The sequence below is a fragment of the Cavia porcellus genome, unplaced genomic scaffold, assembly GCF_034190915.1.
Source record: "Cavia porcellus strain 051 isolate PalLab524CR breed Dunkin Hartley unplaced genomic scaffold, mCavPor4.1 scaffold_26, whole genome shotgun sequence".
In the NCBI taxonomy this organism is placed as follows: domain Eukaryota; kingdom Metazoa; phylum Chordata; class Mammalia; order Rodentia; family Caviidae; genus Cavia; species Cavia porcellus.
In genome coordinates, this window is record NW_026947509.1 from 55,337,700 (window position 1) to 55,406,029 (window position 68,330).

The window sequence follows — 68,330 nt, forward strand, 5'->3', positions numbered from 1 at the left end:
CTGGTGTCTACCTATGGATGGCGAGGCCCAGCTCTAGGGGAGGCACTGAGCTCCTCCCAGCAGGCAGAGCTCCTTTCACAAGCTAGGATTGTTCTGGGCAACAGGAACTCAACACTGGTAGGCCCATGGTCCCTGTCCTTATGAAGCTTGGGTAGCATGGGGAAATGAGCAATCCGTAGATGTGGTCATTTCCTGGGTGACTTTCAGATCCCTGAAAGTCGTGGCCAGCAGGTTGATGGGCTCTGAGTCTCAGCTGAGCTGGGGCCCCAGCGCTTAGGAATCAGATCTGAGCAAAGCAGAGGGAACACTTTCCAGGCGGAGGAAGCCAGCAGAGAGACAGGAGATGAAGATATTTAGTCATCCTGAGTGCTTCGGGCCCACCCGAGCCAGGGGCCACTGTTGGGAGCCACAGCCCCGAGCCCGGTCGCCTCACTTGGCGGACGTGAGGCCTGTAGTAAAGAGTGAAGCCTGAGGTAGATTGCCCCTCCCATCGAGCACGTTAGTTTCCTGCTTACCGGGTAAGCAACCCGCTCAACAATATAGTCTGCCTGGCAACTGATGATGTTAGCCAATCAGCTTGCCTTGCTTACTTTAACATGATTGGACACTGTACCCGTATATATACCGGTGCCACCCCTGGGCGGAAGAAGAAGCCAGGTAGAAGCCCGGAAGTAGAAGCCCAGAAGGAGCCGCGGAGAGCGGACCGGTAGAGGCTTCGGAGCGAAGCCCGGAAGGAGCCGCGGGGAGCGGACCAGAGGAGGCTTCGGCTGGGAGCGATCCCAGGGCAGGCTGTACGGAGAAGGAAAATAAAAAGAAAAGGTTGTCCACTACCAGACTTTGTCGTGTGTCCTTCCTGCCGGCCGGGAGCGGACATCGACAGGCCACCTACAACCAAAAGCAAGGCTGACTCAGCCAAGCACCAGCATCCAGCTAGGTCCTGAGCCCTGCAGCAGCAGGGGAAGGGGAAGGAGCCACGTCCACCCCACCCAGGCTCTTCCTCTGCACAGCTCTCTTGCCCAGAACAAGTGGGCCACTTCCCTGTTCCCCTGCCATTCATTTCAAAAGCGCTTCGCACTTCGTTTGGGTTGGGTTGTTTCTGTTTTTTGAGACAGGGTTAAGGTTAGGGTTAGGGTTAGGGTTAGGGTTAGCTATGTAATTGAGGCTGATCTTGAACTCTGGTGATCTTTCCTGCCTCACCCTCCAGAGCGCTTGGATTACAGGCATTCACCACCATGCCATGTGATGTTCTTGAAATAAGAAAAAAAACCCACCTGTTGAGCTCACCTGGAGCGCCTGGCACCTGGGATGCCACAGTGGGCCCCTGCGTGGCTCAGTGACTGGGTGACCCCACGCCACTGTGTAAGGGCAGACTCTGGGAAGTGCTGAGCAGGGAACCTATCCATGCAGGGGGAGGAGGGTCAGAGCACAAACTTGGCTGAGTGCAAGGCCAGAAAGGCAGAGGTACAATGGTAACCTCGGGGTCAGGTGGAGTCCCATGCTAGAGGGCTTGCCTAGCTTGCACAAGGTTCTGGGTTTGGGCCCCAGCACTGCAAAAATTAACAAGCATTAATGATAATAGGAGGAAATCCTTAATTTCCATGATTCCCGCAGAACCCCTAAATGTGTTTTCATCCATTTTCTTTCTTTCTTTCTTTCTTTCTTTCTTTTTTTTTTTTTTTTAATGTCTTTTTGAGACAAGGTATCCCTGCAGTTCAGGCTGGCCTTGAACTCACTTTGTAGCCCAGGCTGGTCTTGAACTCTCAATGATCCTCCTGCCTCAGCCTCCCGAGTGCTGGGATTACAGGCATGAGCCACCATGCCTGGCAATTATCCATTTTCTATTACTGTAACAAAATACCCAAGACTGAGTATTTTTTTATTAGGTTGGTATTATAACATTTATTAAAATAATGCTGTAGGGGGAGGCCCTACTAGCTGCCAGGGAGAAACAGCAAGGAAGCAGTGCAACCCACACCCTGCCCTGTGGGCCGACAGGGGCCCTACTGGCGGGGAGAAACAGTGAGGGAGCGGTGCAGCCTCCCTGTGAGCCAGCAGAGGCCTGGCCTGCCCAGGAGAACCAGCAAGGAAACCGCTTCCGCCTTACCCAGCCATGAGCACCCAGACAGGACACAGGCTGACATGGTAATAAACAAATAGGGAAGCAACTCGCTGCTTGCTTACTTTGATTGACTCTGAGGCCTGGGGCCAGGAGTCTGGGAACTATTTAGTGGGTAACAATATGCAATATAGTGATGATTGAGGGTTTCCTACTATCCTATCACTTTTTGTTTTGTTTCTTTTTACTGTTTTACTCTCTTTAAAACAAAAAATTGAAAAAAATTTGAAAAATCAAAAACAAAGTGAATAAATGAACCAATGTGCATAATAATAATAATAATGCTATGCTTTAATAGAAACAGCAAAGAATTAAAAAATTAAAATGCAAGGTATAGAAAATTCCAAGGAAAACCCAAAAATGTCTAATATATTCATTCCCTATCAAAAGCCCAAAAAAGACAAGACATCCAGGATTGAGTCATTTATAAAGAATAGACTTATTTTTTAGACAGGGTCTCACTGTGTAGTCCAGGCTGGCCTTGAACTTTTTTGATCCTCCTGTCTCAACCTCCGAAGTGCTGATTACAGGCATGCGCCACCACATCTAGCCAAGAGTGGACATTTAAACCTGGCACAGTGGTACAAACTAATCCTCCCAGTTGCTGTGGCACACACCTGCAATCCCAGAACTCAGGAGATTTGGGCAAGAGGATCACCTGAATTCAAAGTCATCCTGAGCTACACAGTGAGATCAAGGTCAATCTGAACTACCTAGGGAGATCCTATCTCAAAAAACAAAACAAAAAACTTGAATCCCAGCACCTTTGGAGGCTGAAGCAGAAAGATCGCATTAGAGTCCTGCCTGAGCAATTTATCAAGACAGAACAAAAACACACAGACAGAAAAGGCTGGGATGTAGCTGGGTGGCAGAGTACTCCAGGTGCCATTCTCAATACTGGAAATAAATGCGTACATAAACTCAAATTCGTTTTATGGTTCTAAATGGTTCTAAAGGCTGAGAAGCCCAAGGGCATCTGCTTGGCATCAGCTCGGACCTCATGCTGCGTTGTAACTGGCACCACGTGGAGAGGCAGCAAGGTGCCAGCACAAACCCCAGTGCTGTCCAACCCCGCCCTCACGGCCTCATCCAACCCCCACCACCTCCCTTAAACACCACCTCCCTTAAACCCTGCCTCCAGGAAACACTAACCTTTACCTTGTGAGATCTTTTCTGCCACATGAAATGTGGAAGACACACTCACACCTAGCAGATGGGCTTTATTTTTTTTATTTTCTGAGACAGGGTCTCACTGTCATGCAGGCTGGCCTTGAACTGACTAATGTTCAGGCTGGCTTCAGAATCACAGCACTCCTCCTGCCTCTCAATTGCTGGGCTGGGGGGTGCGGGGAGAGACACGGACGACCACCACGCCCAGCTGGGCTTTTTTATTACACTCATTTTACAGGTGGGAAAAAGGCGAGGGCCCAGGGCTTGTGCCTGCCTAGGAGCAGAGCCAGGATTTCAACCCAGGTAGTTCCCATGCTAATCCACTCAGGTAAATCCCAGAATAGAGCAGAGGCACCTTCCTGCTTTAATGCACCCAAAGCAGCTACACCAGGCCCTTCCTTTCCCTTCCCTTCCTGGAGATGTCAGCATCCCTCAAGCATGGCAGCCAGCAAGAGCCTCACTGCTGTGAGCTGCTTGGGCTGAGGGGAGGGCACTGTGCCAAGGGAGTGCCCAGCTTGCCTGGGAGACATCAAGGAGAGCTTCCTGGTGGAGGCACAGCAGACAAAGGGTATGGAGGGTGTTTCAAGAGGAAGCAGGATATGCCAAGGCCAGGGAAGGGGAAGGGGAATCACTGAGCTACTGGAGGGCTCAGGACAAGAGGGTGAAGAGTGTGGGCCCATCAAAGCCCCGCCTGCTGGCCCAGAGCCTGAGGCTGTGGAAGTGGATGAGACAGATCCTTTGTCTTCTCCTGTTTCACAAGAAGTCTGAAAAAGTGCAGATGAACTAAGAACAGTGCTTCCCAGGGAGTCAGTCTGAGTCCCCTCAGTGCCACTGTCACAATAGCAGCTGGGCATGGTGACACACACCTGTGAACCTAGTATTCGAGGCCGAGGCAGGAGGATTGCTCCAAATTCAAGGTCTGCCTGCCTGGGCTACATAGTTAAAGGCGAGACTGGCTACACAGTGAGACCCTGTCTCAAAAAGACAAAACAAGCAAAGCAGAAACACCCAAAACACCTTAGACTGGGTAATTTAAAAACAGCAGCCATGGGCTGGGGATTTAGCTCAGTAGCTCAGGCACCTGTCTGGTAAGTGCAAGGTTATGTGTTCAATCCCCAGTACCAACAAAACAAAAAACCAGGCATATGTGGCTCATAGTTCTGACTCTGGGTCTGTAGAATATAATCTGTAGGGCAGAAGAAACAACCAAGTTCCTTTAGCCTCTTCAGAAGGGCACTGATCCTGGGAAGGGGTACCCTTCTGACCTAATAATCCCCCAAGGCTCCTTCTAATACCCCCACTGGGGAGCAGGCTTCTAAGAGACCAATGCTGTGGAGATGGGACCGTCACACCATTCACCAGACTCCAGGTTGTGTACACGCCCATGCCCACAAATTGCAATTCAGTTTATAAAACAACCAGCTCATGTGCACAGTGTTAGGTGCAATTCTTGTGCTTCACAAGAACTCTTCAAGGACACACTTTTTTAGATTTGGATTTTTAAGACAGGACCTTGTTATACACTGTGCATAATTCATGCTGGCATTGAACTCACTCTGTAGCCCAGGCAGACCTCAAAATTGCACTGATCCTCCTGCCTCAGTTTCCCGAGTGCTGGGGTTACAGGTAAGCCCCACAACAGCTGGCTTTTCATCCTTGCTTCTGATAGGAGTAGGAAGCTGACAAAGCCCAGCCGTCTCCTGTTTTTCTTCTGCTCATCTGTGTGGCACATGTGATGCATGTGGGTGTGTTAAGCTCCGTACAACTTCAGCAGCCATGATTTCTGCAGCCACCTTGACAGTCGAGATACTGAACAGTTCCAATACCACAAAGATCCCTCGAGCCACCCTCTGTAACTACATCCATTCTCCACCTCACCCCTGGCAACCACTACTATGATCATCACTTCTTAAACTTTGTCATTGCAAAAAAATTAAAAAAAGTTTTAAAATGGAATAATAGCACAGTACGAAACCTTTCGAGGTTGACTTTTTGCTCAGCATAATTTCCTGGAGATTTACCCAAGTAGTCATTGATACCAACACCTCGCTCCTTTGACCCCTGTAGTAATCCCGCTGTGTAGGTACTGCAATTCATTTCCCCGTTCACCTGCTGACGGACATCTGGGATGATTCCAGTTCCAGACTACTACAAATACAGCTGCTCCAAACATTCGTGAGCAGGTTTTCTCATGGACATGGTTTTAATTTCCCTGGGATAAATGCCCCGGAATGTGTTCTATAGTGTGGGGGTACCATAGCACTAACCATGGAAGGATAACTGAGTTGTTTCCAGTTCGGGCCATCGTAAATAAAGCTGCTGTAAAAATTTGTGCACAGATTTTTATGGGAACATAAATTATCATTTCTCTAGGTAACATAGGCAGGCATGCAGTTGCTATCATGTGACAGCTGTATGCTTAGTTTTTTTTTTTTTTTCTTTTCTTTCTTTTTTTCCTTAGTGTTGGGGCTGGAGATAGAACTGAAGGGTTCAATGTGCTAAGCAAATGCTCTGCCATTCAGTACACCCCCAGTCCTGCATGTTTCATGTTTCACTGCCAGGTATGGTGGTACGCAACTGTGATCTCAGCTCTACGGGAGGCTGAGGAAGGAACATCGAAAGTTCAAGCCCAGCAATTTAGCAAGAGTCTGTCTCAAAAGAAAAATAGCTGGGGATTTAGCTCAGTAACACAGCTCCTGCTTGGCAAGTGCAAGGTCATGAGTTCAATTCCCAGTACAATAAATAAATAAATAAATAAATAATAAAAATAAAAATGACTGAGGATATAGCTCATGCAAAGCAACTGCACCCAGTACAGAGAGAGAGAGAGAGAGAGAGAGAGAGAGAGAGAGAGAGAGAGAGTTTGCAGACTTTGAGAATGCCACTGTTATTTTATATCTCCACCAATCTCGTCTCCACATCTTTGTCAACATTTGATCCTATCCGTTTTAAAATATCATTCATTCATTCATTCATTCATTCTGTGATGTTGAGAAATGAACTCAGGTCTCAGGCAAGAACCCTGCAACCCAGCTCCACCATTTTTATTTTAGCCATTTGGATAGGTATATAGCAACTCTAATTCTGATTTTAATTTCTTTAATGGCTAATGACAGTAACATGTGTTTGCTATCTGAATATGTTCTTTGCATGACTTTTGCTCATTTTCAATGAAATATTTTTTCAGAGTTTCACTATATAGTTTGGGCTGATCTTGAACTCACTGTGTAGCTCAGCCTGGCCTCGAAAATGTGGCAGTCCTCCTGCCTCAGCCTTCCAAGTGCTAAGATTATAGGTGTGCAACACCATGCCTGGTTTTCATTGGATTCTTTTGTATTGTTGAGTTATAAGAGAATTTTATGTTTTTAAAATTCTAGTCCTTTGTCATACTTGCAATTTACAAATATCTTCTCCAAGACTCCTTCTGGTCTTTTTATCAACTTAAGAAAGACTTCTCTTTCTTTGAGATGAGGTGTTGCTCAGATGTCTTGAATTCTCAGTCCTTTTGCCTCAGTTTCTGCATTTTTGTTGTTGCTGTTGGTGGTGGTGTTGGTACCAGGGATCGAACTCAGGACTTCACACTTGCCAGGCAGGCACTGTGCCACTGAGCTGTATCCCCAGCCCCTACCTGAGTTTCTTGAGTACCTGGGATTACAGGTATGTGTACCTGTATATTTGGCAGCAAATTTGTTTGTTGATTTTGTTTCTTTTCTTTTCTTCTGTTTTCTTTTTCTTTTTCCTTTTTTTTTTCTACCAGAGATTGAACTCATGACCTCACACTTGCCAAGCAGGTACTGTGCTGCAGGGCCATATCCCTGGCTGGATTTTGTTTCTTTTGTGATTGATTGATTGATTGATTGATTCAGAGTCTCACTACATAGTTCAGGCTGGTTTTGAACTTACTATGTAACCCAGACTGGTTTTAAACTTTTGATGCTTTTTCCTGTCTCAGCCTCCCGAATACTGGGATTATATGTGTGCGTTTCCATGCCCAGTAGTTTTGTTTTGTGTTTTGAGATAAAGTCCTGCTATGTAGCGAAGAGTGACCTTAAACTGGCTAAACAATTCAGGTTGTTCTTGAACTTGCAGTCTTAGCTCAGCCTTCTGAGTGAGAAAATTTTTAATTTGAAAAAAAAAAAAACTTGTAATTTAAAAGCATTCTAGGGGATTTAGCTCAGCGGCATAAGCGCCTGCCTTGCAAGCAGGCAGTTGTGAGTTCGATCCCCAGTACCGATAAAAAGGAAAAAGACAAAAAAAAAGCATTCTAAATTTTAATTAATTAATTAATTTTGTCTTTTTCAGACAGGGTCTCACTATGCAGTTCAGGTTGGCCTTAGGCTCACTTTGTGGCCCAGGCTGGTCTTGAATTTTCAACAATCCTCCTGCCTTAGCCTCCCAAATTCTGGGATTACAGGAGTGTGCCACCATGCCCAGCTAGCATTCTAAATTTTAATTTGAAGTTCAGTTTACTGGTTTTCTTCTTTATGGGTCAGGCTTTTAGTGTCAATTTTAAGTTGTTTAGCCCCAACTTTCAAGGCATTTTATCCTATTTTGTTGTTGTTGTTGTTTGTTTTGAGACAGGGTCTTGCTGTGCCTTTCAGGCTGGCCTGGATAAGGCTGGCCTCAAACTCCCAAGTGCTGGAATTACAGGTGTATGCCGCCCCATCTGGTTATCCTATGTTTTTTCTTATCCTAGGTTTACATTAAATCTGTGATTCCTCTTTATGTGAATCGAGCTTTGTGAACTGTCATCTACCCAGGCAGGTCAGTACCCAGCAGAAGACCCATATATAGGGGGAGGCTTTGCAGATTTCCGGACCCTTCTCCTGTAGTTTCCTGTCCTCTGATGCTCCTCCCAGGACGTCTGCCCTTACCCACAGTGCTAAACTACCTCTTCAGCAAGTTGGAGCCTGAGCAGGACATCGCACAATGGCTAATCAGGTACACCTACCTGCAGGCTTGCTAACAGTAACAAGGCCCCCAGGTCAGGTATGGCAGAGCACTTGTCTATAATCCTAGATCTCAGGGAGGCTGAGCAAAGAACCACAGGTTCAAGCTCAGCCTGTACAATTTAGAGACTCAGCGAGACCCTGTGTCAAAAAATTGGGGGAAAAAAAAAGGGTCTGAAGATGTACCTCAGTACAAACACCCTGGGTTCATCCCCAGCACAGAAAAGAGGACAGAAGGCAAGCAAGAAGGAAGCCCGCAAGGATGCAGGCACGAAGACATCCTAGCCTGGCCTTGGTCATCCCCACAAGAGCCCAAATCCGTGTAGTGACGGGGAATGGGGACAAACCTCAGAGTCTGGGGACAGCACGGTGCCCTGAGCAACGGCATCGGATAGCTGTCTTCCCTCTGGACCCACTCTCTCCCCACTCCCCCACCTCTCAGGCTCTTTGGGCCTCCCTACCCGTGGGGAGCCAGGAAACTGGGTGCCCACCCCCACCCTGGGCTCCCAAATGTCATTGAAAACTTTTTACCTAATATGGGAATAAATCACATTCCGGCTTCACTCTGTACTTGAATTTTCCTAAGAGGAAAATTCTGTTTCTCTATTCTCAATGCTCTGATGATAAACGTGGGTTTTCCAACCCACGTCAGTCTCTAATTCCCTGTGGAGGCCAACTCTATGTCCTGCAGTACGACTCAAACGTGACCCTAACTAGCTAGAGTTAGTGCAATCAGACCCACAGGTTAAGGACTCAGTCCCCAAGACTATCCCCTTCCCCATTCTGGACAATAGTTGTAAATAAGGGTCCCCCAGCTACCCATACTTCTGTCCAGCTTGATTACAGGTTGGCGGTTCCTGTGATCCTCAGGTTTGGTAACCTGCGGCTCACAGAACTCAGGGAGCGGACTTCCTATCACCGATTCATTCCCAGGGATGCAGCTTGGGAACATCTAAATAGAAGGGAACATAGGGCGAAGTGTTGGGGGACAGAGCATCCATGCCCTCTCAGAGGGCCCCCCCCTCAGTCCTCCATCTGTGTACCAGAATCTTCCTGAGGCCCACAGCTGAGGCTTTCCATGGCTGTTCCATGATGTCGGCCTGGGAGGTTTATATCATTGGCTGTGGAACTCAGTTGCCAGCCTGGAGGCCGGGCAGAGACTGAGTTCAACCTTCTAATAACCAATTCAGCTCCCGGGCAACCAGCGCCGGGCCTCCCAGAGTTGTCACTGAACCACACCCTGTTTTGCACACTGCACAGGATGCTGTCACTGAAACAACACATTTTGCAAAGGAGATTATTCAGGAGGCAGCTGCGCCAGTGAAGAGGGGAGAATGCAAGTCTCAAATCTGCCTTCCCATAGGGATAAAGAAGCCTCCGTGGGGCTGGGGGCGGAGCTCAGGGGTAGAGCACCTGCTTAGCACCGCACCGCCCTGGGTTCCATCCCCAGCACCTTCCACCACGCCCAAAGAAGTAGTCTGATTAAAGGCAGTGGTTAGAAGCAATCTGTGGCCTTCGTTCGTGTAATGAAACTTTGGGGCTCTTCAGAGGATGTGTGTCCTGAAAACTGCATTAGTGTGCTCAGAGGGTGTTTTGGGTGCTCTGAAATCAAAGTCACCCATTAGGGACCTGGGCAGGCCCAAGTGAAGAGTTGACAGTTTCAAACCGAGCGGCCTTCCTGCTCCCTAAAAGTAATATCGGTGACCCACATTTCAGAAGTACTATCAACAACAAAGCTGCGTGGTCGCCCGAATTAGCGATTTTTGTTTTTCTTTCTTGAGATAGGATCTTACTATATTAGTCCAGAGTGCCTTGAACTAGCTATTAGCCCAGGGTAGGCTCAAACTTGCAATCATCCTGTCTCAGCCTCCTGGACAATGGGATTACAGGCATGTACCACCACGCTCAGCTTCCAAATTACTGATTTTTAAAGTTGACTAAAGTTGGGGCTGAGGATTTAGCTCAGCGACATAAGTGCCTGCCTTGTAAGCAGGCAGTTGTGAGTTCAATCCCTGGTACCGATAAAAAAAAAAAAGTTGACTAAAGTTAATTTTTTTTTTTATCGGTACCAGGCATCGAACTCACAACCACACACTTGCAAGGCAGGTGCTTATGCCACTGAGCTAAATCCCCAGCCCCAAAGTCAATTTTAAAAAAGTAATTGAAAGTAGGTGAAACTAGAGGGTTTGTTCAAGTTCCCCCTCAGTTGCTGTCAGGGTTTCTTGGGTGTGCGGAGGAGGATCCATCCCTGAGGCACTGTGCCCTTGGGTGGGGGGGATTCTTCTACTGTTAGGAAGCTGAGCCTGACTGGAGATGGCCTGATGGGGTGTAACCTGCAAGGTCATTTTTCGCCCTGGCTCCTCCACTTGGTCTGTGCTTGCCAGCTGCCCTGGGTTAAGCTCCTTTTCCTCTGACACCCTGTTTCTGCTCAGAGCCAACTGACTGTGGACTGAAACCCTGAGCCGAAATAAACCTCTCTTGCTTTAAGTTTTAGGTTTCAGGTATTGTGTCTCCATGGTGGAGAAAGTGGCCAAGACAGGATGTCACTTTCTTCTTTTCCTTCTTTTCTCTGAGTGCTGCGGATGTGGAAGTTGGAGACAAGCCAGGTCTTGAATCTTCTCGACAGAAAAGGAAGGCTACAACGGGATAAGAGGCCCGAGTGGACATGGGGGCAGGAAGTGGGGGAGGCGAGAGGTGGCAGGGTGACAGGGGTTTTAGCCATCATTGTGCAGAGGCCACGACTAATGACCCGCAAGTGGAATCCAACCCATAGGAGCGCGCTGCTTGGATGACACCCTACTTTCAACTGTTTTGAGCCTAATATTTAAAAAGTATATATAGTCATGCACTAAAAAATAACATTTCAGTCGGTGACAGACTCCGTATATTACTGTGGCCCCCCATAAGATTGCGTATCTCCTAGGGACATTAGAGGGACATCTTAGTTTGCATAAATACATGCTCTGATGTTTGCACAACTCCAAAATTGCCTAACAACACATTTTCTAAGAACTTATGGCTATTATTAAGTGTTGGATAACTGTATTGCCTGAAATTCCAAATTTTCCAAAATCCTTGACCAATTAGAGGCTGTGGATGTGGTAAGAGCACTGGTGTTGCTGCGTGGCACTGCCTCTTCCCGTACAGCATCTGCCATATGTTCTGCTCCAGTTTCCATGCTATCGCACCCCTACCCTAGGACACAGAATCATTTGTCATTCACTGCTGGACTGGCACTGTTTTCTTAGTCCTAGTCAGCGCTGCAGCACCTGAATTTTTGACCTTTAGCTAATCTAAGCTCGTCACATAGCAGGAGGAATGAGTTGGGCACCGGAAGGGAAATATCTGGTGACAATGTCAAGTGTATCAGTGCACAAAGTCAGGACCGGCATCCTGGTGCCCCTTCCTTCTGAAGATGCTTTGGCCTGAATCTGTAATGTATTTCCACATGGCAGTGCTGGGAAAGTCCTTTGCTCTGAGATTCTCAGAGGGGACAGAGTCCCAGGACACTATGAGAATTCTCTGCCTCCCATTGGGCCAACTGGTAACTTTGGGACCCCGGACCCAACTCAAGGATCTGGCCATATGGGGTGGGGAACTGGCGTGGGAGCTGGCCATGAATACCCAAGTAGCAAGAAGTGCCTGAAATCAGAGCTCTCTGAGGAAGCATAGAGCACGGGGTGCCTGGAAGGGAGCCAGAGGTGTTGTGGGGCAGAGGGCAGCCATCAGGGGAGAAGGTCTACACTGTGGGTGACCAGGCCCTTCCGCAAGAGTTGGTGACTTCTGCCTTTGGAGGGTGTTTCGCAAGCCCGAGAACGCAGATGTGTGTCTGTACAGGGTGATGTAAGTGATGGGAGCCAGTGGGGACTGGGGACAGGATGTGGGCTCCCACACTACTCACCCACAGCTCACTCACACAGAAGGGTGCGGGTGAGGGGCTGCCTCAGAGACCACCTGACACCGTGTCCTAAAGACAAGTGAGTAGGGGCCTCTGGGGACAGAGCCTGACCTGGGTGAGGGGCAATGTGGGGAGGAGGCTAGGTTTGTGGGAGATGGGAGGCGAGGAATCTCCTGGTCCCCCGGGCATCCTGGTGGAGACCTCAGTGCTGACACCTAACAAACTGGTGGGGCCTCTTGTTCTCTTGTCACTGGTGCCTCCGAAGCTTCATTGCCATTAGCAGAGGCAGGCAATGAGACACAGAGACAGTAGCCTCCATCTGCCCTCCTCAGAGCCCAGTGTCTCTTTCACATGCTCTAAGGCAGAAGACCTGGGTTTGGGTGTCTCGGTGCTCACATGGGAGGAAAGTAATCCTAAACCTCCTCCTGCTCACAAATGGAGGGCTGGGAGGGATGGACCCAAAGGCAGGGGCTAGTGACCTTTATTTCTTCACTTTGACAAGAAGAGGTGGCAGAGGAGGCAGGTGGCTTGGACCCTGGGCTCTAGAAAAAAGCAGGATATTCAGCCTGCTTCCTGGGGCCTCTCTTCAGTGGACAGGAGCCCCCAGAGGCCGCACAAGCCCACCTACGGCTCCATCACCAGCCTGCCACATCCGGAACCAGAGCAAGCTTCTCCCCAGCAGACCTACCTAAGTGAGAAGATCCCCATCCCGGATGCAAAACCGGTGGGAATACTGGGAACTGTGGGGGACTCTCAGGGTTGCCACAGTTCTCTGAGATCTCACAAAGTAGGGGACCGGGCATTTCCTGTGACCATGACCAGTTCTTCCCATTCTGAGCAGCAGTGCCTGTTTGTGATCCCAGCACCTTGCTGGATGACTCCCTGGTTGCCTTAAAAAGGATCAAGAGGCTTTCTGAATGAATCTCATGAAGCTTTCCCATGAAGGGAAAGGGGCCTGGGGTGACCAGGATGAGCCTCTGGAAAGACCTGCTTTCACACAAAAGGCACGGACCCAGGCTCTGGGCTAGAAAGAAACAAAGGAGGCTGCAGGCTGGTGGCTACACACTGCCACCTGCATTGCCAAAATCTCCAGCAGTGTCCTAGGTGGACAGGCCAAGCCCTGGACAAGAGTGTGTGTGGTGGGGTGGGACCTTAGCCTCAGTGAACCCCGAAGAGAAGACTATGTCTGAGAAGGGGCTGGAGAGGGAGAGGCTGGACCTGGAGGCTTGGCCTTCACTAAGCACCAGTCTGGGGCTCTGAGGATGCATTGATCCAAGCCTGCAGGGAGGGGGAAGCGAGGGCAGGTCAGGTACAGGCTGCTGCTGAGGCTGTTGAACGCAACCTGCCCACTCCAGAAAGCAGATCCAGTGACTTAGTGGACCCTGCAGATTCTGTCACCCTATACCCTCCCCTGTGCCCTGGGAGCTATGTTGGCACTCTGGGGGTGGGCAAGGAGGGCAGAGATGGCCTGCAGGGCTGAGCTGAGGACTGACCAAGGCCAGCTGGGGGCAGTTGTACCCAGAACAACCCTACTCACTCTGGCTTCCCACCTCCTTCTCTCTCACCCCACCCCCTGCTCCCCCAGGGCACATTCAGCCTGCGGAAGCTGTGGGCGTTCACAGGGCCTGGCTTCCTCATGAGCATCGCTTTTCTGGACCCAGGAAACATTGAGTCAGATCTGCAAGCTGGCGCTGTGGCTGGATTCAAAGTGACTGAATTGGGGCCAGAGTGAGGTCCTGGAGGGAGGGAGGTGACCAGGCTAAGAGGGTATAGACCCCAGCTTGTCCTGTTTCCCCAGGGTGGTAGCAAGGATGGTTTTCCTGGGCCAGCATCAAGTGCAAACGGGCCAGGAAAGCATTCCCAGGGCAGCCCTGAGCATGGGGGTGGATGGTCTTTCACTTCATCTCTCCTACCCTCTCCCCATGGAGTGTCCTTGCTCAGAAGGAGCCACCTCCTGGGACAACGACCCCTCAGCTGAAGGTCTCCTCTGCCTCCTCACAGCTGCTTTGGGTGCTGCTCTGGGCCACTGTGCTGGGCTTGCTCTGCCAAAGACTGGCTGCCCGGCTAGGAGTGGTGACAGGCAAGGACTTGGCTGAAGTCTGCCATCTCTACTACCCCAAGGTGAGCTTGGGGTGGTGGGCTGGAAAGAAAGCACATCCCAAACCTTGAGTGGCCATTTCTAGCTTCCATGATCAAATAGACCATGACCTAACTGAGGGCTAGTGGCTAGATGCAGAGAATGAGGCTCAGACTAAGGAGGACATCAGAGATTCGAGGCTTGTTCCACAGAATGCAGTGACTTACAGCAGTTTGGGGATGCTTATTGCTGGTCTGAACCTTGGAGATCTTGCAGCTGTCAGTGCCCAGTTAGGAAAACCAAAATCACACCATGAGATTGTTCAAAGGGATTTCATGCAAGCATCTAGTCACTTTAGGTGTTGAAGGGCTTGAGGAGCAAGGGTAAAAGGTGTCATCAAAGCTCAAAAAGTTGCTATATCTCTGGCTGGAACCCAAGAGCCATCACCAGCTGCTGAGTTTCCAGAACCATTGTAAGCCACTGCTGAAAAGATCAAAATGTGACCTGGAGCCCAAGTGGCCTGATGCCCTCACTGGTGTCACATCCAGAAACACCAGCAGAAGCAGGAGGAAAATAGATTCTCTCTCTGACTTCCTGTCTCTGTTTTAGTCAGTTTTCCACCACTATCATGAAATACCAGAGACTGGGTAATTTGGAAAGAAAAGATGAGACAGGAATCCAGGTTTGCTCTAACATAGTAACTCTCTCTTGGGAGCTAACCAGGAAACTGCAGTGTATCCCTTCTGAGGGCAGTACACCTAGTCACCTAGTTACTTTCCTCTATGATTCACCTCTTAAAGGTTCTGCTGCCTCTTAACCTCTCCACACTGGAACCAGTCTTCCAGCACACAAACCCTGGAGGGACACACTGAAGCTATGGCCATAGCCAAACCCATTGCCATGAGCACTTCTCACAAAGCCTAACCAGACACTCACTGGCAAGGCTGGTCTGCAAATAGAGTTTGCAGGCTTCTAGCCCTGCAGCAAATGGGAAGATGAATGTAGGTCTGAGCCGACTAATAAATTGTGCCCATTAATTTTACAAAATACTGGGTTTTAATGTGGCATTTTCATTCATGTATATATTTTGATCGAACCCATCCTTCATGACCTTCCCTTACAGCTCCTCCCTCTTATTTCCTTCCTCTTGTCGAATAATGATCTTCCCCCATTTTCTGTCAACTTTTCTAGCTTCTTCATCTTTATGAGTCTAGCTTATCTCATGTAGTATAATAATCACCACTTTCATCCATTTTCCTGCAAATTACATCATTTCATTCTGTATGGCTGAATAACATCCTACCATGTACATGGACCACATGTCATTATTCACTCATCTGCCAATGGGCACTGAGGCTGGTTCTGTATCTTGGGTATTGTGTATTATGCTGCAATAACCATGGGCATGCAGGCACCCATGCAGTGTTAATATGCTTACTTTAATTCCTTCAAGTATAAACAAGGAGTGGTAGCTAGGTTATAGGGAAGTCCTGTTTTCAGGGTACGTGTGTGGTACTGTGGACCAAATCCCCAGATACTCTGCCACTGGCTACATTTTTATTTAAGTATTCAGATGCGGCTAGACATGGTGGCACAGGCCCATAATACCAGCATTCAGGAGGCTGCAGCAGGAGGATCATTGTGAGTTTGAGGCCATCATCAGCTTCACAGTGAGTTCAAAGCCAGACTGAACAATATAGTGAGACCCTGTCTCACAAAAGCTAAACAAAACAAAATTTCAGACAGGGTCTTCCTACATTGCTCAGAAAGAACTTGAACTTGCAATCTTCCTGCCTCAGCCTCCCAGACTGATGGGATTATAGGTATATGCCATAACACTTGGCTGTCTTTTCAGTTTTTTGAAAGAACTCCATACTAGGGGCTGGGGGTTTAGCTCAGTGGCATAAGCACCTGCCTTGCAAGCAGGCGGTCGTGAGTTCGATAACTGGTACCGGTAAAAATGAAAAAACAAACAAACAAACAAAAAAAAAACAAAAAACAAAAAAAAAAAAAAAAGAAAAAGAAAAAGAAAGAGCTCCATACTGATTTCCACAGTAGCTATGCTAATTTACATCCCACCCCATATAAAAAAGTTCCTCTCGTCCCATAGCCTCATCAGCACTTATTACTATTTTTCTTTCTTCATTTTTCTTTTTCTTTCTTTTTTTCTTTGAGACAGGGTCTCACTATGCAGTTCAGGCTGGCCTTGAACTCACTTTGTATTCCAGGCTGGTCTCAAACTTGCAACAATTCCCTTGCCTCAGTCTCCCAAGTGTTGGGATTACAGGTGTGTGCCAGCATGCCTGGCCCCATGCTGTTTTTGTTACTATGGTTTTGTAGTATAATTAGAATTTAATTACTGGAAGTAATATGGCCATTTTATTTCATTTTTATTAGTACCTTTTTTTTTGGTACTTGGGGTCAAACTCACAACCGAATGCTTCCAAGGCAAGTGCTTACGCCACTGAGCTAAATCCCTGGCCCTTTATTAGTACCTTTTTGCAGTACGTGATTCCATCCACAATGGAGAGTTGGTACACATACACAACACATTTTAATTCTTTTGTCACCTCCTTCTTTTTCCCTTACTCCTTCTGTCTCTTGGACACCTTAGCTTTTGCAAAAGATCTATCTCCCTGTTTCCTATCTTTTATTTTGCTGTTTTACAAGAGAAACGATACAATATTTAAAATAATGTGTCTGACTCATTTCAATTAACATTATGGTCTCAAGGTGTATCCCTTTTCTTACAAATGACTTAAGTTTATCCTTCTTTATAGCTGAGTAGTACTCCATTGTGTATAAATACCACATTTTTTTATCCATTCATCTGTTGATAGACATAGAGGCTACTACTAAGATTCAGTTATTATGAGCTGTGTTGCTACTAGTTGCATGTAATACGCATGTAATATGATGTTTTTAAGTCTTTTGCAAAGATACCCAGAAGGAGAATAACTGGGTCAAATGGAATTTCTAGTTTCAGTTTTTTGAGGCATCTCTATACTAATGTTCAAGGTGGCTTCCTGGTTTACATCCCCATCAGCAATATAAAAAGGTTCCTTTTCCCTCACAACCTCACTAACATTTGTTATAGTATTTTTGGCTGCCTGAGATAGGGTCTTGCTATGTAGTTCAGGCTGCTCTTTTTTTTAATTAAATTAAATTTTAAAAAACTTTTTGTACTAGGGATCAAACTCATGACCTTGTATTCACCAGGCAAGCACTTATGCTGCTGAGCTAAATCCCCAGACCTTAATTTTGTTTTAAATCAAATAAAATAAAACCAAATAAAATAGAATTAAGTCAATTGAAACAAAATAGTGAAAGTGATATAGGACTTCAAAACAGGGTAATGGAATATCAACAATGGCTACCATAATGCCTCTTATTATCTTGAAATTCACTGCCCATACCATCAGACATAATAAAATCAAACAAAGCAGAACACAACTAAAACCAATCAAAACAGAGCATTGAAGAAAACAAAACAATAAAACCGAACAAAATAGCAAGAACATTACTGAATTTCAAAAACAAGACAGAAAGAAATCCCCTATAGTTACTATATTGCATGGTATTATCTTCTTAATAGAATGTCAGACTACTGGCTTTCAGTCTGCAAAGTTAACCAAACAATAGAAGCATTAAATTGTTTTTGTACCTCAATTGTTTATAACTCAGTCTGTGTTCCTCCAAATCAGCCAGTTGCTTGGTGGGGAGAGTGGGATTCTTGTCTCCCAGCCCACAAACCAGCTGGCTCATGGGAAGGATGCATTGTCTTCTTATTTCTCCTCCTGGGACCCACATGGCTTCAAGAAGCTCATGGGAAGGGCAAATCAGTTTAGGCTGTTCCTCAACTCACTATGTAGCCCATGGCCTTGAACTTGTAGTGATTCCCTGCCTCAGCCTCCTGAGTGCTGAGATAGGCAAGTGAACACACCCAGTTTATTATTTGATAGCCATTTTTTTCTGTAGTAAAGTAGAATCTCAATAGTTTTAATTTGCATTTCTCTAAGGGTCAGAAATGAACATTTTAAATGTATTTATTGGCCATTTGTATTTCCTTTTCTGAGATGTGTCTATTCATTTCAGTTGCCTATTTTTTGATTGAAGTTTGTCTTGAACTCACAGTGATCCTCCTGCCTCAGCTTCCCAAATGCTGGGATTATAGGTGCATGCCACCATCCCCAGCTGAAATTGAAGTCTTTATATATTATAGGTTCTATTCTTCTGAGAAATAACGGCAAACTTTTTTTCTCATTCTGTAATTGTCTTTTCACTGTTTGTTGTGTAATATGGCATCTTAACAATATTTATGGTCATGGGAGGTTTTCCATCTTGTACTGTCTTCAGTTTCTTTCCTCAGTGCTATTTTTCGTCGTACAGGTCTTTTGCCTCAGTGGTTATGCTGGTATTTTAATTTTATTTTTGAAGCTATTGGGAATGAAATTGTCTTCCTGATTTCTTTCTCAGCTTGTTATTTGTGTATAGAAAAGTTATTGATTTTGTAACGATGGCTTTGTATCCTGACAATTTACTGAATGTAGGAACATGTTCCCCCATAGGTGCCCCGTATCCTCCTCTGGCTGACCATTGAGCTGGCCATTGTGGGCTCAGACATGCAGGAGGTCATCGGCACAGCTATCGCACTCAATCTGCTCTCTGCTGGACGGTACCACGTCAGGGCGCATCTGTTCTCAGTCCAAAGCTGGAAAGAGCTGTGTCCCTCCCAAGTGCCTTTTGTCCCACTGTCCCTCTGACATAGACAGGACTGGCTCTATTTTTGGGGAATGTAAAGTGTCTCCTCTGAAGTCCCACAGATCGCAGGCACTCAGCCTGCAGCACTGCAGCGTGAGCCTTGCCCTGCCTGGTCGCTCACCTGGTTTTGCCCTTCTTGGGGTTCTCTGCACCATTTCCCACATACCCCATTCTGTTAGCCCTTCTGTCCAGGCCTTGGCTCCCCGCTCGCAGGAGGCAGGATTCCCCCAGTCTCTAACCCTGAGGGTGGGGTGGGAGTCCTAGACCCTGGGGAAGCTGGGCTGACCCAGGCTGTTGTGCTTTCAGAATCCCACTCTGGGGAGGGGTCCTAATCACCATCGTGGACACCTTCTTCTTCCTCTTCCTGGATAACTACGGTGAGTGCGGCCTCTGTGGGCGGAGCCTGAGAACGGGCTTCCCTGGAAGGGGTGTGGCTTCTGCTAACCCACCTGTGCGGCTTCTGTTTCTTCATCAATGACGGGTGAGGGGGGTAGAGAAAAGCACAGATGTCACGGGGCGGTGATAGCATAGATCATCCCTTGACACACTGCCTGCAGCAAAGTGCTCAAAATATTGGCCATTATAATCATCGTTCATGTTACAGGGATTTGAGTTTGTTCTGTCCCTTTGCTATGCCCCTAGGGTTGCGGAAACTGGAAGCTTTTTTTGGATTCCTTATTACCATTATGGCCTTGACCTTCGGCTACGAGGTGGGAAGTCCCACCTGCACCCCCACCCCCACTCCTTCTCTTCCTTCCTCCAGCATGGTGGCCCCAAGGGTGGGGGAATGGCCCTTACCCAATCCCCCTGGCTGTCCCAATTTTGGGAGAATCTGGAATTCAGAACCGGTGTCAGCGTGGGGGGCTAACCAGGCTCTCACCCACAGTATGTGATGGCGCGTCCCGAGCAGGGGGCGCTTCTTCGGGATCTGTTCCTGCCCTCTTGCCAGGGCTGCGGCCAGCCCGAGCTGCTGCAGGCCGTGGGCATTGTCGGCGCCATCATCATGCCTCACAACATCTACCTGCACTCAGCCCTGGTTAAGGTGAGAGGACTGGAGGGGAGGAACAAGCTGGCCCTGTCTTGGAGCCTGGGCCTTCTGCCAGCTGGCTCCTTCCTGCAGGATTTTAGGTGACAATTGAATCAGTGTCTGTTTATTCAACCTCAAATAATGAGGTACTCGCCAGGGTGTGGTGTTAGATGCCTGTAATCCCAGCTCTCAGGAGGCTGAGGCAGGAGGATTGTTGTGATTTGAGACTAGCCCAAGCTACAAAGTGAGCTCAAGGCCAACATGAACTGCATAATGAAACCCAGTCTCAAAACAAAACAAAATCAAAGTCCTTGTCCTCCTGAGCTTGAATGATTCTAGTGGAGATGGAAGAAGGAATTTGTGATGGAGGGAGAAAGATTCTCTGATGGAAACACAAAGAAAAGAATGGTAGATGGTGACTGAAGGATAGGGAGGAGCTTTTTGCAAGCAGAGGAAACAGCAAGTTCAAAGGCTCAGAGGCAGCAATAAACCAGAAGGGTTTGAGGGTGGAGTTTGTGAATAAAGGAGAGGGTCCTAAAGGCTGAGTTAGAGGGACCTCAAAGGTCAGCCTTTCTTCCTTCATGAGGTTGGTCCCTGTAGACCACACTGACATGAGTCGTGAACCAGACTGCCACACAGGGAACTTTAAAAAGGGTTAAGGGGGCCTGGGGATTTAGCTCAGCGGCATAAGCGCCTGCCTTGCAAGCAGGCAGTCGTGGGTTCAATCACTGATACCGATAAAAAAAAGGAAAAAGACAAAAATAAATAAATAAATAAATAAATAAATAAATAAAAAGGGTTAAGGGCCAGGTGTGATGGTGGAAGCCTCTATTCTATCAGGCACACTGGGAGGCTGAGGCAGGGGGATAGGAGGTTCTAGCCCAGCCTGGGTGATGGTGACTTAGTGAGACACTGTCACAGTGAAAAATAAACAAAGACTGGGGATATAGCTCAGTGCGAAGGTCCTGGGCTCAGTCTCTGGTACCAATAAACAAGGAGTTGGGGTTTGAAGGGAACGTGGGTAGAAGTCCAAGCTGGGGACAGTGAGGGACCCTGAAGGATTTAGGCCCTTTCCTTCCTCTCCGGCATTCATAGTCTCGGGAGATAAACCGAGCCCACAGGGCGAACATCCGGGAAGCCAACATGTACTTCCTGATCGAGGCCGCCATCGCCCTGTCTGTGTCCTTTGTCATCAACCTCTTCGTGGTGGCTGTCTTTGGACAGGCCTTCTATCAGCAAACCAACCAGGATGCGGTGAGACCCCTTTTCCCAGGCCTGCTCAGCTCCATACACGTGATGCTCTGGAGCTGCGCTGGGGACCAGGCAACATGGCCACCTGCCTCCTTCTGAGTCCCTGCCCTGGGCTCCAGGCTCCAGGTCCTTTCTCCTGATAATCTTATTGTCAGAAGAGAAGCAGTCTTTGTGAGCAAGTCATTACTGAGCATCTGAGATAGACCAGGCAGCTCCTAGATCCTTGGGCAGACAGGGTGTGTGTGTGTGTGTGTGTGTGTGTGTGTGCGCGCGCGCACAGAGACAGGAGACAAACCAGTGTTACAGGAGCACAGAGAAATGAAGGTGTTGGCAAAGCACAGATTGGGCATCAGGGTTGGGGTGGCCAGGAACGGCTTGCTGTTGGAGGTCACACTTTGTGGTGTCTGAGCAGGAGCCAGAGCAGGAGCTCTCTCTAAATCTCTGGGATTTGGATCTGTGGTTTGGAGTGGGGCCTGTCCCAACTGCCAGCCACTGTTGGGTGCTTAGTGAACAATGAGCTTTGTTGGGGAGGCATGGCCAGGTCACCTGAGACAACTGGCTTTGCTCTGTGACCTGGGGTGGTGACTCACACCCCTCCCTTGGTCTCACCCTGTTCCTTGGCACAAGGAGAGATTGAGTAGTGATTGAGAGGTCTTGTCTTCAAGGCTGTGAGGAAGACAGAACCACCCAGCTCTCCGTGGCCATTCCAGATCTTACAAACCCACGAGAGACTGGAAATCAAGTTCCCTGTGAATTGTTCCCATTTTTTTTTTTTTTTTATCTTTTTCCTTTTTATTGGTACCGGGGATCGAACTCACGACTGCCTGCTTGCAAGGCAGGCACTTATGCAGCTGAGCTAAATCCCCAGCCGAATTGTTCCCAATTTTAAACATTGGCAACGAATTCACATTAAAGAAAACAAGTCAGGACCCAGGTATGGTGGTGCATGTCTGTAATCCCAGCACTTGAGAGGCTGAAGCAAGAGGATTGTTTCTTGAGACCAGCCTGAGCTACAAAGTGAGCTTAAGGCCAGCCTGAACTGCATAGCAAGACCCTATCTCAAAAAGACAGAAAAAGAAAACAAATCAGAGGCAGTGGTGCGCTCCTGTAAACCCAGCACTCTGGGAAGCTGAGACAGGAAGACTGTCAGGTTCAAGCCGGGCCTGGACAACTTAGTGAGGCCCTGTCTCAGTGTCAAAATAAATAAATCGGGCTGGGCTGTAGCTCAGAGCGAAGGCCCTGGATTCAATCTCTAGTTTAGAAAAAGAAAGGAAGGAAAGGGAGATGGAAGGAAGGGAGGGAAGAGAGGGGAAAAAGAAGAAAAAGGAAACAAAAAAAGAGAAAGACAAGAGGGAGGGAGGGAAGGGGGGGTTATGGGGCAGGAAGCAGCCCCCGGGCCACCGGTTTAGAGCTGATTTTCCAAGACTGTGTTCATTTCCCATCTCCTTGCTGCTGGCCCGCAGTTCAACGTCTGTGCCAAGAGCAGCCTCCGCGACTACGCCAAGATCTTCCCCAGGGACAACCGCACGGTGTCGGTGGACATTTACCGAGGAGTAAGCGCCGTCCCAGGGCACACGGAGGGCGGGACTAACGTGGCTCCCGCCACGCCTCGGAGGCGGAGCCTCGTGGTGAGCGGGGAGAGATCTGATCACACCCACCCCTCCCTGTGCAGGGCGTGATCCTGGGCTGCTTGTTTGGCCCCGCGGCTCTGTACATCTGGGCGGTGGGTCTCCTGGCTGCGGGGCAGAGCTCCACTATGACCAGCACCTACGCGGGGCAGTTCGTGATGGAGGTGAACTTGGGGTGTGAGAGGGGCCTGTGTGTGGCTCAAGGAGGCCAGGCATGTTCCTGGGGCTCTCATCGACGCCGGGCCTTGCTGGTCCTTAGGGGCAGCCCAGAGCGCGGCGCTATAAGTCCCACTTTACAGACCAGAAAACTGAGCTCCCGAGAGGTGGGCCAGGCAGCCTCAGAAGCTGCAGGTGCAGGCCAAGCACCTCCCAAAAGCCATTCAGTCTTTCCCACATTCCTCCATCCATGCCCTGTCCACTGGTTACGCACCAAGCCACTCCCATTTCAGAGACAGGAACCCAGTGTCCTTCAGGTGGGAGGTGGGCCGAGAGTCAGAGGGTACCTCTTCAGGAACCCCCCAGGCTGCCCCCGTCAAGGTGCCCACCCCCACCCAGGGCTTCCTGAAGCTACGGTGGTCTCGCTTCGCCCGGGTCCTTCTCACGCGCTCCTGCGCCATCCTGCCCACCGTGCTGGTGGCCATCTTCAGGGACCTGAGGGACCTTTCGGGCCTGAACGACCTGCTCAACGTGCTGCAGAGCCTGCTGGTGAGGCCAGGGGTTAAACAGAACCCTAAAACTCCCATCTCCAAAGCCACTTTGCCTGTGAGACCCCGCCCCCACCCCCAGAGGTACACACAGCCGTCCAGGGTAGAGATCACCCTTCTAGTTTACAGTTGGGAAAACTGCACCAAGTTAGGTGACCCTGGCAGAGCTAGGCTTCACATGCAGGCAGTGAGCAGGCAGGCTCCTAGCAGCCGGGGACTCCAGGCAGAAGCTGTGGAGCCCCGCTGTTCCTCCCCTTGCTGGAGGAGCCACCAGTCCCTCCACTCAGCCTGGAGTTCTTCGCAGCTTCCCTTTGCTGTGCTGCCCATCCTGACCTTCACCAGCATGCCGGCTGTCATGCAGGAGTTCGCTAATGGCCGGTGAGTACTCCCATGATCTGGGTGAAGCAACTGAGGCTCAAAGAGGTCAAAGAGTTTGCCGAGGAACTGACATGGTATCGAGTGCCTGTAATTCTTACAATCTGGGAGGCTGAAGCAGGAAGATGACGAGTTCCAGCCCAGACAATTTAGCAATTTAATGAGACCCTGTCTTAGAAAACAGAACTAATGAAAAGGGGAAAAGCGCTGGGAATGTACCTCAGTATGAAGGCTCTACGTTGGATCCTCAGTGGCTAAAAAATGAATGAAAGAACTTGCCCTGGGTCGCAGCTGGCCAGGGGTGGGAAAGGACAGGAATCTAGGCGGGGACTGTTTTTGGAGCTTGCCCTCACCTCTTATCAATTCCTGCGGGATCCGTCTACCCTTGGCCCACAGCCCAGAGAAGAAGGCTTTGTGTGCCCTGTCCCCAGCTTCAGGCCAGCTGGGCTACCGGGCAGAGGAAAAGGTGATGCCTGTGATTTACAGTCGTCTCTCTCCTTTACCCAGGCTAAGCAAGATGGTCACCTCCTGCATCATGGCCCTCATCTTAGCCATCAACCTGTACTTCGTGGTCAGCTACCTGCCCAGCCTCCCCCACCCTGCCTACTTTGGTCTGGTGGCTGTGCTGGCTGCAGCCTACTTGGGCCTCACTGCCTACTTGGTACAGTAGGATCTGGGGAACCTGGGGGAGGGGGAGGGGGAGGGGAACAGAGCACCCTGGAGCTTTCCCAGAGGTCCCAGCCTCTCCCGCACTCATGGTTGCTCCTCCCCCAGGCCTGGACCTGTTTCCTGGCACTTGGAGCGGCCTCTCTGACCCACAGGTCCCACCAGCACTTCCTGTATGGGCTCCCTGAAGAAGAGCAGGAGGCTGGAGGGAGCTCTGGGTGAGCCCCCACGCAGGGCCTGGGTAGGAGGTGGCCGGAGGGAAACGGACTGGCTTGCTGACACCCAGGGTAGCATCCAGACACTTTGGGAGGTTGGCCCACTAGGGTCCCTAGCGACTTGCTGTTTTTCAGTTTAGATACATACTTCACCTCTGGGTCTGTCTCAGTGTAAAACCAGGACAACCACCACTTCGACATCAATGTAAAGCACTTAACACGGTGCTTAGTACTTGTGGCTTTAAGAAAAAAATCATTAAAAATATTTATTGACCACAGGCGTGGCAGTGCAGGCCTGTAATCGGCACTCTGAAAGGCTGGGGCAGGAAGATCACAAGTTCAAGACCAGTCTAGGCAATTTGGCAAGACTACCTCAGAATAAAAAAGGGCTGGGGATGCAGCTCAGTGCAAAGGTCCCAGCTTCAATCCACAGTAGGAAAAAAGAAGCAAGCAAGCAAGCAAGCAAGCTCACTTTCACAGCACATATACTAAAATTGGAACATAACACAGATTAGCGTGGCCCCTGTGTAAGGATGACTCGAAAATTCGTGAAGCGTTGGGGGAGGGAGGACAGTGAGCACTTATAAGAATGACCCCTTCCCCCCTCCCCAAAAGACTGAACATTTACAATAGTGACCCAACACACACGTGGGGCTGACAAAGCAGAACCTTACAAACGCTGAACAAATACCGGCTTCCTGCGGCTCACGCCTGTAATCCCAGCACTCGGAAGGCTGAGGCGGGAGGATCATTGCGAGTTTGAGACCAGCATGGGCTACAAAGTGAGCTCAAGGCCAGCCTGAACTGCATAGTGAGACCCCATCTCAAAAAAGACAAGAAAAAAAAAAAATACCAGCTTCCAAAGACCTAGGAAAAGGAATCCATATTTAGTAAGGCTCGAAATTTAAAGCCCGAGAGCCCCTCAAGTGTGTGGCTGGGTTGGGCTCTTGGCAGCCTTGTCTGCACCTATAACCCATTTCCCGGCAGTAAAACCAGGCGTGACTCTCAGGCGCCAGGTCATTAGGAACCCAGAGTTCGTGCCTTCCAGGCCCAGGTCCTTCCCATCTCCCCAGGGGACCCGGAGGACCGTACTCCCACGCTGCGTGGTTAACGCTCAGTCTGCGCTGGCTCCCGGCTCCCCCTAGAGGCAAGGACAGTCCCGAGCGCCCGCGCTCAGGCCTGGGCTTTAGCCCTTGGGGCCTAGCGGAAAGACCAGTTTGGCCCGAACCGGAATCTTGAGCCGGGGGCCGCAGAATCTTCCCTAGCAAGGAGGTGTAGGGTAGCTGTGTGAGCAGGGGAACCCACTCCTCCACCCGGAGCTGCCCGGCACTCCTTCGCCCAGTGCGGAGGCTATACTTTACAGACGCTCCCTAGACTGTTTCTAGGCTCCCCTAACTCCCACCTCCTAGCTCCTCTGGTCTTTCGGACCCCAGCCTGGAAGCCTCGGAGAGCAATACCGGGGTGGGGCACCGGGGCACCAAACCTTTCCCAGGAGTTATGCCTGGGGCAGGTGGAGTGCTTGCTCGTGCCCCGATTTTCCCGGGCCCAGCCGGGCGAGCGGCAAGGCTCCGAGCTCGGGTTGAAATGCTTGTTTATGAGAAGAATTTCCTCTTTCTTAAAAGGGCAACGATGAGTGTGGGGCCCGCTAGGAGATGAGGGATAGGACTGGTTTTTATGCAACTGTGGCAGCTGCTCGAGAGCGTGCAGAAACAAGAGGGCCGCCCACCCCTTCCTTCAGGCTTGCCCCTGTAGACAGTGGGACCTACGCAGCCAAAGAGTCGTGCGGTAGTGAGGAAGGCCATCGCCTAGATCCTCCTCCAGATGGACACACGTGGTTCCTTCATGGAGTCACTTGGCATCAGCTGGGTGCAGGTTCTGTGCCCAGCCCCATGCCAGAGGCGGAGAGGGAAGCAGAGCCCCAAATTAAAGCCGTGAGCTGTCAAGTTCATAATCTGGGGTAAAGGATGAGTCGGCCGGCAAGAGGAGGCTAAGGGCATCTGACCCTGACCCTGACCCTGACCGAGTAAGGCTGGGGTCAGAGAAGATGACTCATGTAGTGAGATTTGCAAGAAAAAAAAGAAGAGTGACAGGTCCACGAAAGAGAGTGGCAGAGGCTCTAGAGCCCGTGGAGCGAGGCGGAGAGGCTTGGGCAGGGTCGCCACAGGCACAGTGCGCTCGGGACTTGGAAAGGGTTCCGGAGAGACAGGCTCGGCTAAGAAGCAGCGCTGCCCCTGGGCCAGGGGTCCGCCACTAGCGCAGGACAAACTCACGCTGGGCCTCAGAGGCCCTCACCTCCAGAGCAGCCCCCAAGGTTGCCCTAATGCTTCCTACAGGCCCTACGAAGGGGGGCAGGAAGCCTGGCGAGGGTGCAGAAGGCTCGAGGCCTCCGCTGCCAGGCAGAATCAGCTGAGTCGTGCCCCCCCCCCCGCCGCCCCCGAGGCGAGCGATAAAACATACAAATGGAGACAGCAGGTGGTGGGGACACGCTCACACGCAGAGAACCCCCTTCACCCTTCAACGCGCCCCCCTGGCAGAGCCCCCGGCAGCTCGTAGGGGTCCACAGGGATGCCAGGGAGTGGGCTGCCCTGCCCTGCCCGGTTCTCTGACCTGCGCAGCTCGCTGGGTTCCAGCCCCTTCTGCCCCAGGAAAGAATCAGGGAGAAGGAGGCGACTGCACCGCCCTGGAGGCCAGGGGCAACGCTAAGCGGTGCGTTCTATCCCTGACCCCACATTGCCTTTTGGGGTCCGTGCGGGTCGGACCCAGACGGGCGCTGCTAGCTCTGGGAGCAAGGCTGTGTCCCGCAGGGTCTGGCTGGAGGGGCTGGGCTTGTCGCTTCTCTTCCCGGAGTTTGGTTTTCTTAGCTGTCACATCGACTACGAAGGGGGTCGCTCCTAACTGTAAGGGAGATTGTGGGCGCTGCCAGATCACACCCTGACGACACGTGGGCGATGAAGCTGATAAAGTGCTAAGGTGGCGGCCGTGTAGATGCTCTGAGCTCCGGAAGGGGTCGGGGTACGCCCCCGACGCCCCACTCCGCCCCTCCCCGCCCCGCCCGCCTTGGGCCTCCCGTCCGTTCCCCCAGCAGCCGGGGCAGTCAGATGGACTGGCGCCCAGCGCTAGAGTCTTACGCCTAGCAGCAGACGCACCAGCCCCGCCTCGCTGCGGGGGCCGCGAGGAAGTGCTGAGGCGTGGCTGTCAGTACTCAGCGTTACTATTACTTTTAAAATTATGAACACAAAAATTAGGAAGGAACCTCCTAAATGGGTCGTCCGCCCCCACCCCCGCGCAACGCGCAGACTTCAAGGCGCTCTTTGAGCAAGGAAGTGAAAAAGTCAGAGCCACCGCACTTACCTGCAGGGTGTCCCACAGCCCCGCGGGAGCCTGTGTTTTTAGAACCCTTAAACAGTTGATAGTGGTTCCGCTGAGCGCTCGAAGCCAGCACCCTCGGATCATCTCGGAATGGTCGGCGTTCCGGGGCTGGGATGGGGAGGCCTCTGGACAAGGGTGGTGGAAGAGAGCGTGTTTCAAGCAGAGGGAACGGAGTAGACCAAGGCCTTGGCGGGGGAGATGCCCGCTCCTCCCTGCGAGAACACGGGTGACGTGGGGACCTGGGGGTGGATATGCGGGGCAACCGGCGAGGCAGTGAAAGAGTAGTAATTTTCACACTCTGTAGACCAGGGTCACTCCATCCGAGCCCGCAGTGGCTGGACACAGGTAAAAAATATAATTCTGTGGGTTTACACAGCTATTATAGGATGTTTTGGTTTTGGAATTTTTTTTTTTTTTTGAGACACGATCTCGCTGTATAGTCCGGGCTGGCCTTGAACTCACTTATGTAGTCTAGGCTGGTCTGAAACTCACGGCAATTCCATTGCCTTGGCCTCCCCAATGCTGGGATCACAGGCATGCGCCCCACACCCCGCTTCGCTCAGGTAATTGGAGCCACAGGTAGTACTGGAGCCTTCGATCGCTCACAAAGTCCCCACGAAGTGGCTCTTGCCAACTTCAGACATAAAACCCGTCTGACAAATAAATTAGCGTTATCCCATGTTTCAGATGAGTTAACCAAGAAGTGACTAGTGCTAAGCTCTCGGAATCCGCGGAGCCCGCGCTGCGCCGCCCTCGAGCGGCCGCTCCCGGGCCTGGGCCCCGAGGTTCGGTGTCCTGAAAGGTGGGCCGGGTGTCGCCCTGCCACGCAGCCGCAGAGCCTCTGTCTCGCCGGCGGGCGGTAGGGAAGGAAGCGACGCCCCCTGGAACGCCGCAGGAACCCCGCCCGGCCCGCCTCTCCGCCCGCGGAGCCGTCCCGGCCCCAGAAGTGATGAAAGCCGCAGCCGAGTCCAGATCACGCTGAAAGCCGTTGCCCTTTTAAGGGGGAGCCTTGAAACAGAGCCCGGGTTCCATGTTTGCATCCGCCTCGCGGGGAGGAAACTCCATGTTGTAACAAAGTTTCCTCCGCGCCCCCTCCCTCCCCCTCCCCCTTAGAACCTGGCTCCCCTCCCCTCTGAAGCTCGCGGGGATCCCTCCCTCCCACCCCTCCCCTCCCCCCCGCGCCCCGATTCCGGCCCGAGCCGGGGGGGAGGCCGGGCTCCGGGGCCAGAGTCCGGCCGGAGGGGAGCGCGCCCGGCCCCATGGACAGCTCGGCCGTCATTACTCAGATAAGCAAGGAGGAGGCACGGGGCCCGCTGCGGGGCAAAGGTACTGAGGTGGCGGGGAGGGAGATGTAGACCGCGCGCGGCATTGGTGGAGGAGGGAACCGGGGTCTGTCCCTACGCAGCAGCCGCCGCCACCACCCCGGGCACCCGCCCTGCTTGGGTCGGAGCTCCGGGCCCGAGAGCGGAGAGGGCAGAGTTTAAACCCAAAAGAGTCTCGGAGACGCGGGGCGGGGCCTGGTGCCTCTAGTGCACTCTGGTCTGCTCGGGTTGGGAAACTGAGGCTGGGATAAGGAGGGGGACTCTGTAGAGAATGTTGCGGCCCCCCCCCCGCGCGTTGGCGCCAATAGGGCTGCGAGTTGGGGGGTGAGGTGGCTGCCTTCGAGCCACTCGCTGAGACTCCGCCCCTCAGTACTTTGGTCGTGTGGGGTCTTGGGAAGGGGCATGGAGGTGACAGCCGGCCGAGGAGGCTTGGAGGTTCTCCCGCCAGCAGGCAGCCACTTTCCCACAAACTTCCGCGTCACGCGTGGGGGCGCTCAGCACCTCCGTGGCAGGCGGGCCGGCACGTCAACCAGGTCTTGCGCGCCCTCAGGGACAGCTTTGTGCCTGGTGGGGGATGCGGCCCCGAGGCTGCAGACCATGGTGCCTAGGCTGTGCATCCATGCACAGACCTGGGCACTCCCATCCAGGCTGCGCCCGGGCGGGGAAACTAGGGTGAGGGTCCCTCCTTGCTCAGTGGCCCTCGGAGCCTGGAAGTCCTCGCTGATCTACCCTCTTCCCGCCTGGGCCTAGCTGGGCCTGGGCAGGGGCGACGGAGGGCGGGTCTGTCAATCAGCGGCCACAGCCCGCTGCAGGTCCTAGGTCTGGGCGGGGAGGGGGCGGAGCGAAGGTGGGGCGGGCAGATGGCGGCGGGACACTGGCCTCAGGCCTTGGGACTGCCACCCCCTGCCTCTCTGGACTTTGCACCCACGGGGTGGACAGGATGGAGGGAGAGTGGGAGTGGGTGACGGGGCCCCAGGCCCTGGGCCTCCTGAGCAGAGGCCACCCAGGTAAGGTGGGCAGGTAATCCAAGGCCGTGAGAGTAACACCGTCCCCTGCGTCTCCCCTGCGTCGCTTCCTTTGTAGCCATACTGGACTCCCAGGGCGGCCCCCAGCAGGCGCATTTCAGGGTCAGAGTCACTTCCCGGGACCTCCCTAAAGGAAGGGGGCGTGGCTAGGCCAGCCCGGGGTGCGCACCTGGGCTGCCTGCTCTGCAGATCAGTGTGTCCCTGTCCCCAACCTGGGCCTCCCTGCTCCAGGTGACCAGAAGTCAGCCGCTTCCCAGAAGCCCCGGAGCCGGGGCATCCTCCACTCGCTTTTCTGCTGTGTCTGCCGTGAAGATGGGGAGGCCCTGCCTGCCCACAGTGGGGCACCCCTGCTGGTGGAGGAGAACGGTGCCATCCCCAAGGTGTGTGGGGGGCGGGGCAGCAGGGGCACCCAGGCTCGGTTGGGAGGGCGCTTAGGGGGAAGAGGCCTCTTGGAGACTGTGCCACAGGTTCAGCACACCGGGAAGGTCAGAAGAGGGGAGCCTCACTTCCAAGCCCTGCTCTTTGCCTGCAGGCCCTCAGGGCCTGGTTGTCTGCCTCAAGACTGCTGCCCACTAGTAGAATTCTGAGTGTCTCCTCCTAAATGAACAGTTCTCTGAGTGGGGAAGTAGGGCCTAGAGTGTTGGCAGGGCCAAAGCTGGGAAGGGGATGGGATGGCCACCAGGGGAGGCAAGCCCCTGTAGGAGGTACCCCTACCAGCCCCACCACTCCTCTCCCCACAGCAGACCCCAGTGCAGTACCTGCTCCCTGAGGCCAAAGCCCAGGACTCAGACAAGATCTGTGTGGTCATCGACCTGGATGAGACTCTGGTGCACAGCTCCTTCAAGGTAGGTACTGCCCAGCAGCCCTCGGCCCTGCACCTGTGGTGGGGTGCCCTGGCTGGGGAGGGAGGTCTCTGCTGGGCCCTGGGGCTGCCCATCCTCCTCCAGTAGCTCTTTTCCCCCCTGCAGCCGGTGAACAATGCCGACTTCATCATTCCGGTGGAGATTGATGGGGTGATCCACCAGGTAAGGGGCAGAGAAGGAGATGGTGGCCTTGGCATTTGCCTCCAGAGTCCGCATTCCTCCTACCAATCTGGAGAGAGTGCCACATGGGATTTTGATAAACCTGGAATGGTAGAGGCCCAGAGAAGGTGTGAGACTTGCTGAGGTCACACAGACCCTCAGGAACTTGGCCGACTCCAAGCCTCTGGCCTTGCTGTGCCCTCTCGCCCCGCATCCCCTTGCCCGGGACCCAGTTCAAGTAATTCAGGATAGGTTGTGTGCTGTCCAGCCTGTTCTCCATTACTTGGCTCGGGGGCCGGCGCCCTGCAGCCTTGGGGTGAGGGGGCTGTCCCCAGGGTCCTACATCTTTTGAGGCCAAGGTGGGGGAAGAGACCAGGAATTTAGTGACTTTCCAGATGGGATCTGCAGCCAGTGGGCTTGAAGCTTATCTGGACCCTCTGGGACACTGGGCAGTTGGGACAGCTGCCAAGGGATGCCACAGGCCCTGGCTCCTCTACCTTTTCCATCATTCCCCACCAGCCCTCTGCCATCCCTCCCCTGCCCATGGCCACAGCCCCTCACTGGCCCACCCCCCAGGTCTACGTGCTGAAGCGGCCCCACGTGGACGAGTTCCTGCAGCGAATGGGTGAGCTCTTCGAGTGTGTGCTGTTCACCGCCAGCCTGGCCAAGGTGAGCCCCGGCCAGGGGTGTGGGGTAACCTTGTCCTCCCATCTGCCTCCAGCATGCAGCCAGATGGAGCCCCGGGCCACTCCCAGCCCCTGGATGACCCACCTCCCATCCCCAGTATGCAGACCCAGTAGCTGACCTGCTGGACAAGTGGGGAGCCTTCCGAGCCCGGCTGTTCCGAGAGTCCTGTGTCTTCCACCGGGGGAACTACGTGAAGGACCTGAGTCGGCTGGGCCGAGACCTCCGGCGGGTGCTCATCCTGGACAACTCACCGGCCTCCTATGTCTTCCACCCAGACAATGCTGTGAGTGCTGTAAGGCCACACAGGGCCAAGCCTGCAGGAGGGACGAGCCCCTGCAGGCTGCCGTGGCCTCCACAACCCCAGATCCAGTGGTTCCCATACATTCCTTTTCCTGTGCTTGGTGACCTGTCACCTGATGCTGCTGCCTGGTACTTGGTTAACTGGTTCATTTCACCTGAGTGTGGATGGCACCTGCCACCAGGCAGTGGGACAGCTTTGGCTTTTCAGAGTGCGAGCTGTGATTTGTTAATGGGCCACAGAATAAATGTGATGAGTTCTGGTTGGGATTTTTAACAGTGAGTGCTTGGCATGCAGTCAGTTGAAGTGTTGCTCTGTGAAACTTTTGTTATATGTATTTTACTGGGAGTCGCTATCAGAACGCAGGTACTGTGGGCAAGGGCTTCTCTAGAGCTGGGCAGCCCATGGGTGCCTCTGGTTGGCCTGGGCATTTAGCACTCTGGCCTGCCTGTATCCTCACCTCCCTCTCCATCTCCCCAGGTTCCTGTGGCCTCGTGGTTTGATAACATGAGTGACACTGAACTGCACGACCTCCTCCCCTTCTTCGAGCAACTTAGCCGAGTGGACGACGTGTACTCAGTGCTTAGGCAGCCTCGGCCTGGGAGCTAGTGAGGCGCCACGGGGCCAGGACCTGCCCCTGGCCAAGGCTGGCACTTCCTGCCACGCAGACTGTGGGTACTTGCCTGTCCTCTTCCTTAAGAGAACCTGCGGGCTGCACCGTGTTCACGGCCCTGGGGAAGCAGGCATCTCCCCTGTCAGCCCCACCAGGCTGCACCAAGGACAATGAGCCCCTGGGCCAGAGTCAGTGCCTTCAAACCTCCTCTCCCCATTCAGGGGGTCTGGGGGCCTGCCTGCTGCTCCCCCTTTCTGTCTTTTCTCCATGCTGCCATGTTTCTCTGCTGCCAAATCAGGCCCCTTAGCCCTACCTAACTCTGCTTCAGGGGTGGAGGCAGGGTTTCTGACCCCACCCCGGGAACAGTGGACACCAAGTGCCTTGCATAGACTCTCTTCCCATCAGCTTTCCCAGGGACAGGGACACAGCCATCATCCTGCCGGCTCCTGTGGGAACAGCACAGATGGCTACACTCTAGGCTGGTGCAGGCAGAACCAGTCTCTACCCTGCCCACCTTCTGCCTGGGGACTGATAGAGTGACCAGCAGTTTCTGGGGTAGCAGCCCACTTCTCCAAGGCTGACCAGCTGCTCCCCACATCACCCAACCCTGGACCCCCTACTTCTGCCTTAACTACCCCAAGGTCTTGGCAGCTTGGTTCCCCAAGTTCCAAGTACAGGGGTCATAGGTAGGATTCCCCTTGCGGTGCCATATAAATATGTATATGTGTATATAGATTTTTAAAGGAAGGAGAGGGAAGGGTTGGGGTAGACACACCCTTCCCTCACCCCTTTCCTGGGCCCAGAAATTGGGGGGAGGGAGGGAAAGGATTTTTACATTTTTTTAAACTGCTTTTTTCTGAATGGAACAAGCTAGGCCAAGGGGGCTCAGGCACTGTCCTCTGTCCCTCACACCCCCTTTGCTCCGTTCATTCAAAAATACTCTTTGAGCACCTTCCATGCCCAGCAGTGTGCTAGGTCCACCAGCTAAGTGGGGGGACTCCATCCCTAATTGGTGCCTTTCCCCACCCACTCTAGGATTCACAGGTGCCTTCAAGGTATCTGCAGGAGGTGGGACCTTGGGTTTGGGGGCTCTCCATGAAACCTGGCCAAGCTGTCCCCCTCCCCTGTGCCAACCTACTCCCTGCAGCCTCCTCTGACCCCCTACTGGCTGGAGGGCCCCTCCCCACAGGACTTCTTGCCTTACAACTTTAACTTGTTTCTGACCCCCGCCCCCACACCAGTGGAGTCCGGAGATCAAACCCTTGGGTTCTCCCCAGGGTCTAAAAGTTAAGGGGACCCACAAACCAGTGCCAAGGGAGTTGGTGAGGGAAAGAGGATACTGGCGACCTGCGTTGGGTGTCCCTCCCGTTTAAGTGCCTTCTCTGACAGCAGTGTGATAAAGAGAAAGCCAGGCCCCCCATCTTGTCTCTGTGGTTTTTGGTCTGTGGCTAGTGACCCGGCTCCAGCAATGCCTGGGAGGGGACAAGAGGAGGGAGGAGCTGCCCAGGCCCCGTGCTTCCCCTGTGAGTGCGGCAGAGCCTCGAGCACAACCTTGGGTTCGTCTTGTGCACGTCAGGTTGCGACGCGGGATTATGGTTCTGCATCTGAGCTTCGGAAGTCCCTCGCAGAAAACTTGGAACTTAGTTACGAAGCAAAAGTAAAATGCGCTGAAAGGGGCGGGGCCTACGGTGGGCGGGGCCTCCCGCGTCGGCGGAGACGGAAGAGCTCGCCGCTCCCTGGCTGACGTGGGCTGACCGGCGAGGTCTTTGGCCTCCCGGTGCCGGGCGGGACCCATCCTGGGGCCGCAGCCTCAGGCCTCTGCGGGTGGAGCCGGCGCCCCACTTCCTGTCCCGCCCCGCAGCCCCTCGGCGCTTCCTCTGCGGACAGCGCCTCCCCGGCCAGGCAGGAAGTGTCCTCAGCCCGCGCCGGCCGCCAAGGGCCTCCCTGGCCTCGCGGACCCGGGGCTCCGGGGCCTGCCCTTGCGTGCCTACGGCACCACCGACGCCCCACCCTTCTGCTCCTGTACCCGAGCCTGCCTCGTTCCCTCTCCTGAAGGCGTGGAGTCCTTCCATGCCCACCCGGGGAAGACGAGGGACGAGTCCATCGCATGTATTGGTTCCTGTCCGCCAGCCCCGCGCCTGACCAGCGTAGCCCCAAGCCCACCTCTTAGAGCTTCAGCAGTTGAGCGCCCCGTTCTGTGTGCGGGATATGCATTGTGCATGGCGCCGCCTTCTTCTCCAACTTCGCCTTGCTCCTGCTCCTTTTACCGGTAGGGAAGAGCCAGGAAGCACCCACTTGGGAAGAGAAGTCTCCAGTACCCTGGCCTCAGCTCTGGTCTGGCTGGACCAGGAGAGGCTCCCCTAGATAAATATCCAGCCCCTGGCCTTGGCCTATCCTGGAGGACCTGCTCTAGTTCCTGCTCTCCATGTAAACGCTGGTTGCTCCAGATTTGCATCCCGGAGGCCCTGAAAGGAGAACACCCAGGTTTGAGTGAGATCATAGTCAGCATTTCCCACCACCACTACCGCACCCAGGCAGAGTTCAGCTTGACCATACTGGGTGATCCCCTGGCAAGGCACAGCGCCAGGAGCAAGCTGGATCTTTGCTACTCCTAAGGAATTCACCCTAGAGCAATAAACCCATCCATTGGGAGGGTGGAGAGAGGTTATAATCTAAGTGTGAGTGTTACCTCACTAGGACGAGTTACTGACCCTTCTTCCGGATGTCTTCATCTTTATCCTTTAGGCACGAATTGTTCCAGAGGCCCCCAAATGTCCTCTGAACAGTAAAACGCTGGGTAGCCCGTTCTAAACACATTTCCGTAATTGAAGCATGCTTAATTAGCTACAGGAGAGGGAGAGAACAAAGATTTAGCAATAGTAACGACAAAAAGTGATGCTACCTATACTTTAAGAAAAGAAGAAAGGTTAGAAGAGCTTCAGTAGCCACAAGCATTGATACCTTGGTTTGTCTTTGATAACTTGTCATAATTTTCCGTAGCAGAAGTTGAGGGCGTAGCTCAGTGACAGAGAACTTGCCTACCAGAGACACCCTGGTTATTTCTCACACTGGACCAACAAAGGGTGGTCTGTGCCCTGATACTTGGCAACAATTTAACCGTCAAGCAGGGTGAGCTCAATCAAATGACATGCCAGTTAGAACAAAGATAATTCTAGAACTGTCACCAGTTCCAGAACAAATGCGGAAAAAGCAAAAATAAGTAAAAGGAATGTATAAAAATGTGGACAAAAGCAAAGGAAAGGTTTGAAAACAGTCCCAGTAATGAGCCAGACACCCTTACATCTGTGGAAAGAATTGTTGAAATAGTCCAGGAGACCGTTTCCTCCAAGGCAACACCCAAGGGATCCAGAGTGCCGTCAGGTCAAATCACCAGCAATGAAACAAGGACTTTTCACTGGGCAGAGTTCCCAGCTGCCATTGCCGTTTCGGAATGAGTATTTGCAGGGCGGGGTCACGAAGAGGCACATCTCAAATGTAGGTGTATACTAAGACCTGTGTTTATATTCTAGGACCTGTGTTACTTCAGCATGCATGTCGGTTTTGGAGGGGAAAGCTTCAGTTGCTAATTCTCTTATTGTGTTTTGTCCCACCATTCTCCAGCATCCTCCACTTGGCTTAGTCATGGCTTGTGACAAGCAAATCTCAAAATGGAGTCAGTGTTGTCAAAGTGCAGTCACAGTCATCCTAATTAAAATACCAGTCGGGCATGATGGTGCACATCTGTAATCCCAGCACTCAGGAGGATGAGACAGGAAGATCACCTCGAGTTCAAGGCCAACCTGAGCTGCATGGGCTAGCCTGGGCTACAAAGCAAGACCCTATCTCAAAAAATAGAAATAAAAATCAGTAACATAAAGTAAAATAAAATACCAGTTCATTTAGGCTCAGGAGAATCATAACACTGCAGAACATTCACCATATACCCAGTGTGGAGAGCAAATGTGAACAGAGAGATAGATGATCTAATCCCTAGTGTGAAAGATCATAGAGGGTAGAGTGCTTGGGGGACACTTAGCCTCCTGGATGCTGGGTGCTGGGCGCTGGGAAAGTGCTCCCTGCTGAAACAAGGCTCAGAGGGGTCTGGAAGGGAGTTAGGACAGTAGCCTGAACAAGGAGCCTGTCCCAGAGAAGCAGGGGAGCAAAGTTTCGGGTGATGACCACAGCAGGGAGAAAATCCAGGAGGAGGATGAATGTGAAAGAGGCATAACCAGGCAGGAGGTGTGGTTAGCTCTGGGGAGGGCTGAGGGGAGGGCGGGAGGTGACCATGATTCTGGCTTTGGAGAGATCAGCTGTGAAAATGTCTAATTGAGTCTGATTTGGGGCAGATATTCATATTTCCTTGTCACACAGTGCAAACACACACATACACACACACACACACACACCACACCCCCCTGAGAATTCAGGGTAACAGGCACACCATGCAACTTCTTTGGCAGAACTGTTAATGGGTAGAAACTTGCTGAAGAGTGACCTGACAAAAAACATCAAAACATCAAAAGGCAGGCACCTTTTGTTGTAAGCAATTTCACTTTGAGGAATTTACCCCATGGATAAAACATATATAAGTTGCTTGTAACAATGTGTAACATTGTTTATAGAGATTATATCCATGGTCTTGTACATACTAGGCAAGTGCTCAGCCACTGAGCTACATCCCCATCCTACCAATAAGTTTGCTTTAACAAGGTCTATCTCAACTAAAGAAACAAAGATCAACACTATGATTTTTTCATGTCCCTGGTACTAGGGATTGAACCTATGGCCGTTATACTGAGCTACATCCCTAGCCCTTTTTTTTCCCCACCCCCGCCCTTTTTATTGTTTGTTTGTTTGTGGACAAGATCTCACTAAGTAGCTAAATTGTCCAGGCTGAACTCCAAGTTGGATCCTCCTGCCTTAGCCTCGCAGAGTGGTAGGATCATAGGCCTATACTATTTCCTTTTTTCACTAATCAGATAGAGCTTTTTTAGTGGCTGGAGCCCAGAATGGGGGAGCATTAGAGAAACAAACACGCATGCAGTATAATAGTGTGTATAGGCCTTTATTCAATCTTTCTGGAAGCTGGTTTTCCTAGTCATGTTGTTGAAACACAAATTTCATTTTTAAAATTGATTTTTCATTTTGGTAATATATCCTAAAGAAATAATAATAGATGTAATCAAGTGGCAAATATTTAGCAGGACTATTCACCACAACATTCTTTGTGGTACTAAATACTTGGATACTGTTTGGAAGTCCAATAGGAGCTATTGGTTACATAAACTGTGCTTTCTGATAGATTACTGTGGGACAACTGAAAATGAGGTTGTAGCCAAGTATAGTGGTGCACATCTGTAATCCTAGCACTGGGAGGCTAAGGCAGGAGGATCACTGCAATTCTGAGGCCAGTCTGGTGCTACAAAGTGAGTTCAAGGCCAGTTTGAACCACATAGGGAGGCACTGTATCAGAAAGAAACTAAAAGAGAAAGAAAATGAAGTCGCAAAGTATACAAGGTGTGAGAGTAAAAGGTACAAGCACAAATAAGTAGACACATATTCTGTGCATATAGTACACATACACAGCACACATACTGGAAAATGTTACAGGAGATTGTCCTGGGAATTAAAACTATGTAAAGGACCAGATGTGGTGGTACACACTTATAGTCCTGTAGTTCTCAAGAGGCTGAGGCAGGAGGATCACTGCGAGTTCAAGGTCAACCTGAACTACATAGTGAGATCCTGTCTCAAAAAAAAAAGTAAAGACTGACAAGCAAATACACCTCTCCAGAAGCTGTATTCAAGATACTTGGGCAACAATTCAGTGAAGAAAAATAAAAAGCAATTCTCTCAGAAGTAGGAGAAACTGATAGGAAAATTGGAAATCATAGAGACACTGGGGAGACACAGTGAGAAGAGTATAACACAGAGAAAAGAAAAATGTAGTCTGGAGAGGTAACCCCAGATCCCAAGGAGGGGGACCTCTCTCGGCTAACACAGATCAGCAACCCAGGGAAGAAAGAGGGAACTAGGCCAGCAGCACCAGACCCAAGAAATGTTAATGGATACTGTTATAGTTTGTGTCTAGGGGCTGGGGATTTAGCTCAGCAGCATAAACGCCTGTCTTGCAAGCAGGCAGTCGTGAGTTCCATCCCCGGTACCGATAAAAAGGAAAAAGACCAAAAAAAAAAGTTATAGTTTGTGTCTAGATGTCCCCACAAAGCCTCATGCAGTCATGGGGGCAGGATTTTGTGCAGGTAGCTGAAGCTAGAGCTTGTGACTGATTTATAATGCAATGATGGGATTAAGGCTCGGTGATTGCTGTATCACTCCACTGATTGGATTGGTACCATGCTAATCCTTGCCATCTGGATAAGATAAAAGGAGCAGAAAGAGGTTTGTTTCCTGCTTTTGCTGTTCTCCACCACCATGAGCTTTTGCCCTCTTCCACAAGCCACCCTATGTTGGAGTTAGTCAATTATGGACTGAAATCTTCTGCAAACTGTAAGCTAAATAAACCTTTCCCTCTTTAACTTTGGGCATCAGGTATTTTGTCCCAGCAAAGAGAGAAAAATAACTAAGACAGATATTATAAACTGCAAAAACAGTGTTATGGATTAAGAACTGGTGGTCAACTTAATGCCAGCTGGATTACATCAGCATGGCATTGGGCGAAGATGCTCCACCTGAGGAAAGTTGCCCGGATAAATAGGTGGAGAAGAAGGGAGGTGTTCAGGGTTGAGGTGTTAAGGAGGCATTGTGGGTTCTCCTACGAGTTGCTGCCTGAGCTGTTGGTTCTCCTGGAGAGGCTTTGGTCCCCACATCTAGCATTACTTCCTGGCTCTGGAGGGGAAGACATGTGCTGCTTTGGTCTCCAGGATGAAATTGTCACGCTGCTTCCTGGCACGTTGGAGGAGGAGCTCGGGGGCCTCCTCTGTGTCGCTGAGGATGGCTGTGGTGCCTTTCAGGATAGCCTTGGTCTTTGTTGTGCGTGTGACTTCTTGGCTCCAGCGTAGAATTCTCATCCTACTAGCACAGCTCCTTCATCCTGATAGCATAGACTTTCTGGCTTCCATCAATGACCCTTGGGTCTTCCCGGCACGGATCCGTAAAAGAGATGGGCATGAGTCCTTCTTGTGGCTCTGGACCTCCAGTTGGACTCGTGGGAGGCACTGTCCTGAGCTCTGGTTTTTATCTGGACTCGTGGGACATTGCCGTGGGGTTTAGGCTCTTGACTAAATAATCTAAGTCTTTGGTGTTGTGGATAGATTTCCTGCATTTTCCTGTGTTAACTTCTGGTGACCATTATAAAAATATTATAAACTCCATGTCCTAATCCTAATTTTTCTGTGTATACAACCCCTGACTACAACAAACAGCATGAAGGTTCACTCTGCAAGTCACTCCTTCCACATAGCAGGCTGGAGTTGGAGGGTGCACACTCAGCCAAGAGCCACTTTGGGAAGAGATTCATTGTTTAAGACTCAGCTACTCGGGGCTAGGGATTTAGCTCAGTGGCATAAGTGCCTGCCTTGCAAGCAGGCAGTCGTGAGTTCGATCCCCGGTACTGATAAAAAGGAAAAAGACAAAAAAAAAAAAAAAAAAAAGACTCAGCTACTCCAGGAATCAGAGTGACAGAACAACTACACATGAGGGTTTTGGGGAGTTAACCTTACCACAGTGATTGGATGGGAGAGGGCCACAAATGACAGCCATGGAGACAACATAGACACCCTGAGAAGTTGAAGTTCAGGACAAGGGCTCCTGAACTGAGAAGCTAGGACAGGCATGTCTGATTTTTGGAGGGGGCTGGGTCTGGAAGAGCTGGCACTAAGTCCAATGAACTGCTTGACTCTCTGTCCTCCCACCCCACTGCCTACATCCGACATAGATAGAGCTCAGGGTCTGTTTGCTCCCCATCTGCCAATGTGGTCAAGGATGTGCCTTGGCTTGTATGGTTGCCACAGCCTGGGATGTATGGACAGAGGGGCTCTTGGAATAGGGTGGGGTGCATCTCATAAACCCACAGGCCGTAAATCTAGGTGGAGAAAGGTATGACTTGAAACACACAAAGTGTCTTACTTTTTACTCGTTGCTGAGACAAAATACCTGAAGCCCAAAGCTGGGAAAGGAAAGGTTTATTTCTTACAGTTTTTGGAGGTTTCAGTCCATACTGAGTTGGCTCCAAGGCAGGGTGGCATGGCTGGGCCACAGTTCATGGCAGCTGCAAACATCAAGGAGGAAACAGGCAAAAGATCGAGACACACCTTCTTCCTGCCATTACATTACATCCTGGCTCCACCCCTAGCCAGTGTAGCCTTCACACCCCCAGTCCAAGCACTAGACAATGAACCAGTCACAAATGCATAGTGCAAATGCATGAGGACTGGGGGCCACCAACACAAACCATGACACAAAGGGACACAGAAACTAAAAGTCACTGGAACAAAACCAGAAGAGACCCAGATTTTAAGTTATATTATAAAGCAACAGTGATAAAAACAGAATGGTATTGGTACAAAAACAGACATTTGGGTCAGTGAAACAGAACAAAGGGTACAGAAATAACTCCAGGTACATTCAGTCATCTGATCTCTGGCAAAGTGACCAAAAACATAAGCTGGAGGAAAAATAACCTATTTAACAAATCATGTTGGGTTCAGAAAGCACAGCTGCACAAGAAATGACATCAAGTCCGGGCATGGTGGCACACTCCTGTAATCTGAGCATTCAGGAGGTTGAGGCAGAAGGATCATTGCAAGTTCAAGATCAGCCTGAGCTATAAAGTGAATTTAAGTGCAGCTTGAAATGGATAATGAGAAGTTGTCTCAAAAAGGAAAAAAATCAGAATTTATAGAAAATTAATAACTTTGCACAGCAAAAGAAACAATAGCCAACAAAGTGGAGAGGCAATCTACAGAATGACAAAAAAAGCTGCTAGACAGAGAACTGACATCAAGACTATATAAAGAACTAAAAGTAAATAGCCCCCTAATAAAAGACCCATTAAAATGGGCAATTGAAATAAATAGATACATCCTAGAAGAAATATAAATGGTTAATAGATACATTAAAAATATTCCTCATCGCTGGCCATTAGTAAAATGCAAATTAAAACACTGAGATTCCTCCCTATTCCAGAAAGAAATCAAATAATAACAAATGCTGGTGAGGCTATGGGAAAGAGGAATCCTTCTACATTGTTGATGGGAATGTAAACTAGTACCACCACTACGGACATCAACATGGAGATGCCTCGAAAAGCTAAAAATAGAACTATTCAGCCCAGCTGTTCCCCTGCTAGGTGTCTTCCTGAAAAAGTTAGACATCATATTATAGCAATCCGTGCATACCCATGTTTATAGCAGCACAACCCATGTTACCTAAATCTTGGAAGCAGCTTATATGTCCCACCAACATATGAATGAATAAAGAAAATGTGATATTTATGTACAATGGAGGACTACTGCTCCATAAAGAAGGATTTATTTTGTTATTTGTCAGAAAATGGATGCACCTTGAGACCATAATGTTAAGAGAGTGTGTAATTTTCCTTATATAAGAAGCCCAAAGTATAAATAAAAAAAACTAAAAGACAGATAAGATGAAATAGGGAGATAACTCTTTTGCAGATGGGTCTAAGACATGGAGTTAGAGAGGTAGAGGGAAAGGAAGGGATGTAAGAATCATTAAGATGTGTTATATGCATGCATCAACTCCCTGAGATGAATATAATCATGATGCATTTGGAACATGTAGTAACAAAAAATAAATGCAGAGAGAGAGAGAGATTCTTCAAAATAAATCAGTAGCAATGAATTATGTGTAGATTATGTGTAGATTATTTCTGGAATTATAGAAGAGCTTTTCCTCTCAGCTTGTTCATGTCACTGAGTGAAACGGCAGCCAGATTTGGTACAAGATGCCTGTTTTCTAGCACAGTGAAAGTCAGAAGCAGAAGGATCAAAAATCCAAACCCACCCTGAGAATTTAGCAATTTTTAGTGAGACCCTTTCTTTTTTTATTTTTATTTTTTAGCGAGACTCTTCCTCTTTTTATTTTTATTTTTTAGCAAGACCCTTTCTAAAACAAAAACACAAATCAAACAAACGAACAAACAAACAAAAAAAAACCCCAAAACAAAAGCAGAACCCAACAACACTGGCACTCTAACTCAGCTCAGTTTCAGGCCCCAGAATCACAGACTGAAATGAAGCAAAATGAACAAAATAGCAGCTGGGGTCACACCTGTGCCCCAAGTGTAGTACTAGTCTCCAGAGCCCTTGTGGGGTGCGGTCTGGAGAAGGGGCTGCCCTCCCCATGGCTGGGTGCAGGGGAGATGAGACTCCAGCAGGTTGGGAACACAGTGCTGAGTCTGAACAAGACACAGAGCAGGGTGGGCTGCACCTCTTTCTTGTCCCAGTGATTGGGACCCTCAGGTGCAGGGGCAGAAATTGGGGCTGCGGCTCCTCCGGGGAGAGGGCAGCAGAGCAGAGTCCAAAGGTACTGGTTTATGGCAACTCATAAAAACTCCAGGAGGAGCTCGAGCCCCCAAAGTGGGGAGGATAGGAAGGGCATCAGTGCCTGTGAGCAGGAGGGGAGCACATGCTGAGTTGAAGGGGCCTCTGAGTGCCCTATGTGCCCTTGGGGGACCCTAACTGTGAATTTCTGGCCCTGGTCCCTGGTTCCAGGCTGGGTCTCCAGGAGTCCTCCCTGGCCCTCTACTGCTCAGGGCAGGAGGAGGAGAGCTGAGCTCTCCTCTGCAGGCAGGAGGGAGGGTCTGAAGCCTGTGCCCCTCCCTGGCAGGCACGGTCGGTCCACCTGCAGCCAGGGCCCAGGATCTGGGCGGAAATGAGCCGCATCCCTGGTGCTTCCTGAGCCAAGGGTGGGGCTCGTCGCTGCTGGCTGTCAGGCTGTCGCTGGGCTATTAGGTGCCCAGGGACCCAGCGGGCACCTGCCTCCCCACCCCCCTCGGCCATTCTCTCTCTCTCTGGGGCCATATCTTCCCTTATATGGTGAAGGCAGTTCCTAGAGGAGGGGGGTGAGGACAAAGGTCGCTCTCTTACAGCCAGCTTGCCACAACTCCCTGAGATCTCTCAGGTGGCCACAACCTCCTCTGACAGGTAAGGCCACACGGTGGGGACACACAGGGGCCATAGGTGGTGGAAAGGAACAGGGTCCTTGCTTATCAAGGACCTCAAGCTACCTTGGGGTAGGGTTGGGGGTGAGGGTGGGCGCTTGAGATTCTGGAAAGAGCAAGGAGCCCAACAGGTCTGTCCGGGCCTCCGAGGAGAAAAGTTTGCAGGCCTCTCCTCTGTGACCAGCTCCCCTCTGCCAATGCTGGGTGTCACCTGTCCTAGATTGCCTGAGGCTGAGGCAAGCCTTGGGGCTCCGAGCTTCTAGACTTAAAACTGAGACTGTCACACACCAGCCTTGGGTGCTTACCCTGACCTCACGGTTCTCTTTCCCTTTAGCCCATCTCTTTGCCTATTTCTGCCTCATTTGAAACGGCTTCTTTTTCTTTGTGTCACCCTTGGCTGGACACTTCTGAGCCCTCAGGGTCCTTTCACCTCCTGGATCCCAGGTGTGAACCACAGTATTAGAAGCTGAATGGGCAAAGTCAGAGACAGATTCTGCTTCACATGGGGACATCACCCCTCCATGAGGTCTCCCTCTCTGTCTGGTCCCCTGGGGCTCCTGCCAAACCCAGGCCTGGAACTTTCAGGGCTGCCCGCTCAGAAATCTTCCTGTGACAGCCCTGGGGCTGACAGGGCTGGGAGCTCTCCAGGTCTGTGCTTTACTGGGCTGGGGAAGTGGGACAGTGTTCTTTGACTGAGGGAAGGGTCCTGCCCATTCAGAGATGAATGACAGAACTGAATGCTTGGGCCCCCTAAAGCTGCACCCCAAGAATCACAGGCAGTGTATAGGGAAGATGCCTGTAAACAGCAGGACCCTAATTCCTTCTAAGGTCCCAGAAATGCTCCTCATTCCACAGTTCTGTCTCTCAGCTTCAGGGTTGTTTGCTAAGTGTCTTCTATCAACTGGGATTGGGGGCCACAGAGACAAGGCTGTCCAGATTGGGGACTTCGTGGAACTCAGATCTATAAACAGATCTTTTCATCGTGATGTGGTAGAGGGCAAAGAGAGACACTGATCTGAGGCTGTGGGCTGGTGGGGAGGCCTGGGGTTTTGGAAAGACCTGGAAGAACTGAAACCCAAATCAAGTCTGGAAAAGCACTTGTGGTGGGCAAGCAGGACAGGTGGGGAGAGGGTTTGCAGAGGGCACGGCAGGTGCAGGCAGGGGTGAGAGGCAGCTTGGGCCCAGGGCCGGCCAGCAGGCTGGCTTTTCAGGAAGGTATCAGAGGGATGGGGTGTGTGGTGTGGGTCAGAGAGCTTAGGTAGATAGGAAGGCAAGAGAGAAGAGTTCAGGATGCTGCACCGATGCCTGAGGGGGGGTCTCAGGGACAAAAGTGTCCTTTGCCCAGGCTTGGGACATAGAAGAGAGGGGCCCAAGGGTGAGCACAGTCATCAAATGAGTTCAACTCGTTCAGTTCATTCAACCTGAGAGAAAAATGAGCCCAGATCCGGCCGGGGGCCTTGTTGCCCTGTGTTCAGGTGTGGCACACCCAAGCGGAGAGGCATCTGTGCTGACCAACAGGCACAGGGGGCAGGAGCAGCTGGGGCTGGCCATGGGGTGGCCCAGGCCACCTTGCTCATCCTTGTCCATAGTGAGGCTGCCTCCCTCTCTGTTCAGGCTTCTGCAGCCCCAGGTCTGATTTCTCTCCAGGGAGGGCAAGTGAACCCTGACTGTCTTCTTGGCTGGACCGAACCTGCCTCTAGTGTCCACCATTAATTCCTCCAGCTCCTGGAGTCAAGGCAGGCCCCTAGGGGGATGTCAGAGGTCATGTAATATAGCTGTCCACTCTCCTAGCTCCTGGGCAAGGAGTGAGGGCTGTGGGCTACAGCTACCAGAGTGTATCTCAGAGAAAGAGGTGAGTGGAGCACTCAGATTTGTTCTGCTGAACAGGGGTCCCCTGGGACTCTCAGCACTGAGGAACACCTGAAGAAGTGGCTGGTGGCCTACAGAGACACTAGGAGGGGCCTGGTCCAAGGGATTCCTACAAGCACACAGTAAGCTGCCCGTGGCAGACAAGTGGTCCGGATCAGCAAGGGGCACTGATTGGACTGGGCTGGAGGTTTGACCCCAGAACTACAGAGCACGAGAGAGAAGCCTCCCTTTGGGGCTCAGAACATCAAGCCTCCAAGTGGCCACTGATTCCAAGATGTGACTCAGAGTCAAAGTGCAAGGAAAGATTAGCTGCAGAGATCCGAGGCTGTCAGTGTGCAGGACCTAAGCCCCAGAGGCCACATGACCTTTCATTCATTAGTCACCTGTCCAAGGAGCAGTCCAGGGGCCAACTCCCTGCCAGGCTGGGAGCAGGGCCCTGGAGAGTGGAGTGGGGGAACCTGGGGATGAGGTTAGCCAGGTTCTCCCCCACCCCTGGCTCGCAGCAGGATCCCTGGGGAGCTTTCAGAGCACTGTACCCCACCTCCCAGCAGCAGAACATAAAGCAGCCAGGCCCAGAATTCACCCCTGGTAATTAAATCTGAACCTCTGGGGCCTGAGCTCCACAGCATTCGTATTTTTAAAAAGCTCCCCAGGTGATTCTGATCGGCAACTGGAACAAACATGGTACAGCACAGAACAAATCACGGAGCAGCCAGGGGGAGATAGAGAGGGTGCCTCTTAGCTCAGTGTGTGGTTTCCTCTGCTACTCATCCATCAGTCCATCCATCCATCCATCCATCCATCCATCCATCCATCCATCTATCCATCCATCCATCCATCCATCCATCCATCCATCCATCCATCTATCCATCCATCCATTCATCTATCCATCTATCCATCCATCCATTCATCTATCCATCTATTCATCCATCTATCCATCCATCCATCCATCCATCCATCTAACCATCCATCCATCCATCTATCCATCCATCCATCCATCCATCCATCCATCCATCTATCCATCCATCCATTCATCTATCCATCTATCCATCCATCCATTCATCTATCCATCTATTCATCCATCTATCCATCCATCCATCCATCCATCCATCCATCTAACCATCCATCCATCCATCTATCCATCCATCCATCCATCAGTCCATCCATCCATCCATCCATCCATCAGTCTATCTATCCATCCATCCATCCATCCATCTATCCTTTTCTTCTCCACTGTCTCCTTTTATCCATTCATTCATCCATCAAATTACTCGTAATTCACTAGAAACTAGAGTTAGTACTGAGCGAGAAAGATGGTCCTGGCCCTCGTGGAGTCTAGGTCTTGTGGGCCACTTCAGCACTGACAGTGACAGGAGGGTTGATAGGATAGGATGGGTTATGGGTGGGGAGGGACAGGAAATTACTACATATACCTTTCTTTTTTCTTCTCTTCTTTTTTTTTCTTTCAGTACTAGAGATTAAACCAAGTGCTCTCTCTCTCTCTCTCTCTCTCTGACTCTTTCTCTCTGACTCTCTGACTCTCTCTCTCTCTCTCTCTCTCTCTGTCTCTCTCTCTCTCTCTCTCTCTCTCTCTGTCTTTCTGGAGACAAGGTCTCACTACATAGCCCAGGCTGGCCTCATACTCATGGCAATCCTCCTGCCTCAGTCTTTCAAGTGCTAGGATTATAGGTGTGTACCACCACTCCGGGCCACAGTCTCTCTTTAAAATTTTTCTTTTTTCTTTTCTGTTTTTTAAAAATTTTTGATACAGGGTCTTGGGCTGGACTTGAACTTTCAAACTTCTTGTCTCAGCCTCCCAGAGTGGTGAGAATCCAAGGAGGTTCCCACATGCTGTGACATGCATGCTTTTTTAACTGTGGTAAACTACTCCTGCAATTTTACATTTTACCTAAAGTGCACAGTTCAGTGGCATTTAGTATATTCACAATCATGCAACCATCACTAGTTCTAGACTTTTCCACCATCCCACATGGAAACTCTGCCCCCATTAGCGATTGCTTCCCATGTCCTCTATTCCATCCCTTTGCCAGCCTGCCTCTGTGTCTACAGATTTACCTGTCCTGGACATTACACGTAGATGGAATTACACAATACGTGGGCTTTTGTGTCTAGCTGCTTTCACTTAGCAGAAGTTTTACCCGTGTGTCAGTACTTCATTCCTTTTCAAGGCTGAGTCTGCTCCATGGTATAGATACACCCCTTTTTGTTCACCCAGTCATCTGCTGATGGACATCTGGGCTGTTTCCGCCTTTTGGTTATTGTAAATAGACCTACTGTGAACTTCAAGTGCAAGTTTCCATTGATATTGGTTTTCAATCCTATTGGGTACATACACTTTTAAGTTCTTTATTCTCTTAGGAACTCTATTTAGGCTTTTTGGGACAAAGTCTTGCTGTGTGATTCACACTGACCTTGAATTCAGGCAATCTTTCTGCCTCAGCCTCCTGAATGTTGGGATTATAAGTGTGCACCACCACACTCAGCTCTGTATGATTTTCTTTGAACTGGCCAAGGCTTTGATAAAGAAATTTTAAAACACAGAAAGTGTAGCAGGCTAAGACAAAGAAGGGCCTCCAGGGCCAGGCTGGGCACTGGCTGTGCAGCAGGTAAAGGGGTCAGGGAGGAATCTGAGGGAGGCAGGGTCATGGTCAGACCTGGGTCAATGGGCTGGAAACTAGGCCCTTAGTGATCAGGGTCCAGAATGGGGAGTCAGCTCCCCTCCTGTCCCAGGCCTGGGCCTGCACTCTCCAGGCACATTGCCTCCTAGGGCTGGGCCGGACAGGCAGAATCAATCGGAAGTCCAGGACGCCCCTAGCCTTGCAGCCTGGCTTTCACCTGTCTTCTTCCCCAGGCTCCTCCACCATGACCAACCTGAGCTCCCAAGTCAAAAACTCCCTCAACATCACCACCCCGGGGGTACAGATATGGAGGATCGAGGTGAGCCCTCTATGCAGCGGGGAGCAGAGAAGGGGAACCTGGGCTGCTCTGTGGGCTGTCCTGCCCTGTGACTGGCCCCTCCCCTCCCTTCCAGCGTATCCACACCCTCGCTCTGCTCCTCCTCATCTCCCACCTCTCTTCTTCCTCACACCCCTTCTGTTTTTTCCCCATCTGTCTCTCAACTTCCTCTCCACTTCCCAAAGTCACTCGTCTCTTTCTGGCCCTGTTTCTGTTCCTTCCTCCTTTCTCATGTGTGTGGGTTTTCTTTCTCTCATCTCCCTTTCCTCTGCTCTTTCTCCGTCCCTCCCTGGCAGGCATCCCCCTGGTCACTTCCTCATGCATCCTCTCCCTACCTCATTCTCTCCTCAGGCCATGCAGATGGTGCCCGTTCCCTCCCACACTGTTGGGACCTTCTATGACGGTGACTGCTACGTGGTCCTGGCTGTGAGTGGTCGGGCAGGGCTTGGGGCTCAGCAGACAGCAAAGCCCATGATGGCAATGGGGCGGGAACACAAGGCTGGGGCAGTGGGAGAGAGCATTTCCCGAGTGTCAGGTGCCAGCCTGGGTACCTTACAGCAGTCAGAGGCCTATGTGGGTCAAGCCACTGAGCTTATGGCCCAGGCAACTTTGGTGGATTCACAGCCTTGGGGGACCATATGAGTCTGTGCAATGCCACCTCCCATTTCTTTTTTTCTTTTTCTTCCACTTCCCATTTCTAACACCCGTAGTCATCTTCATATCACCTTCTTGATTTTGCCACACAGTGGCACCCCTTCGTAAGAATGCATCTATATTTTTCTTTATATTGACCCATTTTAGAGAGAAATACACATCATTAAGTGAAAGGTAGTATCCACGTCATAAATACAATATCTCCAGAAAGTATTAAAGCATTTGCATAATTTCGCATGCGGTCACCCTCCATATCTAGAAGGTATCAGTGGATTCCTCCAATAACAGATTGAAAATATCCAGAAAACAAAACCCTGTGTCGCCAGATGTGGTGATTCATGCCTGTAATCCCAGCACTCCAAAGGCTGAGGCAGGAGGATCGTTGCAAGTTCGAGACGAGCGTAGGCTACAAAGTGAGCTCAAGGCCAGTCTAAGTTGCATAGAGAGACCTTGTCTCAAAAAGTCAAAAAACAAAACAAAACGAAAACCCTGTGTCTGTATTTAGCATTTACTTGTCATTATTCCCTAATCAATATAACATAATAACTTTTTCCTGAGCACTTACATTGCATTACATGGTATGAGTAATATAGAGATTTTTTTTTTTTGTCTTTTTTTCATTTTTATCAGTACCAGGGATCGAACTCACGACCACCTGCTTGCAAGGCAGGTGCTTACGCCGCTGAGCTAAATCCCCAGCCCCCATAGAGATGGTTTTAAGTATAAAAGAGGGGCTGGGCATGGTGGTGCATGCCTGTAATTCCAACACTCAGGAGGCTGAGGCAGGAAGATGAAGAGTTTAAGGCCAACCTGGATTACATAGTAAAACCTCATTGCAAAAAAAAATGTATATATATGTATATATGGGAGAATGTGTGTAGATTACATGCAAATATGGTGCTTCTGGAAAGTTCTGCTGTGGTATAAGCAAGTTATTTCCAAGATGAGGGGAGGGAGGCCTAGAGAGAGGAAGCCACCTGCCTCCTGTCTGAGTCAGGAACAGAGCTGGGTGATGACTTGGGCCCTGCCCGCCAGCCCAGTGGCTCCTCTGTGCCAAGCTCCACTGGTCCAGCCCCAGTGTGTGGAAGCCCGTGACCTCAGGCACCCCTTCTCTCCAGATCCACAAGACTGCCAACAACCTGACCTATGACATCCACTACTGGATCGGCCAGGACTCATCCCAGGATGAGCAGGGAGCAGCTGCCATCTACACCACCCAGATTGACGACTTCCTGCAGGGCCGGGCTGTCCAGCACCGAGAGGTCCAGGGCAATGAGAGCGAGACCTTCCGTGGCTACTTCAAGAAGGGCCTTGTGTAGGGAGTGGCGCATTGTACTGGGTGGAGACAGAGTGCAGGGGGGGGGTGGGGGAGCCTGGGCTAAAGAAGCAGAGACGCTTGGGACCCAGGGATTGGCTGAGGGAGGTGACCTGGGGCTGGGAAGGGAGCCTGAGGTTGTGAGGAGAGGTCAGGGGCACCCAAAGCAGGAAACAGGGTGCATTTGCTGATTTTCTGCACCTCCCTCTCCCTTCCTCATTCTCACTGCTGACCTGTCCTGTCCTTGGCCCTGTCCCTCCACGCGTGCTGAGAGCCATCTCTGGAGGTCATTCTGAATCCTGTGGTTCCAAGCTCTGTGGATTTCTGTAACTCAGTGTCTGTCTGAGTGTCCTGGAGAGCCCTGCACCTAAGGAGGCCTGCAGGGTGTCACGCCAAGCTCCTCCCCGCTCTGGCTAGTGAGCAGATGCCTGTGGCTCTTCTCTAAGCAGGACTCACCCTAAACTCCGAAGGTCTTCTGGAAAAGTCTGAGATCCTGGGAAACATGCGTTCTTGAGCCAGTTGCTGCTGGCCTGTAGGACAGGCTGGACCTCTCCCACCCTCCCTTTCATCTTGCTCTCCTCTTCCCACACCACTGCCCACTCTCTTGGGCACCCAGGTGGAACCTCGCCCTTCTTTTCTTCCACTTCAGTCCCCTGCTCTCTGGGCCCTGGTTTTACCGACTCCATCTTTGCAGGCTCTGGTGCTGAGGTGGGGCTAGGGTGAGGGATCTGGGGTGCAGATCTAGGAGTCACTCACCACTGGGGTTATATGCAAGGGCAGGCCACAGGCTGGCCTCATGCCTGCAGGACCCCAGCAGTGACTTCCTTACAGTTTGCAGCCTAAGCATCTCGCTCAACCCATGTCCTCACTGGGCTCTGAGATGTCCCCAAGGGCAACCAGGCAGCTGAGGACTTGGGGCACAGGACCCTGGCACCCCCTCAGCCCTCCTCTCCTGGGTGGACTCTCTTCCCCTCTCAGGATCCAGAAGGGGGGTGTGGCTTCCGGCCTGAAGCAAGTGGAGACCAACTCCAGCAATGTCCAGCGGCTGCTGCACATCAAGGGCAAGAGGAATGTGGTGGCTGGAGAGGTGTGCAGCCCCCTGGGGTGTCAGTGGGGGGCGCTGAGCAGGGCTGACATGCAGGGAGGGGTGCCCCGGAACTGATGTTGATGGATGGGCCCTGTGTGCGATCCAGGCTGTCCTGTGCTCCCTAGGTGGATATGTCCTGGAAGAGCTTCAACAGAGGGGACGTTTTCCTCCTGGATCTTGGCAAGCTCATCATCCAGTGGAACGGGCCAGAGAGTAGCCACATGGAGAGACTCAGGGTAACCCTGCCTGGGCATCACCCTCCTGCAGTTCCAGTACCTGCCCTGCCCCAGGCAAACTTGCCAAATCTCTGCCATAGCCAGACCAGCCCTCTGCCCCTAGCCCTGCAGTTGTCTGAGTGCTGGGGACAGGACCTGAGACCCCACATGCATAGGAGAAGTGTGAGGCATTGATATGTGTGTACTTGTAGTTTGTCCCTCGGGTGGAAAGAGTCCCCACATGGTGGCAGACCCCGGGCCCAGCCTTGGGATCCAGGGGTGAGTGACAATGGCAGAGACTCACTGTCCATTGGGGGAGTCAGACAGGAAGGAAGACGTGGGGGTGCAGAGCAGCTTCTAGAAGGCAGTGAGGAGGGGAGTCCTAGGGCAGGAAGGGGGTGCTGGCAGAGTCCACCAGTGCCACAGGAGCCTGGAGAGCAGGTGCAGGTCTCGCAGGGCAGTTTATATGGCCAGGTGTCTGTGGACAATTCTGTCCCATACCCTGAACCACTGAAGATCACCTGACCACGGAGCCTGCAGCAGGGAGCAGGGAGCCTGTGTCATGCAGGTGCAGCAGAGGCCAAGGATGCCCAGGCCTGGCTTGGCAGGGGAAATCTGGGTGCTGAATGAGGAGCGAAGGCAGGGGAGGAGTGAGGCTGTGAGCTGAAGAACCGTGACATCAGGCAGCATCCTGCATCCTGAGGTGGGGAAGATCTGAATTTTGGATCTCTGTTTTCTGGGAAGTCGGATAAATAAGATGAACCCAGAATGCTGGGCTGGAGATGGAAGGCATCAGCTGCCCACGAAGCTTGGGACCTGAGAGACAGCCCAGGAAGGGTCTTTTACCCCAGAGTGGGGGCTGGGGCTAAAGGGAGGGTGAGCCACAGTGTGTGTGTGTGTGTGTGTGTGTGTGTGTGTGTGTGTGTGTGTATGTGTGTGTGTGTGTGTGTGTGTGTGTGTGTGTGTGTAAGTGTAGGTGTGACCATGCCATGGGAGGCTGTGTGTGTGACTATGCACATGTTTGTGCTTGTGCATGTATGTGAGCATTTGTGAGGCTGTGCGTGCACTGTAAGTGTGCCACATATACTTTGGGACAAAAAAACTGGGTACACTACCATGATCCTCAAGGCTTAGCTCTTGTGGAAAGCAATGTCAAAATCAAAGGCCTAGAGAGTCCCCCCAGACACCTTCCTGCTGGACGAGGAAGTTCCATTCTCTCTTCCCTCCTCCGCCTTCCTCGTGCACCTTAAAAACCTGCCCCCAGATCCTATGGCTGCCGTGGGGCGACCAGGGGCTTGCCTGGTAGGGTTTGGGGCTGCTGGACACTGCTGTGTGCCCTACCAGCTTCCGGGGTCACCTGCGGCCTTTCTGCAGGGCATGACCCTGGCCAAGGAGATCCGAGACCAGGAGCGGGGCGGGCGCACCTATGTGGGTGTGGTGGACGGGGAGAATGAGGCGGCCAGCCCGAAGCTGATGGAGGTGATGAACTATGTGCTCGGCCAGCGCAAGGAGCTGAGGCCAGCCATCCCCGACTCAGTGGTGGAGCCAACACTCAAGGCCTCCCTCAAGTTGTACCAGTGAGCACCAGCTGGGTTCTTCCTGGATGCTGGGGACTTCCAGGGTGGGCAAGGTGCCCGGGCTGAGGGGCATGGGCCCTCCCAGCTATGCCTCGCCTTGTCCTGCAGTGTGTCTGACTCAGAGGGAAAGATGGTGGTGAGGGAAGTTGCCACGCAGCCACTCACGCAGGACCTGCTCAGCCATGAGGTGAGAGGGCTGGAGGACACTTGGCTCAGACCGCCTGGCCTGCCTGGCCCTGTGCAGGTTGTCCTTACTTCAGGGTGCTGAGACAAGCGTGCAAGGGAAGGCTGGCCCAGCCCAGTGTCCCCCGCACGGAGGCTCTCAGCTGCATTTTCTCTCCTCACTCTAGGACTGTTACATCCTGGACCAGGGGGGCCAGAAGATCTTTGTGTGGAAGGGGAAGAATGCCAATGCCCAGGAGAGGAAGGAAGCCATGAACCAGGCCTTGGTAGGCACATGGATTGGGGAGGAGGCTCAGGGCCATGAGGGAAGTAGACAGCAGCCAATGGTCTCTGATCAGGAAAGCTGGAAGGTCAGGGCTGGGGCCTGCCCCACCCCCACCAGAGCTACCAGAGCTGGAGCTGAGAGGCCTTGTGTAGCCATCTTGAGGAGTTCTTTTGCATACCAGAGAGCCAGCCACTAGGCAACCTGGGGCCTTCCCAGGATCTGACCTGTCACCTCCCCACGCTCAAGGTTGATTTAGAGAAGCAACAGGGGAGGCTGAGTGAGGCAGGATTGCGAGTTCAAGCCCAGGCTGGGCAAGTCAGTAATTTGAGACCATGTTTCAAGATAAAAAAACAAAAATGAAAAAGGGCTGGGGATGTAGCTCAGTGTGAAGGTGCAATTTCTGGTACTACAAAAAGGGAATTGGGTCAGCTCAGGCCAGGGCCAAGTCAGAGTTCGGGTGACTGTTAGAGCTGGATAACCCAAATGGGCTTGGGGATGGTGTTGGATTGGGCCATGGGATCAGGGCAGGGTTGTAGTAAGGGACTGAGCGTAAGGGTTAGAGGGGAGGTGGGGGTCACACTAGGGGTCAGATTTGGCCTTGAGGCTGGGGTCACTTAGATTTAGGGTGCCTTGTTTCACAAACTTGATTCTTCCCATGATTCTGGTCAGAAACTGAATCGGGCAAGAACTGAATCAAATTTCCCAAGATCAATATGGAACCGTCCAATTCAGTTTACAACTAGAATCATGGGAAGAATCGAGTTCACAGACCAAGGCCCCACTGTATTAGGTTCAGGGTTGAGGTCAGTGTGAGGCTTGAGGGGGTTTCAGGTTTGACCTTGAAGTCGGGTTGCTGTAAGTTTAGGTTTGGGGTTGCTGTAAGGTTAGATTGGAGTCATGGTGATGGATCTGGCTGGAGTTAGACCTGGGCTTTGGCTTGCACTGGGATTGGGGGTGTTGGGGGGACTTATCTGCCCGACACCCTTTTGTTCTCAGAATTTCATCAAAGCCAAGCAGTACCCCAAGAACACACAGGTGGAGGTGCAGAATGATGGGGCCGAGTCACCTGTCTTCCAGCAGCTCTTCCAGAAGTGGACGGTGCCCAACCGGACCTCAGGCCTGGGCAAAACCCACACTGTGGGCTCCGTGGGTGAGGGCAAGATTGTCGCAGGACCAGAAGCTGGGCCAGTAGAGGAACTGCCTGTCTTCCACCCACCTTTCCTGATGGGTGCTTTACCTGGGCTTGGGACTCTTCCCAAGGGGCAAACCCCAGGGGACATGGATAAACTCAAGAGTATCACAGAGGGAGCTAAGAATGACCTGCCTTTCATCTGCAATAGTGTTGGGCCTCCCCAGGAAGCCAACAACTTCTGTACATATTTGCCGAGGCCAAGCTCAGAGCTGGGCCCTAGAGAGAGGATGATGGGAAAGCACAGCCACCATCCCAGCAGAGTGGTCCATGCTTGATACCTGAATGTGGCAGGGGTCAGGCTGCATAGATCAAAGCTAAAGCCTTGCTCTTGTCCCTTTTGCACTCCCCTCCCCCGTGGCTTCTCTGGGAGGCCTTGATGAAGCAGATATGTTAGAGTCATGGAGATGTGATTCTGTGCTATAGCTCTACTGTTTTCTATCTTTGCAACCTTGGGTGAGCTGCTCAATCTCTTCTAGCCTCAGTTTCCTCATCTATAAAGTGGGTCTAACAATTGTAGCCACTGTTCAGGGCTGTTGTGAGGGCCTGGGAGACCTCGGTTGGTGACAATTGGTGTCATGGATTCCCCTCACTCCAGCCAAGGTGGAGCAGGTGAAATTTGATGCCACATCCATGCATGTGCAGCCCCAGGTGGCCGCCCAGCAGAAGATGGTGGACGACGGGAGCGGGGAGGTGCAGGTGTGTGTGTGCTGGAGCTCATGCTGGGTGGAGAAGGGGTGGTGGAGGCCAGCCTGGCCCCTGCACTAACCTGATATTGGCCCCAGGTGTGGCGCATTGAGAACCTGGATCTGGTGCCTGTAGAGTCCAAGTGGGTAGGCCACTTCTATGGAGGTGACTGCTACCTTCTGCTCTACACCTACCTCATCAATGAGAAGCCACACTACCTGCTGTACATCTGGCAGGTCAGGCTCGCTCTCATCCCGCACAAGCCCAGTCAGCTTGGCTGCTCTCTACCATGCACCTGCCATCATACTCGGGTTAAATGGCACTGGTGATGGGGAGCTCACCCCCTCCAGAAGGGAGCCCATTCCATGCAGGTGACCTTGGCTACAAGATCTCACCGAGTACCCCCATTCGCCACCTGCATCTCCCCTCCAACCCCCCCCCCCCATCACCGTGCACCCTGCCTTCCCCTGCTCTGTCTGTGGGTTCTGTGGCAGGTGGGAAGGAGCAGGGAGATGCTTGGGCATGGTGGAGTGAGTGGTGGAAGGGGCGGTAAGGAGAAGAGCAGGCTAGGGGCTCAGGGCTGGGCCAAGGCTGGAGTCAGAACTGAAGTCAAAGTCAGGTTGGGTTGGGGGCAGGCAAGGAGGCCTGCTGGTCTGGGACCAGGTGAGAACCAGGGGCAGAGTTACCGATGACACAGGCTCCACCCTATGCCTTTCTTCCTGCTCATCCCCAGGGCAGCCAGGCCAGCCAGGATGAGATCGCTGCCTCCGCCTATCAGGCTGTCATCCTGGACCGAAAGTACAACGATGAACCGGTCCAAGTCCGCGTCACCATGGGCAAGGAGCCACCTCACCTCATGTCCATCTTCAAGGGATGCATGGTGGTTTACCAGGTGTGACTGCGAGGCCGAGGCATCCAAGAGATGGGCAAGGGGACGTGGGGACGGGTTTGGGGCAAAGCCCATTCCTCATAGGAGAGGGCTCTTCAAGGCTCCATCACTTGTATGGAACTAGTAACAAAAACAACTACTTAGTCTAGAAATATACATAATGGGCTGGCTGCAGTGGTACATGACTGTACTCCCAGTTCTCTGGGAGGCTGAGGCAGGAGGTTGGCAGGTTTGAGCCTAGCCTGAGCAATTTAGCAACTTAGTGAAACTCTGTATCAAATGTTAAAAAAAAAATTTTTTTTTTTGGTTAACATTTGAGACAGTCTTGCTATATAGTTCAAGGTGGCCTTGAACTTGCTGCCACCCTCCTGCCTCAGTGTCCTGAGTGCTGGGATTATAGGCATGTGCCCCCATGCCGAGAGAGAGAGAAAGAGAGAGAGCCAGAGAGAGAGAGAGAGAGAGAGAGAGAGAGAGAGAGAGAATCCAAAATGAGCCCTCATCATGGGCAAGTACTGTGTCTGCCCTCCCTGCTCCAAAGCCTTGAATCTCTGCATGCAAAGGGAGGTCTTATATGAGGTTTATCAAAATGCCACAGTGCCACACCTGTGCAAACCATGCTAGTGCCTTCTCGAAGAATGAAATAGGCACGTCCTGCAGCTGTTTAAGCAATCATCTGTTTATTGAGCACCTTCTAAGTACACAGTGCTTTGTAAAGCACCGAGCCAGGATGGGGTGGCAGGCTCCTCCCACTGTCTCTAGCAGCGGATGGTTATGAGGCTGTGTTCCAAGGTACATTCCTGCAAGACTGGGCCTAGAGTTCTAGATGGGAAGGGGGTTTGCAGGAGGTCTGAGTACCCAGGGCAGAGCTGAAAGACTTAGCAGGGATCAAATGAGGGCTTGCATTGTCGGGGACCCAGCAAGGCCTGAGGCAGAGGCAGGGGAGAGACCCGGTAGCCCAGGTCAGGTACAGAGTGAGTGGGGGAGACAGCTAGCATCCTCATCATGTGGGGGCTTCCCAGGCCCTGCTGAGGACTGGATTTTATTCTCAAAGCAGTGGGGCACCACCAAATGTTTCTGAGCAGAGGGGTGTGAGGAGGAAGGAGCAAAGCCAGGCTTGGAAAGCTTAGCCTGGCTGTGGTGAATGAGAGGGGCTGGAGGCATGGGGCGATCCTGCACACCTTTCTTTCTCTGCTTTCTCTGTGCCCCTCCACTCTCTCCTGGCCATCTCCCCCTGCCCTGTCACCCCCACACCTGCAGGGAGGCACCTCTCGTGCCAACAACTCGGAGCCCATGCCGTCCACGAGGCTGTTCCAAGTCCAAGGAACCAGCGCCAACAACACCAAGGCCTTTGAGGTCACAGCCCGGGCCGCCTCCCTCAACTCCAATGATGTCTTCGTCCTCAAGACCCCATCCTGCTGCTACCTGTGGTGTGGGAAGGTGGGTGCGGGATCCAGCAGGCTCCTGTTGTCACGTCAACATGGGGAGTCCGCAGAGTCTCAGAGCAGACAGGGTTGGGCAGGAGTCCTGGCCCACTGCTCCCACTTGCTGGGTCCCCAACTGCCTCCTAGCTGTCTCCCTCCCTGTCCCCCATGACCGTCCCCAGATCCTCTATGTCAGAAGCGCTCTCTGGCTCTATATATCGTGGGTCCCCAGAGGTCTGTGTCTTGGGCTGTCTCAGCTCCTGAGCCTGTCGTCTGCTGTCTCCCCTACCATTCCTGTACGGGACCCACAGCCTCTTACAGCCCTCCTCTAAGCCTCTGTGGACTCCCTGTCTCCTCTGCTGTTTCCTGAAGAATCATAGACAGAAGACAGGATGGATAGCTGTCCTGCGGGCTGTGTATGCACAGGCCCTGGTCCAGAGAGCCCTCAGAGCCCAAGGGTCTGGGTAGGGGTCATGTGGGAGGGTGGGAATGAGGGACTCTTCCCCAGCTCAGCTGACCCCCTCTCTGCCCAGGGCTGTAGCGGGGATGAGCGGGAGATGGCCAAGATGGTTGCTGACACTATCTCCCGGACGGAGAAGCAAGTGGTGATAGAGGGGCAGGAGCCAGCCAATTTCTGGATGGCGCTGGGCGGGAAGGCCCCTTACGCCGACAGCAAGAGGTAACTGCAGCTGCAGCCTCCAGCTCACGCCTGACACTGTAGGGCCAGAGCCTGCAGCAGGTGTGGATGGAAGACCTTGTGTGCCAGGTCTCCAGGGCGATGAGAAGACCAGGGAACAGCGAAAGGCCCACACTGCTCACCAAGGGATCCAGGGTTAGGGGGGTGCTTCCCTGGCAAACGGGGTTCCTAGCATAGGACTTGGCTCAAGGAGAGGGGCAGGGATGACTATTTTCCCTCCAGGGAGAAAGAAAGAAAGAAAGAAAGAAAGAAAGAAAGAAAGAAAGAAAGAAAGAAAGAGAAAGAGAGAGAGAGAGAGAGAGAGAGAGAGACACAGAGAGAGAGAGAGAGAGAGAGAGAGAGAGAGAGAGACACAGAGAGAGAGAGAGAGAGAGAGAGAGAGAGAGAGAGAGAGAGAGAGAGAGAGAGAGAGAAAACAGTTCCAGAGCCCAGCCCTGCCCTTTGGTACTGGGCATAGGCCTGGGGTGTTGAGGAGAACCCACCACAAACCTCTTTCAAATGGGTTTTGGGGCTGGACTGTAGCTTAGTGGTAGAGCACTTGCTCAGCCTGTGTGAGACCCTGAGTTCATCCCCAGAACCAAAAAGCAAGTGTTTTGTCTAGAGAATGGCTGCAACTCACAGCAGGAGGATACAGGTAAGACAGCAGAGAACTTCCCACCAGGACCAGGAAATGCAAGTTCAGAAAAGCAGTACTCTCAGGACAGGAGGGGAGCCTTCCATCCATCATAAGCTGGGGCATCTGGCAAGGAGATGCCTTTCCATGCCCAAGTTCCTCAGAGTTCTTGTCCTTGAGTCTCTGTCCCCAACCTCCTCCAACCAACCTGTTCTTCCCTCCACCCCGCAGGCTGCAGGAGGAAAATATGGTCATCTCCCCACGGCTCTTCGAATGCTCCAACAAGACGGGACGCTTCATGGCCACAGAGATCCCTGACTTCAATCAGGATGACTTGGAAGAGGATGATGTGTTCCTGCTGGATGTGTGGGACCAGGTAGGCTCAAGGGCCTGGGGACTGCCCTCTTCCAATCTCAATCCTCAGGGCCAAAAAGCTTGGGAGGCTGGAGGGCTCAGTGAGCATCCATGTTTTCCTGGAACAGAGCTATGAGCCACAGAGACCGAAGCAGAAGTGGCACTGGAACAGGGCATTGTGCCCATAGGGCTGCACAGTGGATGGAGCCATTTAGCTGGGGAGCAGCAGGGTCAGGGCTGTACTAGTGGACATCTGGGGTAAACAGGCACCGTCCTGTAGGTCAGGGAGGAGAGGAAGGCCTGACTCCGGGGACTCTCCACAGGTCTTCTTCTGGATAGGGAAGAATTCCAATGAGGAGGAGAAGAAGGCCGCGGCCATAACCGCACAGGAGTACCTCAAGACACACCCTAGCGGCCGAGACCTTGACACCCCCATCATTGTGGTGAAGCAGGGACATGAGCCCCCCACCTTCACAGGCTGGTTCCTGGCTTGGGACCCCTTCAAGTGGAGTGTGAGTGGCCCCAGCTGCGCTTCGTCCTCACAGCTCACCATATCCACCTCAAGGCGGGTTGTGAGGGCAGGTGGACTCTCCTAGGCTTTTCTGTTCCTTTGGGATGTATGACCTGCTTATTCGTAAAGGGTTACAGGGAGCTTAGAACAAAAACTAGGGCTGCAGGAAGGCCATTAAGTCCCCTCATGAGGGAAGGGAATGAAGTTTATTAAAACAACAACAACAAGAAGTAGTTTAATAAACTGGTTGTGGTGTATATGCTACCTATAATCCCAGCACCTGGGAGGCTGAGACAGAGAAATGCAAGTTAAGTCCAGCCTGGGTAATTTGGTAACTTAGCAAGATATTGTCTCCAAATGAAAAATAAAAAAAGGTGAAAATGTAGCTCAGTGCAAAGATCATGAGTTTGATCCTCAGCACTGCAAAAAATAAAACAAACAAACAAACAAACAAAAACCAGGCTAACTGTGGTGCCTGGTTTGTATGCTATATTTAGAGTCAAGCTGCTGTATATGGTAGTAAAGGTCATGCATATTACAGGTAAAAGCCATATTTTTAATTAATTAGAATTCAGCTGGGCATAGTGCCATATGCTACAATCCCAGTATTGCAGAGGCACAGGCAAGACGATGGAGATTTTGAGATTAGCCAGGGCTGCCTAGCAAGTTTGAGGCCAACTGAACTACACAGTGAGACCTTATCTCACTCACATGCAAAAAAAAAAAGTCAGGCCCTTTGTTAGTCACAAATTTTTTTTTTCCAGTACTGAGGATTGAATCCAGAGCTGTTGTGCTGAGCTATGTATGTAGCCCTTTATTTATTGTTTTTATTTTGAAACTGTCTTGCTAAGTTGCTAAGTTAGCCAGGTTGGGGTCCAGCTTGTCTGATCCTCCTGCTTCAGCCTCCTGGACTGCTGCTCACCACAATTTAAGTGCTCAATAGTCCCCTGTGGCCATGGCTGCCATCTTGGAAAACACAAGTAGAGAAAATGCCTATCATCACAGAAACTGCTCCAAGGCAGTGCTGACAGCAAACATACTACATCTAAAGGACAAGACTGAAGTGGTGGCAAACACCTATCTCCCAGCCCTCGGGGCAGCATTGGAATCTCCCTGATGTCAGGTGCATGAAGGAGTGAGCTGAAGGAGAAGGCAGCGCAGACTCAGGTGACAGACTGACTGCCAGGCAGGGACCAGTGAGGTGGCTCCCAGAAGTGCTGGCGTTGGGATTTACTGCCTTGACATTTGCTGGGATCCATCCTTAAAGACTAAACTCAGACCATTGGCTATGGAGGTCTCTAAACACACACATTCAAGTGCGTGCACATACACACACACCCACACCCATACCCACATGCACCACTTTTGAGGACAGTGACTTGTATGTCATGTAATTTAGAGTTCCAGAGTCACCAGCCAGGGCTTCCCTCTACCTGGTCACCCCCCCCCCCCCCCGCCAACTTTCCTGCTGACTGGGCTTGCATTTTGCTGGGTGCCAGGCCCTGCAAGAGGGCTGCGAGGCACTCCCTTCTGCTCCCTGCTGTCCTCCAGAGCAGGGCTCCCCTTCTGTGCCCCAGGGCCCCTGAGCACCCTGCAGCCTGGGCAGTGTGGGAAGTTCTCAGCTTGCACAGTTTCCATGGGGTGAAAGGACCTCACTGCCCATGGATGGCAGAACCAGGACAGATACCATTCTTGCCTGAGGCCCCTTGTGTGGGACCCCTTGGGCCATCCTCATGTATAACCTCAGAGGCCTCTGCCCCTTTTCAATATCCGGACACAAGTCCTTTGACTCTTGAAGGAAAATAGCCTTTTACTTCTTCTGCCGGGATCCTCGTCTGATCTGCTGCTTCCTTTACATGCAGAACTCTAAATCCTATGAGGACCTGAAGATGGAGCTTGGAAACTCTGAGGACTGGAGCCAGATAGCTGCTGTGAGTACCAGGCAGGATGTATCCTGAGTGACAGGGGAGCAGAGGGAGCCAAGAGTGTTCCAGAGAAGATGCCACTGTCCTGGGCTTCCTTCCCCTCTCCTCCTGCTTCTTCTGGAAGGAAGTTCTTGCTGTTTAGCTCCAAACCCTCAGTCTTCTCTCTCCATTTCCTAGTGAAATGCTTTCCGGTTATTATTCACCATGCTAGAGATCAAACATAGGCCCTCATCTATGCTAGACAAATGCTGTACCACTGAGTTACATCCCTGGCCCAGTTTCTGGTTTTTGTTGTGCAGAAGTGTCTGAGTGATGGGGCAGCATATTAAAATGCAGATGTTAGGACCCCCAAGTGTGCTGCTTCATGGAGTGTGGCTCTGTATCCAGTGTGTTTTAAACAAAGGGCCAAGCAACTCAGTGACTTAGCAAGATCCTGCCTCAAAATAATAAGAAAAAGAATGAGATGGGGCGGGGGAATTTAGCTCAGCAGCACAAGTGTCTGCCTGGCATGCACAAGATTGTGAGTTTGATCCCCAGTACCAAAAACAAAAACCAAGAATGAGATGAAGGCCATGGTTTGATCCCGGGTTCTGCCTAGTCACTGCACTTTGAGAACTAGTGACATCTCTCCACCCCACCCCCACCCATGCTCCTGAAATCCCTTCTCCCAGTAGAGTAAAAGCACCTCCTCCAATCTGTCCCTTAGCTACCAGAAGTGTAGTGAGTCCACAGGCCTGGGGCATGGGAAGATGAAATCTGAGTGTTTCCTTCTAGAAGTTCATGGGCTCACAGAGGAGACAAGACACAGGTAGCTGTACAGAACAGCATTGAGGGCCTGAAAACAATTTCCCAGGCACATGGGGCAGTCAACACTCACCAATCCCACACCCAGACGCTGAGAACCCCACAGTGCTCACCAAACCTTTCTTGGTAGATGAATAGCACAGGCTGGAAAAGGCAGATAGGGCAAGGCTGGTGTTGAATACATGATGACCATATCACAGCAGATAAGAGAGAGAGGGTCGTAAAAAACCAGGGTAGATCTCAAACTCTGGAGAGAGCCATGAAGAAGTTAGTAAGTCATTGAATAAAATAGTCACCCAAGTGACACTTTGGTCAGGCACAAACCACTCAGCTGGGAGCTGCAGAGTCCAATCCAGGTGATATGTTAAGAAGAATCTGTGTGTGTGTGTGTGTGTGTGTGTGTGTGTGTGTGTGTGTGTAAGTCTTCCTGAATGCTACCCTAACTAGTAGCTTCCTTTCCTTCCCTAGGAGGTCACAAACCCCAAAACTGATGTGTTCACCGTCCACACCAACTTCACCTCTGGGCCTCTGCCCATCTTCCCCCTGGAGCAGCTAGTGAACAAGCCTGTGGAGGAGCTCCCCCCAGGCGTGGACCCCAGCAGGAAGGAGGTAGGTGTGGCCCTCCCCAACAGCACCTAAAGAGCTGGCCAGAGGACCTAAATGCCCCCGAGGGCACTGGGTGCCAGGGCCACCCTGGTAAACCAGAAAGACTTATCCCCCCACTTTCCTGCCAGCTTGTATTCTTGGGGGACAGAGATTAGAGAAGCTTGAGCACACCGATCATTTCAGTGCTAAATGTCACCAAGATAAAGTCCAGGGGCCAGGGAGAGTATTATAAAAAGGAGCCTGATTTAGTCAGAAATTTCCTTATGAAATGTGAACAGGAATGATTGATTATTTTAGACAGAGTCATATTAGGATGGCATGGGCTTGAATTTGGGGTGCTCCTGCCTCAACCTTCTAGATTACTGGGATTATAGGCATGCATTAGAACACCCAGTTGAGATTGGCATTTGTAAAAGGTAGCTTTAAGCCAGGGAGCAGCACTCTGGGAGGCTGAGACAGGAAGAGAGCAAGTTTACAATTAGCCTGGGCAACTTAATTTTATTAAACAAATTTATTAAAAGGGTTTGAGTGTAGCTCAGTGTGAGGCCCTAAGTTCAGTCCCCTGTAGAAGTAAAGCATCATCCTGGCTGCTCAGTGAGGAAAAGACTAGAAGGTGGCAGGCACGGACCGAAGGAGCAGCACAGAGAGCGGGACACGGTCCTGCGATCTGGTAGCTCTGTCCTCTGAGGCACCAGGACTCATTCAGACTGAGGTGCATTTTGGGGGGTCCACAGTTCAGAGGACCTGGGGCAGAGATGGAGCCCACAACCCCCCACTTGGTCCAGCTGGCCTTGGCAGTTCAGGGGCGGGCCTGGTGGCAGAAGCACAGCGGAGAGCTTGTCAAAATCTCTTGGCTTGCCCACCCCTCTTTTTCCCTCCCCATGCCCTCTTTTCTCTGTTCTTCTTCCTCTCCTCCCTCCTCCCTTCTCTCCTCCCCTTCTCTCCTGGGATTGAACCCAGGCCCCATGCATGCTAGACATGCTCTACCACTGCTGGGAGGACACGGTCCTGTGGTCTCTATCTTTTTTTGGTCTCTGGAATTGAACTCAGGACCTTGCTCTTGCCAGGCAGGCGTGGTGCTGCTGAGCTGCATCCCTGGCCCCTCCTATGTTCCCTCTTGTGTTCTCTCGTCTGGCTAGTGGCTACGGCCTCGGAGGCACTCATGTCCTCACTGTATCATTGGCACATCACACAGTACAAGTGATATCTAGCCTAAGTCGTGGTACATGAAGTGCTCTGTTGATTAATGAAAGCTGTTACTGCCTGTTCTACATCCAAAGCAAGCAGGTCCAGCTAGAGGGGAAGTGGTTTGTGTGATGCTAATCAGCTGGAAGGTCAGAGCAAGGATCAATTCTAGTTGGGCATGGTGATGCATGCCTCTAATGCAGCATTCAGGAGGCTGAGGCAGGAGGATCACTGCAAGATTGAGACAAGTCTGGGTTACATGATGAATTCAAGGCCAGCCTGGAATACATAGCGAGACCCTGTCTCCAAAACTATGATGACAACAAGGACAAGAAGAAAAATCCAGGTTTTCTGAGTGCCATGTCATGGTACTTGCCCCCCAAAAGGATCAGTGTACTGGATTTCTAAAGGGAAGCACAGCCAGTGTTAAAGATAGCCCACTGTGCTAGAAGCAGCTGAAGAAACTGTGTCCCAGTTGAGGCAGCCTCAGATTTTAAAGTCAATTATGTGTAGATGATTTTTTTCTCTTAATTATGGAAGTCACGTGTTTCCTTGTGAGAGAGCTAAGGGTTCAGTATCAAGCATGGAGGGGAGGGGAGGTTTTCTGACCTCTCTAACTGTTCCAAATGCAAGGTGACTGGTGACAGGGGCAGGGTGGTGGACCTGGCTGCAGGCAGTAAACCGAGCACCATCTAAGGGTTGAGCCCCAGTGATAAAGCTTGGGGAGGCAGATATGGGCGAGGCCGATAGGTGCAGGAGCCAGGGAAGACACAAGTCTACTGGGATGGGTAGTCTTTGCTATGTAGCTTGGAGGGTCAGAGTCCGGGAATCCTAGCGGAGCCAGGCTGTGCCAGGGAGGGCACTGTGTAACCACTGGTAGGGACCTGGGACATAGCAGTCACAGCTGTGAGGAATTTGCTGATGGCCAAGGTGATTATGTTTATTCTCTTCTTCCAAAACAAGGTCAGCACTGCCATGCTGGGGGAGGGGAAGGCTTTCAGTATACAGCCCTCAGGAGCCTGGAGGAGAGAATAACCAGGGGAGGCAGGCAAAGCTAATGACAGGCTAGGGAACAGGCTAGCATCACATCCACCTGAGCTTGAAACCTATCCACAGTGTTTATGAAGGAGCCGTGCAATGCAAGGGCTCTCTGGGAGTCAATAAATGTCCCTAGGGCAACTCCACTTCAGTGGAGCTGCTCAAGATTTCATGGAAGCTCACCGTGCTCACCCGTGCTCCATCTGCCTCTCCACCACACCTGTGGGAGTGGAGACGGGGGCCGAGAGGTGCTATTTTATGGTTCCTTTACTTTGGGCCCTTATTTGGGTGTACATGGAGGGTAGTTAGGTGCCTTAGCCGATTATGATAGCAGCACCCTAGAGCTGGGAACAAAGGTGGTTTCAGTTAATTCTCTGTCTTACGGAGATCACTGTATTAGCTTTCTTGTGGCTGAGACACAATACCTGACACCCACAACTGAAAGGAGGAAAGGTTCAATTTGGCTTATGGTTTTGAGGAATTCAGTCCATGGTTGGCCAGCTCCAAGGCAGAAACATCATGGCAGGAGGGAGTTTTGAAACAAAGCTGCTCAGTTCATGGTGGCTTGGAAGCAGGTGAGGACAGTACCAGAGAGGAATGAGTGAGGGACTGAATATAGCTCACACTTCTGTGAACCCACACACCCAGGATCATGCTTTGCTCATCTGTGAGGCATTTCTTAAACCACTGAGGCTGACATATCAGGGTTAACAGCCACAGTTAGCAAAGGCCTGGACAGGTAGTGACTGTGATTTCCAACCTAAGAGTAAAAAGGTAAAATCATGCAATCAAATCTTCTGATCATTCACAAGATGAAAAGAGTTGGCACAAATCATTTCTCAAATATTTTCTTTTTTTCAGTTAATTCATTTAATCATCAGCTGTTGGTGCTTTTCGATACTGTTCATGGGAAAAACATAATGAGTTGACATCTATGTAAATAGAATACACTTTAGTCAGTAAACAAATACAAATTAAAAAGTGAGCTAGCAAAGAACAAAATCTGAATACAGGTTTCTAAAAGTGACGACTTCTCAGACAACACATACTGTATTTCTTATGTAAAAACATCTAGTTTCAGCAAGAAACAGTTTGGTTGCTTTTCAGCTGCACTGTAGATCTTGTAAGCTGAAGACACCAATATCTAAGTCCCTTAAAAACTGTGATAAAGTCTTTCTCAGTGCACACAAAATGACACATGTTCTCATCACAGTCCTAAGGGTACTTTGGAAGTTCTCGTGTTGCTTCAGAAATACATTTAAAATAGGTAAAAATCAAAAGGTTTCATGGTACAATGAAACAGTAACAGTGCTCAATTTATTGCTAATATTGAAAAAAATCTAGATTTTACAGTCCTCTATTATATATGAAAGGTTTTTTTTTAAATTTTGCATTGCATATTTCTGAGTCCATTCTCTTGTGTGTCTGTTGCATTTTTCTTGGTCTGATTTATAGATTTGTGCAATATATGGTATTTGGGTCATCTGGGTTAGGATCACAAAGTAGAGAACATATGGACAGTAAAACTTTTGATACAGTCAAAGCTGGTGACCACTGTGACCTCAGGATATCAAGACAAATACTTCTGTTACTATTTATATTTGGATGGTAAATTTTTGCTGTGAAAGCAGTCTTTGGTGTTTAAAAGGATAGTCTGTCAGAAAACGTAGTGAGGAAGAAGTCTGACTGTGTGCCGGATGTGACCATCAGCAGGCCCTTAATAGCTGCCTGCCAGGGAACAAGTCATCCCTCCCCTCTTCCCCAGGCCCAGCTGAAGGATGAATGGGAGGATCAAGCTGCAGATAATTCTTTCTGAATCTGCTTCAGTGCCGTGGGTCAGGGAGGGTGCGGCTGTGGGACTGGGGGCACTGTCACTGAGGGCTCAGCGGGTGCCAGCTAGTGCTCCCTGGCTCCCTCTGGGTGCCACTGCCTTTGTTCTGAGCACGCCAGAGCG

At 51.3% G+C, this 68,330-nt stretch overlaps 3 protein-coding genes, 1 long non-coding RNA gene and 2 pseudogenes across 13 annotated transcripts in view; 4 read left to right on the plus strand and 2 right to left on the minus strand.

Moving 5' to 3' along the window:
* Positions 1-12,052: 12,052 nt before the first annotated feature.
* On the plus strand, positions 12,053-25,115 carry Slc11a1 (solute carrier family 11 member 1). Of its 5 annotated transcripts, none has more exons than XM_063237490.1 (15): positions 12,053-12,212; positions 12,724-12,857; positions 13,719-13,841; positions 14,135-14,254; positions 18,779-18,885; positions 19,278-19,348; positions 19,614-19,681; positions 19,858-20,013; positions 21,094-21,252; positions 22,713-22,802; positions 22,922-23,041; positions 23,433-23,582; positions 23,886-23,959; positions 24,464-24,617; positions 24,731-25,115. In XM_063237490.1, coding segments are annotated over exons 1-15 (1,641 nt in total). In that variant the 5' UTR covers positions 12,053-12,211; the 3' UTR covers positions 24,845-25,115. The 5 variants fall into 5 exon arrangements, with proteins under 5 accessions (XP_063093560.1, XP_063093561.1, XP_063093563.1 ...); XM_063237495.1 differs by having other exon boundaries at positions 12,078-12,212; positions 12,639-12,825; XM_063237494.1 differs by having other exon boundaries at positions 12,079-12,212; positions 12,639-12,857.
* A 186-nt stretch (positions 25,116-25,301) lies between these two features.
* LOC111753431 (U6 spliceosomal RNA) lies at positions 25,302-25,395 on the plus strand (annotated as a pseudogene).
* Positions 25,396-28,597: 3,202 nt separating this feature from the next.
* Ctdsp1 (CTD small phosphatase 1) lies at positions 28,598-34,593 on the plus strand. 6 transcript variants are annotated; one of them, XM_063237497.1, is made up of 7 exons: positions 28,598-29,532; positions 30,785-30,933; positions 31,297-31,398; positions 31,522-31,578; positions 32,152-32,244; positions 32,360-32,545; positions 33,041-34,593. In XM_063237497.1, exons 1-7 carry the CDS (start codon positions 29,466-29,468, stop codon positions 33,167-33,169), a joined length of 783 nt encoding a protein of 260 aa, XP_063093567.1. In that variant the 5' UTR covers positions 28,598-29,465; the 3' UTR covers positions 33,170-34,593. The 6 variants fall into 6 exon arrangements, with proteins under 6 accessions (XP_063093567.1, XP_063093566.1, XP_063093568.1 ...); XM_063237496.1 differs by having other exon boundaries at positions 28,605-29,532; positions 31,294-31,398; XM_023560087.2 differs by lacking the exon at positions 28,598-29,532 and adding an exon at positions 30,379-30,535.
* Positions 34,594-34,711: 118 nt separating this feature from the next.
* LOC134473347 (uncharacterized) lies at positions 34,712-36,268 on the minus strand. Its single transcript, XR_010043597.1, has 3 exons — positions 36,135-36,268; positions 35,885-36,017; positions 34,712-35,638 (listed from the first exon to the last, which is right to left on the minus strand). It is a non-coding gene; the product is annotated as an uncharacterized LOC134473347 (long non-coding RNA).
* Positions 36,269-44,206: 7,938 nt separating this feature from the next.
* Vil1 (villin 1) overlaps positions 44,207-68,330 on the plus strand; it is a 26,426-nt gene continuing 2,302 nt past the window's right edge. Inside the window, exons 1-19 of the mRNA XM_003462063.3 lie at positions 44,207-44,299; positions 49,058-49,143; positions 49,513-49,587; positions 50,934-51,130; positions 52,109-52,217; positions 52,343-52,453; positions 53,807-54,009; positions 54,118-54,196; positions 54,360-54,458; positions 55,454-55,607; positions 56,245-56,345; positions 56,432-56,569; positions 57,067-57,225; positions 58,480-58,659; positions 59,177-59,322; positions 60,185-60,329; positions 60,631-60,819; positions 62,681-62,749; positions 64,016-64,156. Coding sequence (XP_003462111.1) covers positions 49,069-49,143; positions 49,513-49,587; positions 50,934-51,130; positions 52,109-52,217; positions 52,343-52,453; positions 53,807-54,009; positions 54,118-54,196; positions 54,360-54,458; positions 55,454-55,607; positions 56,245-56,345; positions 56,432-56,569; positions 57,067-57,225; positions 58,480-58,659; positions 59,177-59,322; positions 60,185-60,329; positions 60,631-60,819; positions 62,681-62,749; positions 64,016-64,156 — 2,370 coding nt within the window. The 5' untranslated portion in view covers positions 44,207-44,299; positions 49,058-49,068. The remainder of the gene's footprint in view (positions 44,300-49,057; positions 49,144-49,512; positions 49,588-50,933; positions 51,131-52,108; positions 52,218-52,342; positions 52,454-53,806; positions 54,010-54,117; positions 54,197-54,359; positions 54,459-55,453; positions 55,608-56,244; positions 56,346-56,431; positions 56,570-57,066; positions 57,226-58,479; positions 58,660-59,176; positions 59,323-60,184; positions 60,330-60,630; positions 60,820-62,680; positions 62,750-64,015; positions 64,157-68,330) is intronic.
* On the minus strand, positions 67,520-68,212 carry LOC134473353 (ubiquitin-conjugating enzyme E2 D1-like; annotated as a pseudogene).

Coding starts and splice junctions, on each gene's coding strand:
- Slc11a1 (XM_063237490.1), top strand. Junction 18,886..19,277: donor AATCTGCTCTCTGCTGGACG/GTACCACGTCAG, acceptor TTGTGCTTTCAG/AATCCCACTCTGGGGAGGGG. Junction 23,960..24,463: donor CAGGAGTTCGCTAATGGCCG/GTGAGTACTCCC, acceptor TCCTTTACCCAG/GCTAAGCAAGATGGTCACCT.
- Ctdsp1 (XM_063237496.1), top strand. CDS start 29,466: ATGGACAGCTCGGCCGTCATTACTCAGATAAGCAAGGAGGAGGCACGG. Junction 31,579..32,151: donor TTGATGGGGTGATCCACCAG/GTAAGGGGCAGA, acceptor CCCACCCCCCAG/GTCTACGTGCTGAAGCGGCC. Junction 32,546..33,040: donor TCTTCCACCCAGACAATGCT/GTGAGTGCTGTA, acceptor CCATCTCCCCAG/GTTCCTGTGGCCTCGTGGTT.